General features: G+C 54.4%; 1 protein-coding gene across 1 annotated transcript; it reads right to left on the bottom strand.

Moving 5' to 3' along the window:
- Positions 1 to 19,276: 19,276 nt before the first annotated feature.
- Positions 19,277 to 48,962, bottom strand: TGM2 (transglutaminase 2). The gene is made up of 13 exons (XM_081292626.1): positions 48,807 to 48,962; positions 45,113 to 45,292; positions 40,577 to 40,819; positions 37,165 to 37,283; positions 35,048 to 35,176; positions 34,052 to 34,229; positions 30,986 to 31,121; positions 30,329 to 30,432; positions 28,821 to 29,063; positions 27,132 to 27,413; positions 22,717 to 22,877; positions 21,609 to 21,745; positions 19,277 to 21,018 (listed from the first exon to the last, which is right to left on the bottom strand). Exons 1-13 carry the CDS (start codon positions 48,814 to 48,816, stop codon positions 20,868 to 20,870), a joined length of 2,073 nt encoding a protein of 690 aa, XP_081148752.1. The 5' UTR covers positions 48,817 to 48,962; the 3' UTR covers positions 19,277 to 20,867.
- Positions 48,963 to 57,236: the final 8,274 nt, after the last annotated feature.

Raw genomic sequence — 57,236 nt, 5'->3', positions numbered from 1 at the left:
GGAAGTGGGTGCTGGAGAGCCACCCGCACCTTTGGGGGTCTCAGGTTTCTTTAGAAGGAAGCTGTAAATGACCATGTCAGAAGTACATGGGGCTGTCCAGGGAGCTGGAATCTCACCATCATGAGCACAGAGCAGGTCAGAGGGGTCTGGCTCCTCTCGGGATCTTTAGGTTGACATTATCTAGTTAACACACATGCACGGTACCCATACCCTGGGTCTCTAAAACAGTCTCTCTCCAGGCTTCTTTTAATCATGCCACAAACTAACAAAGTGTCCAGGTGCTAACTAGATTTACAGTTCTCTAGATTTATTGTAATCTTTAAGAACTTGGGCCTGGAGGAAAGCAGGACAGAGTGAGGGTGAGGGTGTGCAGGGAGCTTCTGCATTTAAAGCTGGTCCCTCTTCCTTCCTATGTACCCTTATTCTTTACCCCTGTCCCATGTAGATGCTCTTGACCATGCATCATGGTGCACATCTCCATGGCTCTCTCTCGGGTATGAGAGCAGGATCCCTGGGTCTTGCAGTATTTGTGACCTCAGTTTTAAGATAGTGTAAGATGGTTTTCCTAAATTGTGCCATTGTATGATCCCACCAACTCCCAAGAGGTCCTTATCTCCTTATCCTTAACAACCATGGGTAGGCCATCTTTTACATTTTAGCCAATTTTTGAGTCTGTGTTATTTTCCATTGACTGTTTGTTGTTATTGTTGGGTGCAGAACAGGCTGAACTATGTTATCTGCAGGGCAGGCTGAACAAATGTTAGCTGCAGGATGGCCCACGCACTCAAACCCCCCTCTGTCTGGTCCTTTATCACCTGTTTGCGTCAAAGCTGAACATTCAACCCCCACTCAAGGCTGAACACTCAACCCCCCCTTGTGCCAACAAGGCAGCTTGCAGAACCAGAGACCCCCTTTGATTTGGGCTATAAAAACTCCCTCCTGCTGGGCCCCTCTCTCTCTTGCTCTCTTGCTCTCTTGTTCTCTTGCTCTGTCTCTCTTGATCTCTGTCTCCCTTGTGCGCATGCTCTCTGCTCTCTTCTCTCTCTCTCTCTCTCTCTCTCTCTCTCTCTCTCTCTCTCTCTCTCTCCCTCTCTCTCCTCCTCTGTTGCACTGCTGCAAAAAGATCTCTTGGTCGCTCCGAGTGTTGTGGTCACTTTCCTTTCATTGGTGCCGAAAGCCGGGAGAGGGTTAAAACCCACTTTGGGGTCCCTCTTCCTTCAGAAGTGCCACTCACTGGACGACCTGAACCCATTTTCCCGACTGCCAGAACTACGTCTACCACCGATCTTCGATTGGTGAGTTTCCCCTTCCTGGAGTCCTAAACCCAATGGTGGTGTCAGGAGGATTTGACCGTTGATTGTCCGGCAAACCTCTTTGCCCACCTGCGGGGAGGAAAACACCCCACCACAGCCTTTAAGGCCACGGTGGCCCTCAGGGACTCCTTCCTTTGGCAGAATAGACTCCTGGGTTCAAAATTATTCCCTTCCCTTCCCAGCTGGTAGTTTACCAGCACAGGCTTTGTAGGTCTCCCTCGAAGGACTCTGTAACCTCCAGAGACACACAACAGAGAACTGAACATCACCCCACCCAGACCTTCATGGTTTCGGTGGCTCTCATAAAGTCCTAGTCCTCACACCTTCAAGACTCAGCCGCCAGAGAGACGCTTACCCTCCCCTTCCTCTCTCTTCCCCTGTCTCTCTCTTTCTCCTCTTTCTGGCCCTGGGAGCCTCCAGCCTCTCCAGGAGGGGTCCTGAAAAGCCTTGGCCAAGGTCTCCCACGGCTCCGGCTCTGGCCAGGATGAGAGCTTCGACTGTCAGGATTCGGTGACGACCAAACCCTGCAGCTCGAACCTGCTACTTGGGCACCCCTGATTTTTGGCTCTAGCGGGGACACCCCTTTTGCCAATAAATCAGTTTCCTCCTTCCCTCTCCCCTATACTACGTTTGCGTCTCCGTCCTTCTCCCCTATACTACATTTGTGTCCTCTTCCCTCCTCCTTATACTACATTTGTGACATGGGTAATGTGTCCTCTCTGCCAGTCGACTCTCCCCTATAATGCCTCTTGGATAACCTCAAAACCCTCTCCTTGACACCAGACATCGAACCCAAAAAATTGATCAAATATAGCACCCAGGCCTGGCCCACTTATCCCTTAAACAACCAAAGCAGATGGCCCCCTTTTGGGTCCCTGGACTCCTCCATTCTAAGGGATCTCTACTGTTACTGTGAGCACTCGAAAAAATGGGTAGAGATGGCTTATGTCCAGGCTTTCTTCTTGCTCCGATCCAATCCTGCTCTCTGCACCTCTTGCAAACCTCTGCAAATTCTTCTAGCCTACAAACCAACACCCACAACCACTGATCCCCAATCTTCTCCTCCTCTGGACTCATCCACTTCTTTTGACCTTGCTGAGGAACCTCCACTCTATCACCTGGCTCAAAAAGGTCCCCACCCTCAACCTTTTGCCCCAGCCCCTCTGCGGTCACCCCCGCCACCTCAGCAACCTGATTTCTCCCCTTCAATTACTAGATCAAAAACCCAAACCTCGGCTGGTTCTCAGACCATTGCCCCCTTACTGAGGTAGCAGGTACTGAAGGAATCCCTCCACCCACTCACTCCTCTCTTCTACTGTCAGCACCCACACCGGGTCCCACCAGGTTCTCTTACCAGCTAACCCAAAACTCAAACGAGCTGAGGAGAGCCCTCAGACCCCTATCCAAGATCTGGGATAAAATGGCCTTTAAAGTTGCTTTGTCATCACTGAAAACAGGTTACTAAGAATTTAAAGTCCCTTACAGGCTTTTTTTGATATTCACTCCCATCCTGTTCTACTGCTCAAGTTTTCCTTGCTAGGGACAATCCTATTCTTTTACATCTCTCCTTCCTCATTCTCAGATCCACCACAGAGCTGCTCTCAGCCCCGCCTTCCCGTCTTCCCCCTCCCTACCAGGCCCACAGAAAAGTCTTAACTGACCTTCTCCAGAAATCTTCACCATGGCTGATTTTAGGACTTTCAGCAAAAAAAATCTCTACAAAAGAGTTTAATGTAGATAAACTTCCTCTTTTCATATTGCCCTGTTTTACTTGGCCACTGGCTGGAAAAAATCAGCACTCCAGGCACTGGACACCCCCTTACTAGTTTTTCACAAAATAGGTGGACAAGGCCTCTGGCCTTGAGCTGGGCTTCACAGAGATGGCTACATTTCTAAGATAAGGAAGTTACCAACTGGGCTCCATGGTAACAGCTGGCAGGGGGAGGAAAGAAAGGGAAGAAAAAGTTCTCCCCCTCCCAGGTGTCCTTGAAAAGTTAACTTGCCCAGAACAAAAAAAAAAAAAAAAAAAAAAAAAACAACAACAACAACAAAAAAAAAAACTGCTTCTTGTGAACTTCTGCAGACTCTGAACTTCTGAGCCCCTCCGTTTACATGTTGGGTACAAAATTCTGCAACTACCTAAACTTGGGGTTCAGGGGATTAATTAATTACAACAGAAGCAGTGCACTCTGAATCTGGCTGCAACCAAATAAAACTGTTTCCCTATATTCGCTGCTATCTTAGGTGCCTCACCTTGTCCATCCCTACTACAGTATAATTCTATATACTTAAACATTGTTCATATTTTCATGAAATGGTCAACAGATGTGATTAATTGTGTGCTGCAAATAACAAAATATCTCTTATTAAAATGAAATAATTTGCCTAAGTTCAGAAATTTACAAGGATTGTTTCAAAATGTGAATAAAGAAGGAGTTAACAGATAGGAAAGAGAAATTAGAAGGTTCTAGGTATGGATTTAATAGAAGGAAAATGTGTTTCTGGATAAGAGAGTCTATTAAGTAAATAAGAGGGTTTAAGCAAGTGATAAAGAAGGTCTGTGTATGTTGGCTATATAGGTGTAAGTAAGTGCTAAGGAAAGTCTGTGTATACAACTATGGTTAAACAACAACTGTTATTTTGCAATATTGTAATATGTTAATTCTTTAAGAGCTAAACTGGATTAATATAAAACATCAATGTAATTGTGGTATTATTACTCTTCTCTGCATATTAAATGTGTTCATATTTTCCAGATATATAAGTCTTTAAGATAGAAGCTTTAAAAAAAACATTATATCAAGCTGATGTTCTTCAAAAGGTTGCATGGTAATTTTAGGCTTATAAAAATAACATATTGGAGATTTATTTATATCACTTAATGTTCTATAACTGGACCTGTTATCAATGAGATTAATATAAAGTTCTATAAACTGGGTACAATTTAAATGTAATATCATATTGTATTAGTTAGTATTCATGTGACATCAAGCAACAATATATGTAAACTTTATAAAATGATATTTAAAAACAAATATCAGTTCAATAATAGAACACTTTATCTAAGATTTAAAAATCTTAGCCTTACCTGAGATAAGGCTCTGCCTCCCATCTTACTACATGTCAGAATGACTCCAAAGTAGGCCAGACTTCAGCTAAAGCCCAGTACTCTTAATTTAAGGTGAAACTGACTTTGCTGGATGTTTATGATCAAAACTTAAAGTTAAATTAAAATGGCCAAGAAAACTAATATTTGGCTCTGGCCCTCTGAGTCAGTCTGAAATCCAGGGAACAGGGAGCTTCTCTAAAGAGCTTTGCAACTCTGGGCCACATAACCTCCTGATCAGGGAGATTATTGAGACCACTGGAAAATGGAAAACCAATGAGTGCATTTGCTGTGAATAGGAGGGTCATGGAGACAGGAGACATCCCTGATGCTTCCGAGGGAAGCCACATGGTCAAGCAAGACCTGGACCCATCCTAGCGCAAATGACACTAGTAGAACTGAGAAGCTGCTCTCAGGTTCCCCCACGAGCGACCCCTATGGGAACTCGGCTGACTCTTAACAATAGATAGAAACAAAGTCAATTTTGACCAGCTTAATCTTAAACACCTACCAAAAACAGTTAAGCCAAAAAGTCATTCCTAGTAGTGATAAAAGACAAGAACAGCTAGAAAAGAGGAGACAGCAACTAGGCCAACAGGCTCCATGGGGAATGTTCAGTCAAGTATGGTCTTGTCTTCTCCTAGTCGCAGGACCTCTATTAGTCCTCTTTATGTTTCTCCTAATAGGACCATGACTATTAAATTGCCTATAGAAGTTCATGCAAGATCAGATACACAAATTCACCAACTAGCTGGTCAATCAACTACTTCTTTAAGACTACCAGTCCTGATGCCCAAGACGGACACCTACGACTCATGACCAACTCCTCTGGCTCCAGAGACTCTGTGCCCATCTAAAACCCTCTCTAACCCCTTTTTCCAGTTTTCACAACCCCTCTTTCACTTCCTAGGAATGAGAACTACTCTCCAGCAATTCCACTCTGCTTATTCTGTCTGCTCTACAGTATCCCCCCAAGGAAATATCAAACCTAAACTCCCCACACCTCAGATGAGGAGCCACCAGCCAGGCGAGGACTGGTAGATCAACTTCACTCACATGCCTAGGCACAAAAAGCTTCGCTACCTACTTACTTTGGTTGATACTTTTCCACGTTGGATAGAAGCCTCCCCTACATCCAGGGAGATTGCTAACACTGTCACCTCCATCCTCATCCAGCAGATCATTCCCAGGTTCGAACTTCCTGCCTCCATCCAGTCAGACAACAGTCTGGCCTTCACTTCTCAGGTTGCTCAACTAGTCTCCAAAGGCCTCAACATCACTTGGAGGCTCCACATCCCCACCAACCCCCAATCCTTGGGTAAGGTTGAGAGGCCTAACGGCATTCTCAGGGATCATCTCACTAAACTTGCTATTGAACTTAGGCTCTTCTGGCCCAATCTCCTGCCTTTGGCCCTCACCTGAATCAGGCAGCCCCAAGGACCCCCTCAGGCCTTAGCCCCTTTGAGCAATTCTATGGGTGCCCTTTCTTAATGAACCAAAGCTTTCCAATCACTCCTCCTCCCCTTGTGTCCTACCTGCCCAATCTCATACTTCTACGCAAACTCCTAAGGGAACATGCATACTGGTGTCTTCCTGTTCCATTCATTGCCTCAGTCCCAGCACAACCACAAACTGAACTGGACCCTCTTCAACTGGGTGACTCAGTCTTACTTCAGGAACTGCATTCTCAGTCGTTGGAACCTTGCTGGATGGGACCCCATACAGTCATAGTTACTACCCCAATGGTGGCCAAGCAGACACTCTCCCTGGTACCATGTCTCCTGCCTTAAAAAAGGCACCTGTTCCAAATTTCCAGTCCTGGACTTCCATCACGACCACCAAACTCAAAATTTCTCACCAACCCTCTTCTTCTACTAATCATTATTCTCTCTCAAGTTTTTATCTCAAACCACAGATGCCGCTTCTACATCCAAGCAACATGGCACCAGGATGACACCACCCACTCTCAGTTTATGGGTCAAGACAATTGCCCTTCCACTGGCTGCAATCGGGCTGTCACCCTTAACATTACTGGATTCAACCAAGCCACCTCCGATACTTCCTAGAGTCCCTACAACAGGAACAATGGCTGATACCAAAGATCTTCTCTGCTCAGAAATGGTTTGATGCCATTGACAACCTATGGCTTCAAGGAACCTTTATGGACTTTGCCCCTTCCGAAATAACTGTCTATAGCCACTGGATGTTATATCTGGCTGCCCTGGTGTTCACAGACCTGTCCCCTGAACATTCCTCCACTTTCCCTTCTAGGTTCCACGCCGCCCACCATTAAGCAGGAAGTAGCTAGAGGACTTTACGACATCCCCTGCGTCACTTAGAAAAACAAAAAGGGAGGAATGTTGGGTGCAGAACAGGCTGAACTATGTTATCTGCAGGGCAGGCTGAACAAATGTTAGCTGCAGGATGGCCCACGCACTCAAACCCCCCTCTGTCTGGTCCTTTATCACCTGTTTGCGTCAAAGCTGAACATTCAACCCCCACTCAAGGCTGAACACTCAACCCCCCCTTGTGCCAACAAGGCAGCTTGCAGAACCAGAGACCCCCTTTGATTTGGGCTATAAAAACTCCCTCCTGCTGGGCCCCTCTCTCTCTTGCTCTCTTGCTCTGTCTCTCTTGATCTCTCTGTCTCCCTTGCGCGCATGCTCTCTGCTCTCTATCTTCTCTCTCTCTCTCTCTCTTCTCTTGGTCGCTCCAAGTGTTGTGGTCACTTTCCTTTCAGTTACACCTCATTGAAACTTCTTCAATTTAGTTTTTTCTGTTTATAAGATTGAATAGCATTTCATACATTATTGGGCATTTGGATTTCCCCTTTTGGGAAGTGCCTATGCCAGGACAGCCCTCCTCCCCTGCATTTTTTAATTAGTGTAAGGTGTTTTTTTTTAAATTTTAAGGGACTGTTCTTTATCAGTTATAACAATAACCTTCGATATTCTCTTCCACTTTATGGTTATTTTTACAGTGTTTATAAGATCTATTAATAAATAGAAGTTTTTAGTTTTAAAGAAATCAAGTATATAAATCTTTTTCTTTATAATAAATGCTCTCCATGTCTTGTTTTAAAAAAATCTTAGTTGTTGAGTGTGATGGGTGCATGCCTGCAATCCCAGCAGCTTGGGAGGCTGAGGCAGGAGGATTCAAATTTGAGAACAACCTCAGCAATTTAGCCAAACCCTGTCTTAAAAGAAAAAATAAAAAGGACTGGGGTGGGGGGCATTGTGGCTGTAACTCAGTGGCAGAGCACTTGCCTAGCACAGGTGAGGCACTGGGTTCAATCCTCAGCACTACATAAAAATAAATAAAATGAAATGAAGGATTTGTGACTATCTACAGCTAAAAAATGTTTTTTTTAAAAAAAGGACTGGGGACATGTGTGTTGTACACCTGTATCCCAGTGTCTCTGGAGGCTGAGGCAGGAGAATCACAAGTTCAAGGCTAGCTCCAGCAACTTAGTGAGGTCCTAAGCAACTTAGGGAGACTGTCTCAAACTAAAAAATAAAAAGGTTTGGGGGTGTGGCTCAGTGGTTATGCACCCCTGGGTTCACCTGGTACAAAACCAAACCGAAAGGACTGGGGTTGTAGCTTAGTGGTAGAACACCCTTGAGTTCAATCTCTGATGTTGAAGAAAAAAACAAATCTTTGTTTACCTAAGGTCATGAAGAACTTCTCCTACATCCTGCTCTAACCCTCCCACAGTCTGGCCAGGGTCCACCTGGATTGATTTCTAAAATCAGCATGAGATAGGGGTCCACGTTCCCATTCTTCCATGTGGGCACTAGCTTATTCCCCACCCGTTTGCAATGCCACCTTGGCCCTAAGTCACATGTCTCAAATGTGGGGTCTGTACTGACTGTGCCACCCAGTCTTGAGATGGAGTAGAGCAAGTCTTCCCATCTGGCTTTCCAAGAGGATCTTGCCTGTTCTTAACTCTTTACATTTCCATATGACTGGATGTCATCTTGTCAAGTTCAATGAAATCTCTTTCAGAATAGGGATTTAATGGCATCTATCATCAATTTGGGAAGAATGGATAGCTTTACAATATTAAACCCGATTATCCATTAACTTGACATATTCCCCCTTTAATTTAGGTTTTCTTTAATGTTGCTCAATAAAGTGCTATAATTTTCCCAGTAAGGGTCTTTTGGGCTTTTGTTATATTTATTAATGCAACTATAAATATATTTAATTTTTAGAATTTATTTAATTTTTAAAATGTCTTGTTATTGCTGTTACATAGAGATATGTTTTAATATATTTATTTTGTATTTAATAATAATGCTAAAATTTTCTTGTTAATTCTATTTTTCTATCTAGAAATTATTTGGGGTTTTCTCTATACATGACTGTATTGCCTTTGAAAGATGACTGTCTTGTTTCCCCCCAAATTGTACATCTTCCATTTCTTTTTCCTGCCTTACTACCTTGGGTAAGACCTTCAGTAAAATGTGAGATGGTGTTCCTATGGTGGGCATCCACTAAGATACTTGTGATACTTTTCAAAAGGAAAAGTTTTTAATATTTTACCCTCAATTTTTTGAGCTGTAGGTAAAACCTTTATATTAAGCTAATGAATTCCCTTCTATTTATAATTTCCTTAGATCACTGTCTGTTGACCTGCTCATGTAGTTTTTGCCCTTCGATCACTTCATGTGCTGAATGATGTTAATTGAAAACAAAAAAAAATTTTTTTATACTGGAAATGGAACCCTGGGGCACTCAACCACTGAGCCACATCCCCAGCCCTATTTTGTATTTTATTAGAGAACAGGGGCTTACTGAGTTGCTTAGTGCCTCGATTTTGCTGAAGCTGACTTTGAACTCACAATCCTCCTGCCCTCGGCCTCCCTAGCTGCTGGGATTACAGGCATGTGCCACAGCACACCTGGCCGAATCTATCCCTATCTATCTATCTATCTATCTATCTATCTATCTATCTATCTATCTACTTATTTATTTGCAATGCTGGGGATTGAACCCAGGGCCTCCTGCATACTAGGTGGAGTCATAGCCCAGCCCAAATCAACTCTGTGCTTCTGAGATAAGTCCATTTTGGTTGTCATATTTTTGTATATGTTGATAGATTTTTTTTTTTAGTTAACATTTTATTCAGGATTTTAAATGTATATTTAAGAGTAAGATTGGCCTTTCTTGCAATGTCCTTGTCCTGGTTTGGCATGAAGGTTATGTTAGCCTCATAAAATGAGTTGGGGATTATCCACTCTTTTTCTATTCTCTGGAAGAGATTATCAGAGACCAAAATTGTTTTGTTTGAAAATCAGCTAGAACTTACCGTGAACCCATCTGGGGTTCAAGTTCTTTTTGTGGGCCTGGCTTTGCCAACTGACACAATGCCTTTATTTGTTAGAGGATTATCTAGATTTTCTATTTTAAGTCAAAATTGATGTATACCTTTCTAGTACATTGTTCACTTCATTTAAATATTCAAATTTATTGAATCAGACTTGTTCAGAACATCTTCTCTTTTTAAAGTTGGCAATATTAAAATAAATAAAATAAAGTTGGCAACATCTGTAGTAATGTCCCATTTTTATTCCTAACTTTGGTTTTTTTTTTTTTTTTTTGTGTGTGTGTGTGTGTGTGTGTGTGTGTGTGCCATTTCTCTTTTCTCTAGACCAGTTTCTTTGAGCAGTTTGTCAGTTTTACTGGTCTTTTCAAAGAACCAATTTGGGGTTTTATGGATTAGCTGTTTTAATCTTTGTTTCCCTATTTTATTAACTTCTGTTCTTGTTTTTATTATTTTCTTCCTACCTTTATTGCATCTTTTCGGCATTATTTTTCCAAGTTCTTGAGGTGAATATTCATTTTATCAATTCTTTACCTTCTCTGATATGTGCATTTAACACTATAACTTTTCCTCTAGGTACTGATTTATCTGTATTTACAAATTTTGATCTGGGTTTTGTTATGAAAAACATTTTAACTTGCTTTTTCAGTTTTTCTTAAGCCATTTCTTATTTCTTAATTTTCTAGCATTTGGATAGTTGTACTTTCTCATGATTGATTTTTACCTTTTTACCTGGATTACTCGTCCTCACTCACCCCTACTTGGGGCTGAAAAGGCCCCGGGCATAGTGTTTATGGATCCCCAAGAGAGAACCAGAAGGACCCAGTGGAGGTTTTGGACATTGTATGACTTATTCGCTCTTGGGTGGTGGTGGGCCAGGGTACAGTGGGGGAATACACAGGCTAGTTTGCACACGCCCCGTGCAGTGGCTTTCTCGGATGTTTGACGTCCTTTTACTTTACAACCAAGGCCGCTCACACAGGGGAGTGGCCGGTTCCTCCTCCCCATTTCTCTCCTTCCACATTCTTTGAGAGACCTCCTCCTCTCTCGGCAAGGTTTCCTAGGCACTGATTAGTGTATAACCCAACACCTACCTGTCCTCCAAGCCTAGAGGGGAGCTCCGCCTCTGTTCAAAACTGGACAGTGTGTGTGCGGGTGTGAATATGTAACAACGATCCCGCTGTGTGTGCAACTATAATGCACCAATAAAAAAAAATACATGGAAGAAAATTGGACAGTCACGATGGAAACCAAAGTCGTCTTCATTTAGTCATTGTGTGTGTATGTGTGTGTGTGTGTGTGTGTGTGTGTGTGTAACTGCTAAGTGCTAGGCTATTTCTGTAGGGATGAAATGTGAGTCAGGTCTGGAACTTTCCATTAAGAACCTGTTTCTTGAGGGGAGGTTGATGGGATCCAAAGGACATTTAGAATGAATTCTGCACACCTCACTGGGAGGCCTACTGTGTGCCGGTCACATTGCTGGGCTCTGCACGCACAGAAGGTCAGCAGATGTGATCTTCTGTCTGCAGAAGCTCCTAGTATAGGGGCAGAGAGGAGGCGGGGACTGAGGTAGTCATGTGACTGCCATAACCGCCAAGGCGTAATGGTGCCTTCGTCCTCGCAGAGTGAATGATGTGAAGTATATTGAATTCAAAGGAAAGAAAATTACTTCTGGTTGGAATGTATCCAGGAATCTTTGTAACGGTGTTTGAGTTGGGCCTTAGACATCATTTATTTCTGATCATTCGGAGGAACAGGACAGGGGGCAACTCAAATAGGGAGCGGAATGAATGAAGGCACAGAGGATCTTTGTGGTTTAAAGTGCTTTGGTGAGTGGAGTCACAAAATCCACTCATTTGCTGTGTACAATCCAGTGGTTTCAAATATATTTAAGACTTGCACAATTGTTCCCAGGATCTAATTTTAGAACGTTCTGTCATCCTGAAGGGGAAGTACTCATGAGCAGACTCTCCCTGTCCTCCCAGGGCCCCCCGCCCCAGGCCACGGGCAACTACTTATTAATTGACTTTCTACCTATTTGTCTATTCTAGAAATTTCATCTAAATGGAATCATTTAATACGTGGTCTTTTGCAACAGGCTCCTTTCGTTGAGGATGACGTTTTCAGGTTTCACCAACATTGTACCATGTATAATTACTTGGCTTCTTTTTGGGGGTGTGGGGTTACCAAGGATTGAACTCAGGGGTACTTGATCTCTGAGCCACATCCCCAGCCCTATTTTGTATTTTATTTAGAGACAGGGTCTCACTGAGTTGCTTAGCGCCTCTGTTTCCCAGAGGTTGGCTTTGAACTCACAATGCTCCTGTCTCAGCCTCCCCAGCTGCTGGGATTACAGACGTGTGCCCCTGCGCCTGGCTTCCTTTTTATTGTGGAGTAATATTCCAGCATTTGGATCTGTCATGTTTTCATGTATCAGCTGATGGACATTTGGGTGGTTTCCACGTTGGGGTTGCTGTGACTAATGCTGCTACCATCATTCATGTTCAACTTTTGTGTGGACATGTCTTCATTTACTACGAGATGGGTCCAATCGTAGCTCTGTGTTTAACCTTTTTTAAAAACTGCCAAACTGTTTTCCAAAGCAACCACATCATTGACTGTTTCCAGCAGCAGTGTATGGAAGTTCCCAGTATTTCTGCACTCTCACCCACACTTGTTATTATCTATCTTGGGATCATAGCCATCATGTAGGCAGAAAGTGCTTTGTGGTTTTGATTTTGACCTCTCAATGGCTAATGATGTTGAACATCTTTTCATGTGCTTAATAACCATTTGTACATCTCTTTTTGAGAAACGTGTAGTCAAATCCCTTGTTTATTTACTTACCTTCTTATTGTTGAATTGTGGGAGTTCTTTATATATTCTGGATCTTAAATTCTTACCAGATATACAATATGCAGGTGTTTCCCATCCTGTGTGTTGTCTTTTCGATTTCTTTATGGCATCCTTTGGATGACAATAAATAAATAAATAAATTTTTATACAGTCCAGTGTTTGAGCCTTCTCTTTCAATACCTGCTCTTTGTTTTTTTATATGTTCTATTTCTTAATCTGAGTGATGGCCTGATGAGTGTGTTCAGTTTGTGGAAATTTATTAGCATAACTGTTAGGATTTGCTTTGTTTTGTTTTATGTGCTAGGGGTGGAACCCAGGAACTCGCGTGTTCTAAGCACATGCTCTACCACATGTTCTAAGCACGAGCTCCATCCCCAGTCCCCAAGCCGTTTCTGAGGGATGAAGATAACGCCAGCATCCTCTGCTAGGTGATGGTGAGGGCCAGTGGGCAGACGCAGGCGCAGTGCACGGCCTCAGGCTCACACCGCTCAGGGCCAACACACAGGACTGGTTATTAGTTCCTGGTTAAAGTCCAGCTCTGCCCCTTACTGGCCCCAAGCCACTTCACCTCTTTGGGCCTCACTTTCCCTGTCTGTAAAATGACCTGGCACCTCCACTTCACCAGGGCCTCCAGGGGCCTCCATGAAGCAAGATGCCTCCAGTCTGCCTCAGTGAGCCCTCAGAGGCAGGCTAAAGACACAGGAAGGAGGGAAAGAAGACGAGTCAGGACTGAAGAGACAAATTGTTGTGCTCTGGGGGTTTGGGCTGCTGCCAGGCCAGGCGTGGGGCGGCCTGTCAGAGCTGAGCGGAGCCAGCCCTGTCGGGGAGGAGTGAGGGGGAGTTGGTGGGGAGGGGCTTCCAGGGGACAGGGCCTAGTGGTACCAGGTGCTTGGCTTGAGCAGGGCTGGGGCTCAGGCTGGGCCTAGGCCTGGCTGGGCAGGGGCAACGCGGCTGGCTGTGGAAGGCCTCCCAGCCCTGGGTGCCCCTGTCGTCTCCATCTTCCTGTCTTTGCCCCCTGAAGCCTCCTCCTCACCCCACCTCCTGTCTGCCTCTCCCCCTGGTGAGGTCCCACCGAGGAAGACCTCTTGCCCTTCTCCCCTGCCGTGTTAAGCCCCCCGTTTTCTGTTTCCACCTTGGTCCCCACTCGGCCTCCCTGGGGCGGCTGGCGGACCACCTGGAGGGCCACGAGATGGTGGAACCCTGCTCCCACCCCTCAGCAGGAACCGCTGCAGGAAAGGGAATCCCTCCCTGCCCTGGTCCTCGGGAGCCAGGGTTTTGAGGGGCTGAGGCGTCTTCCATTCTGGTCGAGATGGATTCTCACTAAAGTCCAACACCTCTACAGGAAAGTCCACAGCTGGGTGACTTCTCAGCTGAACTCGTCCTGTTGACCGGCACCCAGCTCCAGACGCAGACATCACCAGCACCCAGATGCCCCCTGCATCCCCCTTAAAGGAAAGCATCCTGGCTTGGGACATCCAGACTGGTTCCGCCCGGCTTGGGACTTCCTGTGGATAGTGTCATTGGTGTGGACCCTGGAGTCTGGCACCCGTGGTTCAGCTGGGTCAGGGCCACCACAGGTTTTCTTTCTCACTCCTAGAGTGGCACTTTGGGTGACTGTGTCACAACCTGTGTCTATCCATGAGTGTTGGACTTGTCGGTTGTTTTCAGCTCAGGATGTTTGGGGGAAGCTGCCATTGACCATTCCCGCCTGTGTCTCTTGGGGGACACGCGCACTCGGGCACCATCAGGGAACCTGGCCTCGCCGGGGGCAGACAAGCATCCTGCCTCATAAGGTGCTGCAGACTGTTGTGCAAGGTGTTGTACCAAATGGCCGCGTCATCCCAGTGCGTATGAATGCTCCTGTGGTCCCACACCTCCCCCAGCTGGTGTGTGTGTGTGTGTGTGTGTGTGTGTGTGTGTGTGTACACATTATGACTCAATGGGGCCCGACTTTGATATTTTAGACTTTCCCATGCTGCAAAAGCAAGCCGTTCTGTTTTCACAGTATTCAACAAACCTTTGTTACCCAGGGGGCTTTGTGTTCCATCATTGGGCCCAGCTGTGGGCCAGGGCACATATTTAGTGTAGGCGGGGGCTAAGCTAGGGTGTTTGGAGATTAGGTGTAGTAAGTGCATTTCTGACTTGATTTTTTTTTTAATTTATTTTTAGTTGTAGATGGACACAATACCTTTATTTTGTTTTTATTTTATTTTTTAAAGTGGTGCTGAGGATCGAACCCAGTGCCTCACACATGCTAGGTGAGCACTCTACCACTGAGCCACCACCCCAGCCCACAGACTTGATTTTTTTTAACTTATGATGGGTTTTTATTGGGTGGAACCTGTCAAAAGTACTGTTTATATGTGTCTGTATAACGTAAGACATAATATACATATGTTCAAGTTTTCAATCTGTCATTCTGGTGAAGTTGCTGTGTTATCATACTTCTAATTTTCAGGGACCAGATCAAAGGAAAACAATGAATATGAAATTGTGCACAAAAGTAAATATTTACAAAGAATGTGAAAGAAGCCACGACATGCTGGAGTGTCTTAAGCTTCAGACTCCTTTCTCCTGAAGTTCTTGTTGTGGTTTGTGGTGATGGGTACTCGACCCGAGGGTACTTTACGCCTGAATCACATCCGCAGCCCTTTTTATTTATTAATTTATTTTCTTGAGACAGGGTCTTGCTAAGTTGCCCAAGCTGACCTGGAGTCTGCAATCCTCCTGTCTCAGCCTCCCACGTTACTGGGATTGCAGATATGGGCTTTTTTTTTTTTTTTTTTTGGTACCTGGGATTGAACCCAAGGGCACTTAACCACTGAGCCACATCCCCAGCTCTATTTTGTATTTTATTTAGAGACAGGGGAGCTCACTGAGTTGCTTAGTACCTCACTGAACTGTTGAGGCTGGCTTTGAACTCACAATCCTCCTGCCTCACCTCCCCAGCCTCTAGGATTTCAGGCCTGCGCCACTGGGCCCAGCGCGCTTTGGCCATTTTTGAAGCTCACCTGTGAAACATGACTTGCAGGTGGCTGTCCCAGAGGTAACTGCACAGATCTCTGTGAATGATTAGAGGTTTGCTCCGCTGCTAGAGGGTGGGCAGGGAGCAGACACGATCAGGAAGCACTGGCCTGAAAAAGTAGAGCCACGAGCCCGAGTCACTGTCACCACGAGCTCCTCTGCCCTGCTGTCTCCTCCTTCATTTGACAGCAGGGACAACTAAGGGCCAGAGAAGGAAAGCGATTCACCCAAGGCCACTCAGCACATCCAAGAGACAATCTAAGCCAGAGTCCAGTCTGCAATTTGTGGCTCAGGCTTTTCTAGGAGATGGCATGGGGCACGCAGAGAATCACTCCTTCCTGTCTCTGGGTCTGGGGAACAAGCCCTCCCCTACTTTTAAGGCCTTCTGCAGAGTCATCCAGCCCCCAGCTGCTGCTCAGCTCTCAGCTTGCTGGGGACTTGGAGGGGCTGCTTTACTGCTCCATGTCTTAGCTTCCCCAGGGCCAACACCATTCTGACTTCTTTTTTCTTTTTTGTACAGGAATTGAACCCGGGGCTCAACCACTAAGCCACATCCCAGGCCCTGTTCATTTTATATTTTGAGACAGGGTCTCACTAAGTTGCTGAAGGTCTTGCAAAGTTGCTGAGGCCGGCCTTGCACTTGCAATCCTCCTGCCTCAGCCTCCCGAGCTGCTGGGATCACAGGTGCCCGGCTCACCATCCTGACTTCTGACGCTGTGGGTTAGCGCCGACTGTCCATGAACTTGGAAGCTGCCTCTTTTGCTTAAGAAGCAAGATTCGTGGTGTCCTGTGTCATCGCAGCACCTGTTTTCAAGGTTGGGTGTGCTGCCGTTTTTTCATTTCTGCTTTGAGGGGATATTTCTTTTCCCTCTGGAAACAGAGCACAGGGCTCCGGGGCTCCGGGGCCTGCGTCTCTGCAGAAGGAAGCAGGGAGCCACAGCCACAGCCCCAAGGTGGACGTGCTGCTAGGAGCCCGCTTGGCCCTTTGTCCTCAGCTCCTCCCTCAGCCTTCTTTCTGTCTCTCTGGACTTGCCTTGAAGCTGAGGGGTGAGCTGGCGGGCGTCCCAGGTAAACAAGAGCATCTGGGGAGGAAAAGGCTCCAGAGGGTGGGAGGTTGGCTCCGCGATGGCTGCCAGGGCTGTGTGAGGCCTCTGCCCCGAGAACCCCGGTCCCTGCGAGGGGTGGAGGGGAGGGGAGGGGAGGGTGTTGGAGTGTTGGAGGAATGGGGGCCCCTCGGGGCCAGGCCCTGGGGTGGGAGGGCAGGCTGCCTGGGTCAAGTCCAGCTCTGCAGTCTACCCCAGTCTAGTGTGACTTGGGGTGAATCGCCCAACCCCTCTGAACCTCTGTTTTCTTATCTGTAGGATGAGGGGGCGGCTCTGAGTCTCTATGGTGTTAAAAAAATGGGGTGCATTTTTGAACCATTTCTATTTTGAAACGGGAGGAGTTTATTTTTCACATGCAAACAAGGTAGGCCTGGGGGCTGGGTCTGAAGAGACCCCTACATCCGCCCAGCTTGGGCAGACCTGGCTGGGGCGGCTCTGCCCCTCGTGTTAGTGGGGAGCAGCCAGGCCCGGAGCTGGAGTTGGCTCGGTGGCCCTTGCTGGGGTGTGCCCTGCCCCTGCCCTTGGACACTTGATAGCACAGAGACACTCAGACGACTGCTCCCAGCCCAGGGGGACAAGTGTTCAGTGGCAAGGGCTTTCTAAGGTGGGGGGGGGGTGGGATCCAGGGGCTGGAGCATTTCCTGCAATCCAGGAAGGCGCCACGGAGGAGGCCTCCTTCTTTGGAGGCTGAACAGGGCTTTGGAGGCTGAGCTTTTCCAAGCTCCTCGGTAGAGAAGATGGTGGGGGTGTCTTAGCAGAAGGAACCGGAGTGGGTCGTGCCGACTCCATCCCGCCCTTGCCTGGCCGGCTCTCGTGGAGAGTAACATTTTCCAGAGCCCTTGCCAGTGGGTTTCTGGGGAGGATCCACTAGTGGGGAGAAGGCAGGGGGAGGATGGGACCCACCCTGGTTCTGGGCACGGCTAGCTCGGGCATGCTGTGACGTGATTCCCAGCAGCTCTGCTGGGCCGGGGCCACCGTGGAGTGCCGCCCGCACTGAGGAGGTGAGTGCCCGTGCAGAGGCCTCACAGCTCTTCCTGTTTCTCTGGGTCGCAAGGTGTCACCTAGCAGCCCCTCCTCCCCTTGCATGCCTTCGGAATCCGCTTCCCGTGAACCCCTCCTCTGTCCAAATAGCCAAGTGGACTGTTTTCCAGCCGGGCACCGGTCTACTCGATGCTCCGTGTTCAGGGAGCAGGATTTGGCTCCCAGGAGAGTGAAGTTGGGTTTTTATTAAATTATGTTTTGACCGGGTGCCGTGGCGCATGCCTGGAATCCCAGCAGCTGAGGAGGCTGAGGCAGGAGGATCGTGAGTTCAAAGCCAGCCTCAGCATCAGCAAGGCACTAAGCAACTCAGTGAGGTGCTGTCCCCAAATAAAATACAAAATAGGGTTGGGGATGTGGCTCTGTGGTCGAGTGTCCTCAAGTTCAAACCCTGGTACAAAAAATAAAAAAATAAATTATGTTTGTGTGTGTTATGTCCCTCCACATGAGGCCCTGTGGGTGAGGACTAACCCCCACCCTCTATTCCTCCAGCAATGTTCATCTGCCTCATGGTGGCACTTAGGTGAATGACCAGGTCCCCACACTCAGGAATCACAGTGGAGACTTGCACCATCTCTATGGTGACCGCGGCCACCTGCAGCACAGGAGACGCAGCTAGTTCCAATGGAGACAGACAGGCTGGGCTGGAATTTCAAAGATGGTATTGTGCAGATCAGAAAGTAAAATATCTCACTGACAACTTTTGTATTGAGTTCAAGAAAACATTATTTAAGCTAATTTTACCCTTTCTTTTTCTACCCTTCTAATTTTCTATTAGAAAATGTTTGTTTTTGTGTTTAAGAGACAGGGTTTATGTTGTCCAACCTGGTCCCAAATTCTTGGGCTCAAGGGATCCTCTGGCCTCAGCCTCCCAAGTGGCTGAGGCTACAGACCTGCATCGCCACACCCAGCTTTGGAAAGTTTGAAGTTATGTGCATGGTTTACCTCTGGGGCTCATGTTGTTTCTATGGACAACACTGGTTTTGAAACACATCCATCTACCAGCTCACCACTTATGAGTGTCTATTTTGAAGGATCCTTGATCCCTGCTTCGAGGACTTCAGGTTGGATGGGGTAGGGGATGGACATGCCAACATGGAACTAAAATGCACAGTGATGGATATTTGAGTTGGTCCATGTTGTAGGACACTGGAGGCCTGAGAAGAAATCAAAGAAGGCTTCACGGAAGAGGTGATTTTGGTATTCAACATTGCAGGATGAGTAGGAGTTTGCCACAAGAACGGAAGAGGAAGGACTCTCCGGGCTCAGACAACTACAATCACAAAAGCCGAGAGGTGAACAAGAGCGCAGGGTGGTAGGTGGAAAAGGCCCAGTGGTGGCAGGGCCTGGAGCTGGAGCTGGAGCTGGATGTAGAGACACGGACGCTGGTGAAGTTTAGGCCTGGGGCAGGGCTTGGGAGAGTCCCCTCTGCAGGGGGCAGTTGGTACTGGTGGGGGGAGCTCGCCCAACATCATCCCCAAAAGTTCATGAAACATGAGACCAGACTCTGTTTGAATGTGAAAAATAAACTCTTTTATTTCGGTGCTGGTGCCTCGTGGTGGGAAAGCAGAGCCGCTGCCTGCTTAGGACCCAAAGCTCTTACAGAACCGTCCAGAAGTGGAGCTCTATTCATGCAGGACACACTCGTCGGCTCATTTGGTGATTCTTCCCTTTGCAAAGCAGAAAGTTCTAAGTACATCAGTGTGAGGTTCCCCAAGTCCTTCTCTGGGATTTTGGGAGCCCTAGAGGCTGTGACCTCATCCCCAGCAGAGACCCTTCCAGCCCGAAGGAGGCCTAGTCATGGAGAAGCAGCCGGGGTAAACCCCGAGGTGACAGACTCACGAGCTCCTCAGGCTTCCTTGGGGGCCAGGGCTGTGTCCAGGGGTGCTGGCCCTGCCAAGGGGGGCTAAGGCACTGACTCGGTTGGTTAGTGACCAGCATGGGCAGTGAAGGCTCCGGGAGTCTAGGCGGCCAAGTTCACGGGAAGGGCAGGGCAGCCAGGATTCTTCCCCTAGAACTGGGACCTGAAGGGAGGTACCCAGGCAGGGGAAGGGGCTCAGGGTAGGATGGTCACAGAGACGTCCTGGGCCTGGGGCCTAAGCTTTGTGGAGCAGGGGTGGCCATCTGCAAGGCGGGACCGTAAGAGGCACAGAAGCACAGGGCTAAGCGCCCTCGGAGATGAGCTGGTCAGCTCCTGGTAGTGAGGAAACTGAGGCCCAGAGAGGGGAAGGCGGAGTCTGGCCAGACCTGAGCTTGAGACAAGTTCTGATCCCGGCTCCCCAACCCCCCTGAGCCCTCCCCTGCTCCTCGCCCCAGCTGGGCCCCTGCCATCAGTTCCCACGTGGCCCCGCTGGCATTCTTGGGTCAGGGCTGGTGGCACCGCGGAGCCCTGGGCTCCGAGTCACAGGCCAGACTCTGGTCCAGGCCCCGCCTCTCCAGCCTCACACTTGACCGCCAGCGGCTGGGACTGAGGTCTCTCTTGGACCCTCAGTCTCCTCATCCAGAAGGCAGTTCCCGCTCTGCAGCTGCCCGTGGTGACTAAGTCGGTGGTGGCCTGGTGAGCATCAGGGAGCACAGGAGGCACCGCACACAGCATGTGCCTCCCAATGGGGATGTGGGCCCGGCCTGTCTGCACCCCACCTGGCTCCGCCTCTCCCAGGAGCCCCAGGTGCCTGGGAGCAGCTGGGGGATGGGTGCAGGACACATTCTAGGGGGCTGAGCTCCTGGGTCTAGCCAAACAGGCACAGCAACCCTTTATTGTCTGCTCTGAGAAACTTGGGAGTTGATCAAACAGTATGGGTGGTCAGTGACTTTCCCCAAGGCACCTGGGTAGGGAGGTGTGAGCCCCCCTCTCACTCCAGCTCCAGTCGGCCAAGGTCTGGATTCCCACTGTGTTGGCACAGAACATTCCTCACGGCTAAGGGGGAATGGGTGGGTGGGGAGCCAGTCTTAGAGGGACAAGGTGGCCAGAGGTACCCTCCGCTGCTGAGCCCCACAGGCAGCCCGCCCCTGCCCTAAGGGGCAAAGCTTGCTCATTAGCTTGGGATAGAGACTAGTCAGGTGAGGGCTCTCGGCAGGCTGAGGGGGCTGGGCAGGGCGCCCTAGGGGCCACCAATGATGACGTTCCGGTAGCCCTTCACGGCCTTCAGCCTGTCGCACTGGAAGTTCACCACCAGCTTGTGAAGGCCTATGTCGATGGGCAGCAGGTTCACCCTGGCCTTGGCGACCTCCCCAGGCTCCACGGGGTCTGGGCTGCAGAGAGAGAAGCGAGGGTGAGGAGAGGGTCTCTAGGGTCAGATCAGAGTGACATGTGACTACTGAGCATGTGCCAGGACTCGGCCCAGAGCCTCCACAAGTGTAGGGCTAAGGCCAGCAGTCCCGGAGGCCCCACTCCCACTCTCGGGGGGGGGGGCGGGGGGGGGCTGGGCCTCCTCTGTGTGGTGCATGTGCTCAGAAGCCCATGACACACTCTGGGGGTCACTGTAGGCAGACTCAGGTGGCCACCCGAGTGACAAAGCATTGAGCTGTACCTACATGATCTGGGGGTAAAAAAATAAAATAAAAACCCAGCAGCGCATGCTCATGTGACACACCCACACTTGCACGTGGGTCCACACACGCGCAGACACTCCAAGTGGGCCCCTGGGTCCCTGAAGGTGGGGGCTAAGTGGTTGTCACTGTCCAGGTGTGCACGCACTCTGCATGGGCTGCCCAGATGTGGAGATGACCGTGGGAAGCCCGGCTGCAGGGTGTGTGGTGGGGGGCGAGTGTGGCTCCAGGACAGCCACTGCCCTCTGCACTGCCCTCCTCCTGACCCTCAAGCTGCAGCGACTGGCACTTACACCTCCACAGACAGCTGCTCCTTCGTCAGGCCGGCCCCCTCCACGGTGAAGATGCAGTCCAGCAGGGGCACGGTGAGCGGGTTCCTCAGGGACACCTCGGCCACCAGCTTGCGGTTCTGCTTGGGCTCTCCCAGGATCTGGAAGGTGGATGGGCAGGAGTCATGGCAGGCGGGGTCCAGGCTGGGCTGCCCCTGTCTTTGCTATACTTTGGTCCACTGGTGGCTGAACGGAGCCACGCCCAGCTCCGCCTCTCACCCTGCACTTCTGTGCCTGTTTTCTCTGAAAAATACCACAGGGACACCTACCCGGGGCTCTTCCCTGGAGCTGCAGCGAGGGCCCACGTGACTCTAGGGACGCATGCACAGAGCCTCTCCCTTGTTCTAGGGTCTGGAGTGGACAGTTCACCGGCTTTGGAGCCAGGTGAATCTTTGCCCCTTCGTCACTGTGTGACCCTGGGGAAGTTTTAACCCTCTCTGAGCCTTGTTTCTTCATGGAAGAGAAATGCCTGCCTGAGGGCTCTCCTGAGCATTAATGAGCTAAGATGTGCAAGGTTTGGCACATGATGGTGCTGCCCGTCCCTCTGCTGTTTCTCAGCTTGTACATTTGGGGGCCCAGGGGTCCTGGCTCCTCCAAGTGAAATGCTACGATGATGGTGGGAGTGATCGACACAGCTTGTACGCGGAGCCCTTCCCACGCTGTGTGTGGTTCCGGGTCCTTCCTGTGGCTGTGCTTTGAACTCCGGCACCCTGCCTGCTGGCAGTGTTAACCTTGCAGATGAATGAACCGGCATAGAGGGCTGCGGAATCTCAGGGTCACCCAGGCACACACCCTCGTGTCAGACTCTGGGTCGGTGCCCTGCGACCTCCAAGGGCCTAGAGGCCCAGCCTTAGGAATTTTGCAATTTGAGGATTCCTGATCCTAAGATCCCTGAATCCCATGACCCTGCAACCCTGGGGTTCTGAGATTCATTCCTGGAGGCCACCAGCCTGAATCCTCTCATCGTTATGATGCTTTTCTTGGATGAGGCTGGGACTCCAGGACCCCTGAGGCTCCAAGGCCTTGAGGTTGCAGAGATGCAGGTGTGTGTGTGGGCGGGGGCTGCCCTCACCCGGATCTTGATTTCTGGGTTCTCCAGGTAGAGGTCCCTCTGGGTCAGCAGGTAGCTGTTGGCCGCCGGCTCGATGAGGAGGCCCTGCACCTTGATGAGGTTGGACTCGGTCAGGAAGTCCCGGTACTGCTCGTACAGGATGGGAAGGGGGATGCTCTTCTCTGCAGGAGGGGACAGGAGGGACACGTGAGGGCTGGCTCATCTCTCTGACCACAGAGAGGGGAAGGAATGTGCCTGAGGTCACACACACAGGGAGGCGGGCGCCTGGGCTCCCCGACCTGCGCTGGCTCCCAGGTTCCCGGGGAGGAGCAGGGGAGGGGGGTGCTCCGGCTCCACCTCTGACCCTTCAGCTGGTGACCTGGGAGAGTCTCCTCACTTCCCAGGACCTCAGTGTCAGCACCTGGCCCTCAGGGTGCTCGTGGGGGTGTGGAGCACAGGCACCCGGTGCTGCATGGGGGTGGGAGGCGGCCACTTTCACAACGTCCTCCCACTTCACCTTCCCTAGAAGACGAGGAGACAGGCTCGGGCAGGTGAACACCCGCCACAGGCCCCGCAGCTGGGAGGTGCCACAGGGGCATCCAAACCCACCATCCAGGTCGAGAGTCCCGAGCACAACCTGCACCCCGCAAGGTACCACCATGGACATGGTGCCATTCCCCAGAGGCCAGTGGGTCGGACCCATTTGACAGTTGAGGATTGCCTTTCCCAGGAAAGGCCTGGCCTGGGAGAGCCAGCTCCCAACCTCGTTCAGCTGTGTGAGCCCGGGAAGATGAACTCCCCTCTCTGTTCCCAGAAACATCCAGGACCTGCTACACAGAGCTCTGACCAACAGTCACCTCCAGCAAAACCATACAGTGACAAGGGGATGGGAAAGGAGCTGGCAGGGCCCACCAAAGTGTCACGAAGCCGGATCTAGGCCGTCTCGTCTGACAAGGACCCTGAGGCCTGGTGTGGGCCCTGCTTGCCCCTCACTCAGAGACCCTGGGCAAGTCCCTGGTGCTGCTGGGGCCTCTCCTGTTGACGGGGGGCACTGTGGAGCCCCCTGCCCAGCCAGCTGGGTCCCCTCCGTCCCCCGACCACACCCACACACACAAACTTGCTCTCAATTTTTTTTCTAACTTTTTTTTTTCCTTCAGGGAAATTTTTTATCATTACTTGCAGCAAACTATCTCATTTACCAGAAGCAGAAAGTCACTGGTAAAAATTAAAACAAGCAAACAAAAGTCAGCTGGGGTTAACCTGCCCGGGGCTGCTCGCCCTCTAAGGAGGGAGAAGAGCAAGGCTGAGGGAGGCCAAAGGCCAACCAGCACCTCGAAGCTTCTCCCAGAGCCCTGGGGGCTGATGGGGCTGGAGGTCCACACCCCGCCCCTGCAGCTGGGGGGCTGTGGGCCGGGCGCCTCTGGCAAGTGCCACCCGCCACCTGCCGCCCCTGCACATCCGTCCGGTGGACGTGCTCCAAGCTCTCATCAGATGATGCGACCGGGAGCCACCCAGACTTCTGTGCCAACCAGGACAAAAGGGGGTGGGATGGCTGTTCCCAGACCTGGTGGAGCAGCTCCTCAGGAAAGAAGAAAGCCCTGCCCTCCAGGAGCCTGGGGGGGGGGGGGTAGGGGCGGGGCCTGCTTCTCCAGGAGGCTGAGGGGGGCGGGGCCTGCTTCTCCAGGAGCCTGGGGGGGTAGGGGCGGGGCCTGCTTCTCCAGGAGGCTGAGGGGGGCGGGGCCTGCTTCTCCAGGAGGCTGAGGGGGGCGGGGCCTGCTTCTCCAGGAGGCTGAGGCCGGGACAGGGCTGGACCGCGGAGAGCTGCCGGTCACAGCCCTGGCCTCGGCCTTGGCCTTGGGCCACAGGCTGCCCAGGGGGAGGAAATGCTCATTCCTCGGATGACATGCCCTGTTCTGGACGGTGACCTGGGGATGGTCACCGAGGCCACACTGGCTACTTTCCGGGTGACCCACCTGGACGGGTGAGGGAGAAGGGTGGGGACAGGAAGGGGAGGGGAGGGGAGAGAAGCAACAGACTGAGGAGGCAGGGCTGGGGGCAGCTGGATTTGCCTCTGTATCCTGGGCCTGGCTTCCTGTCCATGAGCACATGGAAATCCCCAGATCTTATCCTCAAAGAGCAACAAACACCTCCCCAGAGTGGGGGGCTCAGATGACCTCGACATCAGAGGCCCCAGGAGGGCATCTTGGATGGGCCCCATCTTCCTGCCAGAGAAGAACACACAGGACCCCTTCCCTCCCAACAGGCAGGCTGTGTCCCTCCTGAGCCCCCAGCAGGAGCGCTGTCCGCCCCAGCACACTCCAGGATGATGAGAACCTTATAACAATACCGCGCTGCGCTCTGATGCTATCTGGGAGGCAAAGGGCACAGGGTGACCTGCCGGCCACTCCATGCCCCACATTCCAGGAGAGGCCCTTCCTCCCCTCAGAACTGCTCTGAGCATGATCTGGCCCTGAGGGTGTGCCCTGGCCCTGAGGGTGTGCCCCTAAAAAGAAGCGGCTGAGCCAGCCCTCGCACCCTGCAGCCCGGAGTGGAGGAGAGAAAGACCCAGGGCCGCGGCCAGCGCCAGATGGCAGGAACAGAACCCAGGGTCCCAAGCGCCCCTCGCACCTGTAGGAAAGGAGCCTGCCCCTGATTCCTGGTGGGTAGAGGCAGAGGTGACAGCGTCCCACACCACTGAGTGGCACAACGGCAAAGGTCCTGGGGCTTCTCAGGCTCCCTGGCTCCTTCCCACTTTTGCCCGGTGAGGAGTGAGGACCCACGTGTGCTGACACCAGGGCGAACTTTCCAGATGTTTCCCGAGCTCACCTCTTGTCCCCCAGCCTCGCGGCTGCCCGTCAGAGAAGCTGCCCGTCAGGGAGGCCTGCCCTTGCTTGCCCCATTTAGCAAGCGGGGATGATCTGGGGCTCCGAAAGCACCTGCCCTCACCTGCCCTCACGCCTTCCTACAGCCCAGGGAGGGGGCTCTGCCGCAGAGGTCTGGGTCCCTGCAGAGGGCCCTGACAGGGGTCTCGATGAGCCTGTGGGCCCAGGAGAGAAGACAAGACCTGGGCGCGACTCGCAGGCCTGCTCTCTTGGGCACTGGCAGGCTGAACCCCGCACCCAGCCCTGGGGGTCCAGGGTGGGCAAGGGGAGGGGGAGGCCGGCGTCGTAGACAAAGGGGGGTAGCAGATGGAAGCTGTAAAGGCAGAGGGCGTCCTGCCCGGGCTCTCACCCTCTGGTCATCCTGTTGAATGTCACGCAGGCTCCCAGGTAGAGTGCCTGCTGTGGACACTGCTGACAGTGTCCGGGTATGAGTCCCTCGGGCTGGATGGGGACCCTGGGTGGAGCGGAGGTCTTTGCCCAGCGATAGGGACAATGGTCCACATGGTCACGCTGCCCCTTAGGGCATGGCCAGAGCCTCACACCACAGCTCCCCGGGCTTTCCCAGCTCCAAGACCCCTCTGTCCCCTCCTGCCTGCTGGGCTGTCCCCAGGAGAAGATGGGACAGGCCGTGGGAGGAGGGTGGAAGACGGAACTCCAGCTGCCTCACACTGACCTCTGGGCCCAGGCACAGAGACACTGCAGGAGCCCCAGGGCCCGAGGGGACCACTGTGCAGAAGTCTGGCCCCATGCATGAGCCACCAACATGGGCTCTGCTGGGGGCCAACATGGGGCTGCCCAACACTGCCCTCTGGGCGGGGCTCTACCAGGCAGGCAGGGCTCTGGGGGCAGAGCCAGGAGACTCCACATAGGCTGTCCAGTGCCCTTGGGCTGCCTTGTCACACAGGGCAGCTTCTGGTCACAGGCTCTACCTAACTTCTAAGAATTAAAACCCTCAGCAGCTGCTGCATTTCCAGCGCCCAGTGGCCACATGGAGCTGGCGGCCACCTGTCCTGGGCAGTACAGATGTGGAATCTGCACCCTTGCCAAGAGTTCCATGGGCAGTGCCCACCCACGAGGGCCTCCAGTGCCCACCCACGAGGGCCTCCTTTCTCTGAGGCCAACAATACCGGGGGCAATGGAAACCTTCAGCCGGGCAGTGGGAGGCTCCTGCAGCTGGAGGCAGAGGCAAGGTAGTGGCCAGGAGAGGGGAGCAGAGGGTCTGAGAGCTGGCAGGGGTCACAGGGAAATGACAGGAAACAAACACAGAATAGCGCAGTTGCTGAGATGGGTTCAAACCTTCCTCACTGTGTGACCTTGGGAAAGTTACTTAACCTCCCTGTGCCTCCGTTTCCTCATCTGGAAAATGAGGGGGGCAGTGATCAAGTCCGCCTCAGCTCTGTTCTGAGAACCGGACGGGTGGCTGTCTAGGAAGTGCTCAGGACAGGGCCCCACCCAGGCAGGGGCTTTGTGTCTGCGAGGTCAGTTATGCAGGCTGAGCCACAGGGCCCTGCGGGGCACACTGGCAGCCGGTGGCCACTAGACACAGGTCCTCACCTGAGAAGGGCTCCAGGGTCAGATCGGGCAGGCTCTTGGAGCCACACTCGGGCCCCAGCACCCCGTTGTAGCTGACGGTGCGGGCACAGAGCAGGAGACGGCACTCGCGGTTCTCGGGGGTGTTGTTGGTGATGTAGGCAAAGACATCAAAGTCAGTGCCCATGTTCATGCTCTGGCTCACGCGGATCCGCATGGCCACCTCCGTCTCCTTAGCCGCCTCCTTCTCAGCTAGTTTGTTCAGGTGGTTGGCCTTCGTGAAGGCTTCCCTCTCCTCTGGGGACCCTGTAGGGATGGGAAGGGAGCCCCAATCACAGCTGGAGTCTCTTTGCAGGAGGAGAAAACAGTCCTATTTTCCATAAGTGAACTCCTGTACATCCCTTAAAACCCAGCCCCCATGCCCCCTCCTTCAGGAAGTTTCTCTGACCACTCACTCCCTCTTCAGGTTGTTTATGTGCTTATCCCCTTGAGATGACTGAGAGACAAACCTGTGTTTCATTTATCTTTATGTCACACCGAGGTCCTATAACGGGGCTTGGTGCATCCCCCACACAAACAGAATACCAATTTTCTCACCTCCGATTGTCTGCATAAGGACCACTTCCCCTGAAGTCCTTCCCTCCTCCTCTCTCCCTGTCCAGCTCTCCAGGGAATCAACTGCTCCTTTCGTAATACTCCACCCACCTCTCCTGGGTAGCCGTGGGCTGCGTTTCTCTCTCCATCAAGCCACGGGCTCTGGAGTTTTCGAAGGTGGAGGGAAACGTCCTCTTCTGCTCTTACCGTTTCCAGCTAAAGCGCGGCCACCTGATAGCCAACCTCAGGCAGCCCAGGAAAGTCGGCGGGGACTTTAATTTTTAAGTCACCTCCGTGAGCCCCACAGAGATGGCACACACACAATCAATACTGAGAAAGTCTCCATCGCGTTGAGGTGGAAAGTGGAGGCGCCCAGAGCCATTTTAACAAGTCCTCTGCTCCCTACGGACTTAACATGAGCAGCAGGAGGATCCCTCGTCCTGTGCTGGATCGGACCCATCTTACCTTTGGGCTCTTCTCGGCCCATCTCTCCTTAACCTCCCCACCCCCCTTCATGCTCACCTTCCCAGCTGTCCGTCAAACACTGAAAAAAAAAAAAAAAAAAAACAACTGCCAAGTGCCAGGATGTGCTCCTTTGTGGCTTCTCTGGACTTTCAAGCCCCTCTAATACAATGACACTAAAGCAAAAATGCATGGAATTGTCCCTCTACAGTTGTAGGTCCTTCCCCTGATGTGATGGTGTTGTTGCTAAGCAACATGGTAAACAACATCATCCATTTCCAGGTCTCTACAGCAGCCACCCCTTCAGGTCCATCAGAGGTCAAACCAGGGTCCGGGAGAGAAGCTTGAGGGTAAAGCACTCACCTGGCACATGCAAGGCCCCAAAATAAAAAAAATAAAAATGAGAGTTGAAACCATCAAAAAATAAGGCTTAAAAAACAGAGGAGATCCTTTTGTGGAATATAGAATCACTGAATTATTTTCCTAAATGAATAATCCTTCCTACCATCCTCGTTTCTAAGAGATGGAACGCAGCCTGCGGCTCGCTGACCTAGGTGCCCACTGAAGTGCACACACGTACACAAGGCAGCCGGGCTGGTAAACCAGGCGCTTAACTGCAAGGCTGTGATAGAGCCCCCCCCCCAGTGCTGCGCCTACCCTCGGGGTACTTGTAAGTGTGGGTGATGTCTTCCCGGTCGTCGCAGCCCACGCCCTTGGTGCTGATCTTCAGCCCCACCACCAAGGAATTGTTGACGGACTTGTGCAAGGAGCCATCCTCCTGCCGGATCCAGTCCACCACATCGGCATTGACCTCAGCGAAGACGAAAGGGGCGTCGTACTTGGTGTTCAGGTCACCCTCCTTGATGGCACGAACGGGGACCGGGCCACAGCAGTATGTCCCTGTTTGGGGGTAGGAGGGAGAGAGAGAGGAGGGTTCAGTAAAAGGACACTGGAGCCCAACATTCAGGGTCCCATTCTAGTTCAGCTCTTATTAGCTGCGTGGCTGGGCCACTTACCCTGTGAGTGACAGACGGAAGGCCCTGGGCACACACTAACTGCTGCGCAGATATTTGATAAATAAAATAGAAACAGATCCCAAGGCTACCCTGGAGCAGAGCCGTGGGAAGACATCAGAGGGAGGGCAGCTGTCCCATCTGCCTCTGAGGCTCAGAGCTGAGCTCAGTGTCCCCCAGCCTGCCCGGCAGCAGCTGCTACGTGGACAGTGCTCATATTTGTGTCAGAGTGGTTTATGACCCCTGCACCCTGGCCACAACTTAAATGTTGGGGACTAGGAGCTGGGCCGACATGTTTTGACACGTGATGAAACCGAGTAACGCTAAATGAAAATGCAGATCACAGGTGGAGAAATGCGGCTGGTACGCTGAGCAATGGATGTGGCTGGAGTCCCTAAGCTGGGTCCGTGAAGGTCCTGGCCACACAGTGCAGGGATCCGTGAACTTGGATATGGAGAAAAGGTCATCTTCAACCCAGGCACTTTGGTGCCACACCCTCCCACTGCAAGCAGGCAACACAACTCGGTAGCCTCTCCAGAGCACTTGTGACTTCGTCACCCCCAAGAACCGCAGGTGTTTCCAAATCACCTTGAGTTGTCCCAGGTCACAGGAGAGGGCATGCGTGCTCATCCTGACAGCTGTATTACAGGACAGGCTGCCCCCCACTGGTCTTGTTGTATAAGAAAAGCATCTGGCATCCAACGGCACTTTGTTTTCTTAGTCCTTGAAATAACTTAGGTTTTCTTTGTAACCAGACGCATTATACAATATCAAAGGGCCCACAATGCTTTGCCAAATCTTGCGTTGGTGCACTCTCCAAATCATGCACGTGCACATGCATGCATACACACACACACACACACACACACACAGACAAGGATCTGATTTGAAATTGCTGAAGCCACGTGGGAGGATGATGGTGCTTATTTGGGGGCAATGTGAAGGTGCCATTTGGCTTTTGTCCTTCCTTCTTGAGCTCTGCATTGCTTTTCAAATTATAAAAAAGCCTATCGTGAACAGGTAAGGAGGCCCGGCTGTGTGGCCCAGCCGGTGGTCTTTGGTGGTCTTTGGTGGTCTTCGGGTTGGAACCCCAGCTCCCCCGTCCCCCATCCGAGCCTGGCTTCCCACCAAGTGACGGCCACGCCCACCCACCTTCGCTCTTCTCCTGGGGCGTGGGGTCCAGGGCCTGCCACCCCTCGTAGCCCGCCTCCAGGTCTGGCCTGGTCATCCACGACTCCACCCAGCAGTGGAAGTTCCTGGGGGGAGGGACGCAGGGAACCAGCTCAGCATGGCCCCCCATGGATGGCCTCAGGCCTTGTCCCAAGCTGAACCCAGCAAGTCCCAGCAGCCCCTGGGCTCCTCCCGGGGGTCTCAGCTGGGGCCTTGCCCTGGGCCCCCAGCGCCCCTCCCTGTCCTTCCTGCCTCCTTCCCTGCTTTTCCTGCCCAGAGGCTCCACCCACCCGGGTTCAGGCCTCTTCACCACCCTCCTGGACACCCCCTGCCCCAGGCACCCCATCTCTCCCTTCCTGCCTCTGTCCCCTGGTCCCCAGTGGTCTCGGCAGCCACCTCACACCCTGAGGTGCAGGGACAACCCACTGCCCTTGGAGACAAGCCCAGGCCCTCCCCCGTCCTCCCCGACTCCCACATCCTCCTCCCGTCACCCCTCCCAGTGCCTTGGTCACCCCCACACAGGCCTCTGCACAGGCCCAGCCTCCCCTGCCCAGAACTGCTCCTCTCTCAGGCCCAATTCAGATGTCCCCAGGTGCCTGTCCACAGTGCCCCTCCCGGCCCGGCCTCCCGGGCCCTCACCAGATCATCTCGCTCCTGTCGCTCTCCAGCTCCCCAAGCTCGTTGCGGAAGTACTCGATGACCAGGTTGCTGTTCTGGTCGTGCGCCGAGTTGTAGTTGGTCACCACACGGGAGGGGATGCCAAGGCAGCGCAGCACTGGGGACACAGGGGCCACTCAGCAGGCCAGCCGGGGCCCGGGACACTGGCCCATCTCCACCCCGGTGCGCGGGCACCATGGTGCAGGTGGGGAGGGGACAGTCCAGCCCTCTGCCTGGATGATGATGCTCGGCTCACTGGCCGCCCACGTCCCCTGTGACCTCTCAGCACTCCAACTGCAAATAGGACATTGACCCTCCTCTGACAATGGCTCCCAGGGCCCTGGAGGTCAAGGCCAGACTTCTGCCTCTGACCCTTGGCTCTGCAAGACTGGCTCCCCCTGTTGCTTTGGTCCAGCCACCCTGACCTCCAGCCCTTCCTAATCCCGCTGCCTCAGGGCACTGGCACACGCTGTGCCCCCTGGGAGGCCACCCTGCCAAGCCTGGGTGCCCCATCCAGATCTGCACTCACAGCACGATGGGGTCCATCCTCATTTCCCCAGACCGTAACTGTAAGTGACCCTGTAAAACAGCGTCACGGTGCAGGCCAAGGTCCTCAGGCTCAGGGAGGCCCCGCGTCCAGGCCAGAGCCCTGCTTACTGGGGCGAGGGCAACGTGGCGATGGCAGGTGGAAAGGAGCAGGGCGGTGACTGGCACCCACAGGCCCAGCGCAGGGGAGGGAGGAAGGCCCCGGGCAGATCCTGCCCAAAGGGGGCGCTGGGCGCTCCGGGGGTGAAGGCTTGGGTGCCTTTGTGCACCCTGTTTCCCGAGCTACTTGAGTAAAAGTGACCCAGGGAAGGACAGAGAAAGTACTATCCTAAACCAGGAAGCGAAACAGAAACCCAGCAGGCCTCTCCTGGGGACCTGTGTGGGACTTTGAGTTTTGATTGAAGTTGAGCAGGGGGCGGGGGGGGGGAGGGGGATGTGACCTTTGTCCCTGTGCCCATCCGCCAGGCCGAGGGCTTCCCGGCTTCCCGGATGGCCCTGGATTCCGGCCCTGGGACCCGTGGGCGTGCCCAGAGGAAAGCGCAGCTGTGACGCTGGACACCTGGTTCCCGTGCCCCTGCGCTCTGGACAGGGGCCAGGCCTGCTGCTGCCCTCAGTCACGGCTGGTGTCCCAACCCTGAACCTTGCCCCACATGCAATGGATCTGAGTACAGAGGCTGGGAGGCCTGTCTCTGCTGCCAAGAGCTGGCACCACTCCTGACTCTGGGATCATGTCCCAAGAGGCCGCTGGGCCACATTGTAAGGCGCTGCCCCAGAACTAGGCACACCTGGCCAGAGCCTGACTATGCCAACATCAGCTGTGTGACCTTGGGAAAGTCACTTCCGCTCTCTGAGCCTCTGTTTCCTCCTGGGTAAGAAGAGCTAAGAATAGCAGCTTGTCTGGATGTCATGGTGATTCAGAGAAAGGCCGCAGTGTGGGCAGCCTGGTCTGCCCAGTGCCCGGGGCAGGACCGAGGAGGCACTTGGGAACAGCAACGCGTCACATGCCTCTCAAGGCAAATGCAGGTCTGGTCAGTGTCATCTGGCTCGTGGGCATGGAGAAGAGGCCCGGGAGCCACCTGAGGATGCAGGACCCCAGAGTCCCTGAAACCCAGGCCCAGGTCTCACCTGAACTGTGCTAAGTGACATCTGCCCAGGCCTTAGGACCCTCGCCCCGGCTCCCTTCTCCAGGGGAGAAACCGAGGCTCAGAGACACCCTTCTCTCGCCTGAGTCCACCCAGCACCGCAGGCCAGCTCCAAAGCCCGTGGGCTGGACCGAGCCTTCCTTGGCCTTGCAGAGAGGACAGTTGGGGGGGAGGTGGCCTGCCACCAGCAGTTTAGGTGACTATGGCATGTGCAGGAGAGCCTGGGGACACAGGCCACCGCTGCGGGGTTTCCTGGGAGAATCCACGGGCTGCTCTGCGAAGATGGGCTCTAGTCCCCCAGAAGGCAGGGTCTGGGCCAGGGAGTTTCCACAAGAAAAGGGAAGTCAGAGGTCATGAGGGAGGAGGCAGGGAGGTCGGGGGGAGGCTGGGAGGCAGGGAGGACAGGATTGATGGCCTGGGGAGAACCCGGGCCAGGCCACCCCACCCAGCCTGGGGTGTGGAGGACGTCCTGGTGACCCTCATCTGGCTGGAGCTCTGGTCTTGGAGACAGAACATCTGGGAGCTGCAGATCAGCCTGTTGGATTCTGTCGTTATGTGCCTGAAACCCTTCAAGTGCCTCGCACAGGCTGACTTTGCACAGGCTGACTCGTTTAACCTCCCAGGTATCCCGGGATGAAGGTACTAGTATTATGCCCATGTTATGTACCATGGAACTGAGGCTCAGAGGAGTTAGTGATTTCCCCAAGGGCACACAGCTCCTGTGAAGTAGGCTGTGGACACAGCCCTTGACCCCAGAGGCTGAGTTCTTAGCTGTATGTGATGCTATGGAGCCTCTTCTCTGAAGCACCGTTACCAACCTTGGGACACCATCAACATTTCCTGGGCCTAAATCTTCAAAATCTTTTAAAACCCATTTTACTTTTCTGGTTTCAAGTTGCTTGACCTTCCCCTCCAGATCTTAGAACCTCCTTTCTCTTTCTCAACCGACACCTTACTATTATCTTCGAGGTATTGATAGCTAATGTACGCTGACAGCTACCCTGGGCCCAGTTCTGTGCTGAGCAGCTGTACGTCACACCCACCCCAAGGCGGACGGCGTTGTCCCCATTCTACGTACGAGGAAACTGAGGTCAGCGAGAAGTCTTTGCCCCAGGCCTTGAGCTCAGGTGTGCCCGGCTCCAGAACTCAGGTTCTCAGCCCTGAGCCCACGCTGCTCCCCAATAACGTCCCTTGAGCCTAAAAACCACCTAGAGGTATTTTTGGGGAGAGGACCAGGGAAGAGTGGCCACAGGCCGCAGGTCACTCTGCCTCGCCGCAGGGCTGGACGGGTCTCCTGAGTGCCGCCCCGTGCTCCTTCCCGGGCTGGCGGAGGCTGAGGCAGGCCTCCGTGAGCGCTCACCTGTGCAGGCCACGGCGGCGAAGACCCAGCACTGGCCGTACTTGACGTTCTGACAGCCGTGGTCCTTCCAGCGCCGCAGGATGTCCACGCTGCCGATCCAGAACATGGGGCTGACGCCGTCCCCGTAGTTGTTGTCCCAGCGTCCCAGAAGCACGCCCTGGTCATCGTTGCAGTTCACCTGCAACCAGGGGGACATCGTGGGGGATAGAGCCTGTGGCCTGAGGGAGACGGCGGGGGCTGGAGCCCAAGTCGGGAGACAGGAGGCAGGAGGAGGAGGCCCGTGGGGGTCGGGCCCCGAGGGCGGCCTGGAGAATGGCTTCCTTCCAGGAGCCAGGTGTGCTCCAACATGCAGGTCATCTGAGCTTTACACAAGCTCCTCTGGACCCCACCAAGATCTTGTCATCCCCCCTCAAGTCTCATTCCCTGCAGAACAAAATCCAGCCTCCTGCCCACGGCCCAGCAGGCCACAGGGCCTGACCCCTGCCCACCTCGGCAGCACCCAGCTCCTGTTTGCTCACTGGGCTGCAGCCTCACTGGTCTCCTTTCTGTTCAGGTCCTTCTCTCCTCAGGGCCTTTGCATAGCCCCTCCTCCTCCTAGCTATGACAGCAGCTCAGGGGGAGCCACCTCCGAGGCTAGGTGCTGTGGTCAGACCACACCCCAGGCCCCTTCAAGGGGGCCATAGTCATGTATGCCTGTGCGCTCGGTCATGTGACATTTGGTAACCATCTGGCTCCTCTCACCTGGCCACCGGAACGTAAGCTCTCTGAAGCCGGGGACTGGACGTGTTTTATACCCAGCTGCTGTATCCCCAGAGCCCAGGACAGAGGTGGGCCTTCATAAATATCTGCTCAATGAATGAGTTGCTTTGGGGGAGCTGGTGGTATAGCCCTCATTTGTCTAAATCTTGTCTTTCTTGGGGAGATGTCCCATGTCCTGAGCCCCCCAGCACACAGCCTGTCCTGGGACATCACGGGGGTTAGGAACCTGCCACTCACCATGCGGCTCACCACTCGGCCCACATACACTGGGCTGCTGCGGCCTGTGCAGTCCTGGTTGGCGTCCTGCAGGAACTTGGGGTTGATATCCAAGAGCATCAGGCAGATGTCCAGGATCCCGTCTTCAAACTGTGTCAGGGGAAACGAGAGGAGAATGAGGAGCCCAGAAGCCGCCTCCTCCACACACTGCTGATTGGAACTGAAGTAGATTACGTTTCAGCTGCACCAAGAGTTCGGAGAGACTTCTTCCCGCAATCCGCAAGGCCTTTCATGATCTGCACTCTCCGGCTGTCTGACCTCATGTCTTGTCACTCCCACCCATGCTCACTCCACCCCACACTCACTGCCTCAGGGCCTTTGCACTTGCTTTTTCATTTGCCTGAAATGCCCTCCCTGCTACTCTTTGCATGGCTCACACTTTCTCCTCCTTGCAAGTCAACTGTTATATTGATCAGAAGCAGGACCCCCTCCTTGTCAGCTTTCATGGACCATCCGTCTGACACCTCAGGGTCTCTTCTGCCTGCCCCCAGCTCCTGTACTGTGTTCCTGTGCTGGATCAGGCTTTGTCACAGGTCGCCCTCCATGCTACAGAACAACTCTGTTGTGGTTTGGACAAGGTGTCCCCAGAAGCACCTGTGTTAATTCAGGAGTGTTCAGAGGTCAAGTGATTGGACTGTGGATGCTGGAACCTAATCAGCCCACCCCAGTTTGAATGATGGGGTGACCACTGTAGGCAGGTGGGGGTGGCTGGGGGAGGGTCACTGGGATCCCCCTCGCCCACTCTCCCTGACCCCACCAGGAGCTGAGTGCTTTCCTCCACTGGCCCTTCCCCATGATGAGTGGCCTCACCCCGGGCCCAGAGCCAGGATTCCGCCATCTACGGACTGAACCTCACAAACTGTGAGCCCCCATAAACCCCCTCTCTGAGCCTCCTTTGCCTCCACTTCTCACATGGCAAACTCCGGCTTGTTCTGGAGAACCCAGCTCAGGAGTCCCCTACTCAAGGAGACCCCCTGATCCCCACGGGCAGTTGCCCCCTCCCCCCGGGTCTTTTCGTCCTGGACCATGACCTTTTCCTGAAGCTCTGCAGAGACCGCTTCTCAGCCCAGCGCGGCTCGACACAGAGCAGGACATCAGGAAATTAAAAGGGAGGAACAGCTTTGTTCTGTCAGGAGAGAATTAAAAGCCCTGGGAAACGGGAGCCGACTCATTTCTGACATGGTTCACGACCGTGGAGACACCACTGCTCCCTCCACGCCCGCAGGCCGCGAGCTCGTGGGCAGACGTGTTGGCGGAGGTGAGTCCTAACATTCAGATGAGGAAATGGCAGTCGGACTGAGCCGGGGTCACGGAGGACTTCCCATGGCCCCAGGGCAGGACTGGACACTGGCCCTGACCCAGAGGCTGCTGGGAGCAGCATCAGGGTGACCCCCGCCCCGGGAGACCAACACCCCGCAGGCAGCAGGAGGTCGCGGGGTTGGGGGCGCCCTGCTCCTGGCTTCATGAGCTTCCCCTGCAGAGTCTCAGAGGTTTCATGGGCCGTTGGTGACACGGGAAATAAGAGCCAGCCCAGGCTGGGCACAGAGAAGAGCCACGTAGCTGAGCCCAGCCTGCCCTGCCGGACCTGCCCTGGCTGACCCACCTCTCTAGCTGGTTGATACAGTGGTCAGCCAGAGACCCCACTGTGGCCACTGGACAGCAGCATGGGCACCTGGATTGGCAGTCCCCACCCAGCCTGCTGAACCAGACAGAGGGATGGGCTCCCACTGTGTGCTTAACGCGTCCCCCCAGGTGCTCTAATGTCCACTCAAGTTGGAGACCCACTGACCCTGAGAACAGTTCAGAGGCTTGTTCCACACAGGCCCAGCCCACGGAGCGCACCTCCAAGGGCTGCCTCTCATCTCTCCTGGGCCCCTCTCTCTGGGAATTCCCCAGGGCTATTCCTTGGCTGTGTGACCTCAGGACAGCTCTGGCCCTCTCAGAGCCTCTAGCCAAGGACCCTTACATCCTTGACAGGCCTGGGTGGGCCTCTCTGCAACCCGCTCACACCTTTTCGTCCCTGGCTGCCTCAGAGGCAAGAGGTCTGAGTGGTCATGAGGGGCGGGATGAAGCCCTACCTGCCCAAAGTTCCAAGGCACGCTCTTGATGAACTTGGCCGAGCCCTGGTAGATGAGGCCCTGCTGGGTGAGCACATACTCCCGCCGCTCCTCCTCCGAGTCCAGGTAAACAGCGTCGGCTGTGGGCAGGAAGAGGGGGACCTCAGCCCTGGGTCTGGCGAGGTCCAGGGTCCCTGCAAGCCCGGCAGCCAGGCCAAGCCAGCATCTCAGAGGTCCTTCTAACTTTTAAATAGAAAACCAACCATCAATCAACAGCCCCTTGCCCATGAGATAAAGCAATATCAGTAAGTAACAATAAAGCCTGCCATTCACCCAAGGCCACACGCCAGGGCCCGCGATAAATCTACGACGTGGATTAATTCATTTACTCTCCTGAAGAGCCCTAGGAAGAAGGGACCCTCAGAAGTCCCTTTTCAAAGATGGCAAAACTGAGGCTCAAGGATGTTTCGTAGCTGGAAAGAGTGACGCTTAAAACCAGACACCAAGGAGCACTGACCAGGAGCCAGGAAGTCCTGATCCCGACCATCTCTTGCCACGTGGCCCAGGGCAGGTCACTTTGCCTTCTTTGCCCCCCTCTGTCAGCCTGAGAGGAAAGTGTGGCTGCAGGTCTGAAAGGTGCTGGAGCCCTGAGCCAGTGCGAGGAAGGAGCAAGTCCCAGGCACAGCGGGTGTGGTGCAGCGGGAGGCCAAGGAGGGTCATCACGCACGGCCCCGGGCAGTGGGACCCTGTCCAGCTGGGCGGGGAGGGCTCGCTGCAGGAGGGGGCATCTGAATTCCGCCTGGGGAAGTGACCACGGTTCAGTGCTTGGAGCCTGGGGAGCGGCAATCTAAGCAGAGGACCAGACAGAGCCAGGCTGTGGCCACGGGGAAATGCGGGCCCTGGGTCCCTGTGGCCAGTGAAGGGAGGAAGGGGGCCAGGAAGCTCAGGCCCATGGCAGGAGCCCAGGTCTGCCGGCTTGAGACGACCACGTCCCAGATGGAGAAGCTGGGGCTGGGAAGGGCACACCCAGAGCCACACAATGACTTCGGTGGGCCCTGGGCACTTGGTGGGCCCTGGGCTTCCATCCTGCACATATTAAAAAAATAATAATAATGTCAGGGCTGGGGCTGGGGCTCAGGGGCAGAGTGTGAGGCGCTGGGCCTGATCCTCAGCACCGCGTAAATAATAAATAAATAAAGGCCCAATGACAACTAAAGAGTTGTGATGACGGCACTGGCCTAAGGATGGACACCTTACTAGTACATACGAAAACCTACTGCTCCACTTAAATGCCCATTTTTTTCTTCTGGTTTCCAAGGCAACCACTAAAGTTACAGTGGGCCCAGGGATGGGGCCCTGTGCCTGTTGGGAGACCACCCTGGGTTCCCTGGCCAGCAGCCCCTCTCCTGTTGAGGCGGGGAGCGAGTGAAGGCGGCCGTCTCCCCCACGCTGCTCTGTGGCTCTGCACACTGCCAGGAAAGCGAGCCTTGGAGGAGCTGAGTCAGCGGCGCCAAGAATGAAAGAGAAAGCAAGACTCAGAGAGTGTCGGTGGGTTGAGTGGGAGCTGGAGGCGAGGTCCCCGCCCAGGTCTCCGGTCAAGGTGGAGACGCCTGGGACTGGCCTTGGATCCCGTTCACCCTGAGCCGGGGGCCCCATCTCATAGGCAGATCCAGCCCTTTCCCACCAGAGCAGTGTCCTCCCCAGCAGCCCAGCCCAGCCCAGCTTCCTGCTCCCCAAGACTCCTCCTGCCTGGACGTGGGTCACTTTAGTCACTGTGCTGCCTGGCAAGTGGCCACTCCAACCAGCAGGGCAGGCCCAGGCAGAGCTGGAGGAAGGGGACTTCCCCAGAGCCGTGCTCGCCCTTCCTTGAACCCGAAGGCCCTGCAGCGGGTGTGGGTAGGGACACAGGCCTGTCCCTGCTTCAGGAGCAGGGCCACCAACAGCTGTCACCCTCTGTGGACTGACTAAAATTTAAACCAAGCTGCAGTGGGTCCCAAGGAGGCCGCTTCTGACTCAATAAATGGTTCCATGTGCCCAAGGCAGGGGGCTCATGGTGACACCCCATGGGCCACGGGAGCTGACCTCACGGCCATCAGTGGAGTGCTAGACATGGGCAGGGTACAAGGCTTTTAGAAGAAATGAAGAGATTGGGTACCGACCAGTGCGGACGGATCTCAGATGACACGGGGGAGGAAACCAAGCTGCAGTGGACACTGTGGGGCCCCTTTTATGTTTGAGGGACACAGATCCACAAAACAGCCCTGCCCATGGGTGAGCCAGGAGACGGGCCCCTGGACAGAGGACAGTGGTGTCCTCTAGGAACCAGGGAGGCATCTCCCGGTTGTGCCTGAAGCTTGTGTTTTTATGTTCTGTGTCTTACTGTCACCTATAGAAATCAGAGCCGGAATACTCGAAGGAGAAAATGGAAAGGACCTGATCACGAATGTCACAAAATGCCCCAAAATAGAGAAGAAAAAACATAGAGCAGTGATCCAGGGAGAAGGCTGTGCCAGGCTGGGCGGGGACCGTGGCTCCTGGTGTCCCCCCAGCCTCCTCCCTGGCTCACTAGGTCAGAGCGGAAAGGAAGCAGGTGGGATCCCTGGCTCGCCAGGCGGGGAAAGCACCACCCGGGAGGGCAGGCAGGCTCTGCTCCGGGACCTGGACCCCCGACCCTCCCGCACAGCCCTTAACTTTCTCTCTGCCCATCATTGTCCACTCACTTCCTGAAGGAGCTTCTAGAAACCACTTGACCTCTCTGAGCCTCAGCTTCCTGTCTGAGAAAGGGAGGAAGCTGGCGCGTCCCCTGGGGACCCTCAAGGGGAGTAGTTGAAAAGGAGAAAGAGGCAGCGAAGAGGGGAGGCTGCCTCAGTCACCTCCCTGGCCTCTCGCCCTCCACCGAGCCTCCCCGGACCAGCCTCGGGGAGTCTACAGCAGGTCCTGGTGGGACAGAACAAGGACATGGCAGTGCCCCGGCACTGGGCGCCAGGCAGGCACCCCATTCCTGACATGGGGCTTCTACAACCTGAGACACCGCCGTGCTCCGCCATGTAGCGAGGAAGCTCTCACCAGATGCGGCCCCTCCTTCCTGGACTCCCCAGTCTCCAGAACCACCAGCCAAATTAACTGCTGAGGTTAAAAATCATCCTGTCCGGGGTGTTCTGTGATAGCCGCAGAAAACACCGAGACGCCTGAGTCACAGTGTGCTGGGACACTCGGGTCTCAGACATGGGAAGAAATCCTTGGGTAGCTGGGTGGCCTCAGGCCAGTCATTTTGCCTCCAAGGGCCTGTCCCCTGATTGTACAGAAATCATGTCCTGAGGCTGCAGCTCTGAGTGGGCACAGCCAACCCACCTGATGCTCCTCCTGCCCTGCTCCTGCTGTCCCCAGTGGCCTCCCTGGGTGGCCCACCACCTGTGGATGGAGCATGGCTCACCTGGGCACCAGGCATTGAAGAGCAGGGTGAAGTGGCCCAGCACGAAGCTGGATCCCTGGTAGCCACTGGAGACCTCCAGGCTGAGGCGGTACAGGCCGATGGGCGCGTTGGCCGGGGTGCTGACCTGCAGGGAGAGGGTGGTGTCCTGCTGGTCCGCCACAAAGGCCGTCCAGGTCCCCTGCTCCAGGGTGTCAGCCAGCTGGAAGCGGGCCTTGGTTCCCGCCTCCTCGCTGGGGTTGGGGCCTATGGAGAGAGAGGACAGCAATGGTGAAGAGGGGTGGCCCGGGCTGGCAGGGGCTGGACACACATCTGGCGGGCACACAGCTGGGATCGCAGGCCAGGTTCAAGGCTTAGTCGAGAGGACTTTGGCAAGAGGCTCATCCTCCTGAGACTTGGCGGGAATCAAAATCAGAACTCCCACCTTGCGGGTGGCTTCGTGGGGACACATGAAAAGTCACAGGCAGAGAGTTGGTCCATGACCAGAGAGAGTCCTCCCGGGGGAAAGGACAGCACAGCCTGGAGCAGAGTCTCAGGGTGACTTGGGACAGACTCATCCCCTGCCCAGGCCCTGTGTGCCCATCCGTAGCAGGATGCTCCCCACAGTCCTCCATTCTTGCCCAACCCTTTATCTGCGACCTCCCGCCTTCCCTTTCAGAGACAGGAGCATGTGCTCGGGGCAGGATGGCACCTGCTCCTCTGAGATCTGTTTGCTGCAGGCTACTGAGGGCCTCTGTCTCCCAGGGCTGCTCCCCAGTGCCCCCCATCTCCCTACCGCCCTTTATGCTGATGCTGACATTTCCTGCTTCCTCTGGGACCCCTGGTGCAGGTGAGGAAACTGAGGCCCAGAGAGGATGAGGGCAAGTTAGCATCGGAACCCAGGTCCCTGACCCTCAGGTGTCCCCTCTCACTGCTTCTCCTTCCGGAAGGGGAGGCTCCCTAATGGGGTCTCAAAGGCCCAGCGATGCTGGGAGTCGGTCACAAAAGTGGCAGCTTCTGGGTGCAGTGGCACCTGCAATCCCAGTGGCTCGGGAGGCTGAGGCAGGAGGATCGTGAGTTCAAAGCCAGCCTCAGCAAAAGTGAGGAGCTAAGTGAGACCCTGTCTCTAAATAAAATACAGAATAGGGCTGGGGATGGGGCTCAGTGGTTGGTGGAGTGACCCTGAGTTCCATCTCCTGTACCCAGCTCCCAAAATGTGGCTGCTTGCTTAGGTGAGGGGACAGCCCAGTCCATGCAGACAGGTCTGAGTCACGGGGCGGGCGGGAAGGGGCTGGTCACTTTCTGTCCAGGGGCGGCAGAGAGGAGAAACAGAGAATGTTCTCTGCCTGGCTGGGCGGCTGCCCAGGAGGGTTTATTTTTATGTCTCACCTCCCTGCCTGCAGCGCTGACAGCATTGGGTCCGCTCACCAAGGGGCTCCTTCCAGCGCTGGCCCCCTCCTCCCTGCTTGCCCACCCCACCCACACCCAGGCCCAAATATAACTATGAAGTAACCGGCGACACAGCCTCGGGGCCCTGTCGGGTGCCAGGAGATGATTGGAAGCCTCTAAGTGCTTCCCGACTTCCAGAGCTACTGGGGGGAACCAGGCGGCCTTGGGTCTAGTCACCTGCCTGGCCCACCTAGGGGCCAGGCCCCAGGCACCGTATCAGACTAACACCACAGGCCTGGCAAGGTCCGGTTTCAGCCCTGAATCCTGTTTGTAACCTGGGACGGGTGATTTAGCTTCTCTGGGCTACATTTTCTCTCATCTCAATGGAGCTAATCGAGGACCTCCTCGTAAGGTTGCTGGGAGACTTCCAGATGAGGTTGTAAAGTCTGGCACACAGTAAGTGCTCAATAAACACTGGTTCTGTTGTACATCATCATCACCAGAGCTCCCTGAGCCGTTCAGAGAGCTCAGTGAGAGTTCATAGAAAGCCCTGACCAGGAGCCAGCTCAGAGTGACCACGGAGAAAGCAGGAGCCTCCTCAGTCTTGTCAAAAGGCATCGGATGACTTCCCCGGACGAGGAAGCCGAGGCTGAGAGGGTTGAGCTGGGAAGAGGGTCTGTCCTGATCTCCTCAGGACAGCCCGGGTGGACGCCTGGGCCCCAGCACAGAGCGAATAGTGTCCCTTTCATTCTCAGTAAAGTCCCTGCTTACATGATCAATTATCTGGTCACTGTGGAAACAGGCCACAGCCGCTGTCTCTGTTGACATACCACCCTCGGGGGTGGGTCAGAAACACACATCTCTCTATCTTGGGGCAGCCTGTGCGTGCACACACACACACACACTCACATACACACGCTCACACCCTTTGCTTCCCAGAGGCCCTGAAGCAGGGCATGGAGAGAGCCTGGCCCTGGCCTTGCTGCTGCTCTCTTCTTCTCCAAGATACTCTTAGTGGGGCCAGGGCCCCCGCGGTGACTGCCCCAGGCCTGAATGACCCTCAGGACCCCAGGGCTCCTGGCCCCCTTCCCAGGCCAAGGTGGCAGGCGGGGACAATGGTGAGCTTGCAGGGCAGAGGCTCCTGCTCCTCAGAGAGCTCCCCCCCACACCGCCCGCCCTTCCAGGGAGCAGGACTTCGCACCCCTCCCCCGCGGCAGGGGGCTGTTTGTCCAGGGTGGCCTGTGCCCTGGGATGGGGCCGGTCACGTCTCCCACAGTCTGGGGAAAATTCACAGCCACTGCTAAGGGCGACGGCCTTCGCCCAGTGTCCTTGGCCAGTCTTTCCCCTCCCTGGGTCTCAGTTTTCCTGAAGGGGTGGGACAGGCGGAGCACAAACTAAAATGTTCCAACAGAGGAGCGGTGTCCCCAGCCAGGTCCCAGGCTGGGCGCTGACCCAAGCCAGGCCTGGGGGTGGGGGCCCAGCTTCCTGGTATTGTTCCTCAGGCTTCCCCAGCCCCTGGGAGGGTCTTGGTCACTTGGACCCTGGACAGGGAAGCCATGGCTGCCCACCAGGGGCCGTGGAGGTGACCAGGATGTGCTGGCGAGGGCTGGAGATAAGTCAACTGGAAAGCAGAGATCAGCGGCAGGGTGGGAAGGTCGCGCCCTCCCAGCACGGAGCGTGGGGCCCCAAAGACCTATCGAGAAGCTGCCGGAGACAGAAGGCGAAAGAAGAAGGTGGCCGATCCCAGGCCACCCAGCTGGTGACCACCCACCCACCCGTTTCACAGGGGAACATGCTGAGGCCCAGCAGGCGCCTGTGTGGGCAGGTGACGGACGTGCCGCTATGGGTCAATGACAAAGAGCCTCCACTCCCCGCAGGTGAGGGTTGGAAGCCTGCTGTGTCCCCGACTCTCTGAGTGGCCTACCTGGGTGAGGGACTCTGTCTTTCAGGTCCCAGATTCCTCCTCAGCACAATGGGAACCCTTTCTGATTGAGATGCTGCTGGGGCTTCCCAGATAAAAATGGGGTTTTGCACCAACCTGAGCAGAACCTCTCAGGGGACACACCAGGGCTTCACCGGTCATGGACCCCAACTTTGCACTTTACAGAAGGGGAAACTGAGGCTAGAAGATCAAAGACCTGCCGCGCCCCTCACTCTGTTAGAAGGGCCCTGAGGATGCTGGTGTGTGGGGTGCCAAGAGGGGAGGGGCAGAGGAGAGGGACAGGGATATCCTGGCCAGCCTGCAGTCTCCCTGATAAGCCTTATCAAACGCCTCCAGGTGAATGGGGCCCCAGCCAGGGGCCAGCTCCTGCCTGCCGCTCTCTGCCCTCAAAGACCTCAGAAAGAGCGGCCTCTCACGCCTGAGGACCAGAGTCCCAACAAGTGGCCCTTTGCTAACCCCAAGGGTGTGGTTCCCCCTCAGAAGCCAGACCAACTGATTTGGCTCTCAAGACCACTTTCCTAGGAACAGTTAACAAAAGCAGATCGGGTAGAGGCATCTGGGGATAGGCTGGCTGGGGCTCAATGTCCCTTCATCCACCCCTGGAGACTGTGGAGTGAGACAAGCAACAGCCACCAAGATCTACAGGACATCCCCGCCATGCCAGGCTCTCCCCACTCAACAACCTTCCAGTGTGAGTGCCATTCAGATGATGAAACTGGGGCTCAGAGAGGCTAAGTGACTTGCCCAATGTTACACAGCAGGTAGGCAACGAGTCCACTTAGCGGGTTTGAGCCAGCTGGACTCTCTCCGCCACTCAGACCTGATTTGGGCCTGATCTCAGAGGCCTGGGGGTGGGAGTCGGCAGGGTTGTGGCGGGATTGTACGGACTCCAGGAAGCAAGTGTTGATAAGAGTTTGGAAAGTTGTTTTGGTGTGGGAAAGACAGGCAGGATCTAGACAGACCTTCATGACCCTAGCACTGGGATGACAGGTCTTTAGCACCCAGGGATCCAGGGATTCATAAACAGACTGGTTTGTGAGGCCGGATGGCCTGAAGTGACATCTCCCTCTCCACTTTCTGGGCCTCGGTTTCCTCATCTGTAAGATGGGGCTAGTGACAGGTGGGTATCTCCAATGGGGCAAAGAGGTAGGAAGTCGTCTGTCAGAGGAGAGGTGACCACAGGTGGGTTGGAAAGAGGAGGGCGAGGTCGAGGGGCTGCAGGAACTCACCTGTCACGGCGCTGAAGGTAAGGGTGTCCACGCTGGCCTCATAGCCACGGCCCTCGAAGTGCAGCGTCAGCCAGAAGCCCTGGCCCCGCCGCAGCACCAGCCTATCCTGGCACAGGTCAGCAGTGTGGTGGTCGCGGCCGTTGGCCTCCAGCTCCAAGTCACACCTCTCCAAAACCAAATCTACGGAAACGGAGATAACAGGAGAGGCAGGGACCATGATGTGTGACGCAGGACACCTCTGTGCTCAGAACCCCAGCCCAGCCCTCCTGCAGCCCCACAGGGGCCCACCCCTCTACTTCTGCTCAGGACGAGGCCGCCCACTGTGGCCGGTCAGGAAAAGGCTCTGCCACCCTCCCGCGGGGTGACCCTCACCAGCTCAGCTTTTCTGGGGCCTCAGTTTCCCCATGTCCCAAGTGGGGCACAGCAGATCTGCCTCCAGGGGCTGTTGTGAGCAGGGGCAGGAACAGTGTGTGGGAGGCACACTCCCCGGGGCCCAAGTACTCTGGAGGGTCCTTCAGGGGGACAGGATTAGTGCACAGGTGACTTGCACAGGATTGGCTGCTGGTCCAACTTTGGATTTACAGGAAATACCCAGGCCTGAGGATCAGGCTAAACATAGAACCGGGACCCAGCCAGCAGAATCCATTCTCTGGGAGACTGTAAGCAAGGGATCTGGTTTCTTTAACAAACAAATTACAAAGAAAAAAAAAAAAAAACAAAAAGGAAAGCTGAACGGAGATCCTTTAGAGAGAAACTGGAGAGAACTTTCAACCCATTGTGATGTGTGGCTCTTATTCAGATCTTGATTTTAAAAACTATTTTAAAAATTTAGATTATGGCATTTGCTGGTAAATGGTTGGAACTGGAGATTGTCAAGCTAAGTGAACTAAGTCAATCCCCAAACCCAAAGGCCTGGATTCTCTGCAAAACCGTCACCAATTTATGGTGGATTCTGGTTAATTATTAGCAGGGGGATTGGGTATGGAATTATATTCTGTTGGGTCTTTTTTAGGTTTAATAATATTTTTAGCTTATTTGGAGGGAATAGTAGTATTTGGATACACAACTGTATAGCAGCAGAAGAACACCCTGAGACGTGGGGTTCTAACGTTGTCATTTGAGGTGCTCTACTGTTCTCTGGGATGGGCGGATGCTAACACAATAGGGAGGGAAGGATAGAAGTTCACTGGAATAGACAGAGGAATGAAGGGGAGGGAGGCGACGGGAACAGGAAAGACAGAAGGAATTGGACAAGATGTCCCATGCTTAGATCTGAAAACGTGAACACATCGTGCACAAACACAAAAATGGGAAGTTATACTCCATGGATGTACAAAATACATTCTGTTTTTTTTTTTTTTAACTGAAAAGAACAAATACACAGTTTTTTAAAAGTTTAGTACCCATATGAGACAATTTAAACACTGATGGAAAAATGGTGGGCGGTGCCAAGGAATTTTGTAATTGGTACCTACAAAGGAGAATCCTTATCCTTTAAAGATACACAGTGGAATATTTACAGATATCACATGATGTGATGCCTGGCATTTGCTTCCAAATTACAGGGGAGGTGTCAGAGGCAGGAAGAGGGGATGGCCAGGCTGCATGAGAACATGGGGACTGAGTGTGTTATTTTCTCCATGTACGTTCCGTATTCTCTATAGTAAAAAGTTAAAAAAAAAGATAACAGAAGTCTTGGAGTCCTCCGGACCTGGGTTTTGTTCTGAGCTGCGCTGTGACCCTGGACAAGAGATGGTCCCTCTGGTGCCTTCTCCCAAGCCTTGAAGGGTCACCATGAGGTCTAGGAGAGGATGCTTGGAGCACCCTTCCCCAAGGTCCAGCCCAGGCAGGACAGCGATAAGTGAAAGTTCTATTGATAATTTCAGAGGAACTGAAGGCCAGGTCAGGCACAAGGTAACAGGCAGGTGGGGGTCTGCAGGAAGCACACCCCTCATCAACACTGGCAAGTTCAAGGTGGAGATGGGGAAGCCCTAGGGTGGGGGAATGTGGGGCCAGTGGGAGGAATGTGGTCTAAATGAGGCAGGGATTTGTCCAAAATCACCCAGAAAGCGGGTCCTCCCAGTGGAACGCTGGTGTCAGGACACCTGCCTCCTACCCTGGAAATATCCCAAAATGAGGGCCAACAAGTTCCGATGACAGCCAGAGGGTCCGTGTGGACAACCTGCGCTTGAACCTCACAAAGATCCTTGGTCCACCTCCACAGGTGCAAGCTCTGTGGCCCCGGTGGCTCAGCAGGTGACTGCTTTGGGGTCTGAGTCAGGGCTATAGGATCCTGGAGCCCCACCCGGGGAGCCACCTAGCTACAGCTCAGAGCTGCTGCTCCACCCCCTCTTCCATTTCTGGGCCTTTCTCTCCTGGGAAAAAGAGTCCTCACACCCCTCCCAGCAGGACCCCATTATCATCACACCAGGGGAGGCCAGCAGCCTCTGCCAGGAGAAGCTTCCTGCCACCAGGAAATACTTTGAAAACTTCGGCCCCAGGGAGTTTCAGCAGGAAAGAGGTCATTGTTTCCCCCTTGAGGGTAGCCAGTCCCCGGTCCAAGGTGATGGAGCACTTTCTCAGCCTCTTGCCTGAAGCAAAGTTTCAAGAAGCCGGGATTGATGGAAAGAAGTTCCGGGCAGTGGGAGCCCTGTGGGAAGGAGCCCTGTGGCAATGGGGCTAGGGGCTCATCATAACCGGCTTTTACAGGTCCCCTAGCCCCACTGGGCCCCGTTTTCGGGGACAGGGTTGAGAAGCTTCACTGCGGACAAATGTCCATCTAGGTGGCAGATCACAGCATGCTGGGGAAGCTGAGTCTCCAAGAAGCGGGGGTCAAGATCACACAGCAGCTCAGGTAGTTCCATAGTTCCACCGGCCCCTCCCTGCCCCATCTGCCCCATGTCCCTCTCCTAGTTCCCTCTTCCCATGCCCCCAGCTGGGATTCTGGGTTCAGCAGTGTTACTCCAGGGACATCTTCCATAGTAGAATCCCTGCCCCCAGGACCTAAGACTGTGGCCCTGTGTGTGTGTGTAGGGGTCAGGTAGGAACTGTCCCTAGATCTCACCTCTCAGCCCTCACAGGTGCACCAAGGACTGGCACTATTTTCTATCTTTTACCGGAGGGGAAACTGAGACTCAGCAGGTGGCCTAGAGTTAGAGCTTGAGGGCGGGAAGGGAACCGAGGGGACAGGCCTGGTCTCTGCCCCCTCCCCACAGCATGCCAACTGTCTCCTAGAATCGGCCAGGCCTGGCCGCCACCAGGGACAACCAGGGACGCAGGCACCCCCGGTCCTGGCTGGCAGAGACCAAGTGAAGCTCGGTGTTCTGGGGCCAGGCCAGCACCCCTGGACAGCTTCCCACCTCGGACCGCAGGCACCCGCTCCAATTCACTGGCCCAGGGAAAGTGACAGCCGCGCGCCAGGAGAGCGTCTTCAGGTCGACAGCAGCCTTAGCATTGAATGGTCTCGGCGACCCAGGGGGACAGAGCCGGGGTCGTGCCCGGGATGGGGAACCGAGGGCCCGCCCCTCCAGACCCGGGAGCCCGGCGCCCGGCCCAGCTCTGCCCACCTGTTGCGCTCCGCGTCGGGGACTTGGCGGCCGAGCCGCGGCGGGTGCGGACCCCCGACCCCGCGGGACCCCGGAGACCCGAGAGGCAAGCCCGGTCCCTGAGCGGCGGCGCGGACTGGGACACTCACCCTCGGCCATGGTCAAGGGGGGACTGCGGCTCCTCCAAGGTCACTGCGGCGGGACCCTGCCGGTGCGGACCACTGGCCGGTGACGCGGGCGGCCTTAATTTATAGCCCGCGGCGGGGCGGGGCGGGGCGGGAGCGAGGCGGGCGCGGCCACCCAGCCCCGAGCGGGCGCCCCGGGACCCGAGCCCCGGAGGGACCGCGGCAAGTGCGCCCCCTGGCGGACGTCCGCCGCGCAGCTCGGGGACCGGGAGACAGCGCGGGAGCGGGACACGCCCACCTGGACCACAGCGGGACCCTGGGTGACAGAGACACTCAGATCCGACAGGTCACAGCTCGGGCTCTCTCTCTGTCACACACATAGCAGATACGACAGGGACACCCAGAGGCACACGTGGCCACAGACACACTCCAACAGACCAACTTGGAATCAGACGCCGCCAGATACAGGGACAGGCACACTGCAGGAGCCACAGGTGGCCTCAGACACGCCAATGAGGGGTGCCCAGGGGCAGCGGCTCACAGACAGACAGAGCTCCAGGCTGGCAGACAGCCCTCCTTGAGCAAAGCCCCATGAATCCTCCTGTGCTGTCGCCCTGCATCCTGTCCTCCCCGCACCCAGCCGTGGCCCACCCACTCATTCCTCCCCACTTCCCTCTCTCTCCTCATTCTTCTATCCATTGGCCTTCCTCAAGGGCCCACTGTGTGCTGGGAGGGAATAAGGCCAACTTCCAGGGACCCAGTCTCAGACCCCACGAATCCAGCGACTTGACTGGGGGCCCATCTTCCATCCTGTACCTCGGGCCCCAGCCTCCTGTGCTTCCTTACCCACTATGAGGGTCCTAGAGAGTCAGAGGCCTTCCCCAGCCCTTTTTCTGGAGCAAGTTTAGGTGATTGATGTGCTGGGGCTGTCGAGTTGGCCCCATTTCCTGTTCTCCTGTGGCAGGTAGCATAGGCAACCCTCCTGTGCTGCTGTAGTGTTTACTTGTCTCTAGGTCAAATGGACCCTGCCTGCAGCCTTACTGAGCAACTCCAAGACAGTGCTGAGCCCTGCTTACCTGCAGAACAGCCCTGGGGGTGGGCCCTGTAATTGCCCCATAATATAGAGGTGGCAGAAACCGTTCCCCGCAGCTGGTGAAAGCTCAGCAGAGGGAGCAGGCTAAGCATGTGTTAGTCACGAGGCCAGGGTGGCTGGGTGTGGTGGCGCACACCTGTGATCCCAGCTGCTTGGGAGGCTGAGGCAGGAGGATTGCCAGTTCAAGGCCAGCCTCAGCAACTCAGCCCGAAATTCAAAAACAATAAAAAGGACTGGGGATGTAGCTCAGTGGCAGAGCACCCCTGGGTTTAATTCCAAGAAACACACACACACACACACACACACACACACACACACACTTGCACACACACACACATGCACACACACATGCACACACATGCACAGAGACCAGCGTTCACGTCCCCGCTGCTCTGACAGTGCGTGGCCATGGAGGTATTTCAAGTGTCAGGTTCCTCATGGGCCTGAAGGGGACTCAGTGGAAATGGTGGGAACCGGGGACCCCTCACAAGGGGTGAGTGAGTGAGAACTGGGGTCTCTGAGCCTTGGCACAGAAACCAAGCGGGCACCTCACTTCACCTCCGTGCTCGGTTTCCTCGTCTGTGGAATGGGGATGGCCGCAGTGCCCACTCTGCAGGGGTGGTGAGGATGGAGTGAGGTAAGCCTGGAGAGAACTTAGAGCAGCAGCCAGCAAACAGTTGGTGCTCAATGGATGCTGGCTGTGAGACAGCCATCGGTTGTTCCTGGTTCCCAGAGTGGGGCGTGAAGCTGTGGGACCCTGCTGGCTGCCCGCTTCCTCCCTCTCCCACTGCACAGAACCAGAGCCGCGGTGACTCAGGCCCTTGAGCAACCCAGGACAGGGCCAGCCGGGATCAGGGCTGGCCTCCAGGAAGGTGGCAGGCCGAGGTCAGGGCCTTGCTGAGCCCAGAGACCTGGATTCCAGCTCCGGTGACCTGGTGCCGCTGGCGGGCTGTTTCCCCAGGTCTTCAGAAGGGCTGAAGGAGCCTGCCTTGCCTCCCCTGGCTGGAGAATAAGGAGCCAAACTCCATCTTGGTGAGGCCCAGAGAGGGTGCTCACGGGCTCAAGAGCCAGGGCAGCAGAGCGAGGAACCCTCAGCCTTGCTGGGGTTGTGCTGTGCGAGAACAGGAGGCCTTGTTACGCTTCGCTGTGTGACCCCAGGTATGTTATCAGACCTCTCTGAGCTCCAGTTTCTGCTCTATAGAGTGTGCAGTGAGTCCTCCTGCTGAGGTGAGGGAAAACGTTTGCACAGAGCTGGCCTCACCGAAAATACCCAGGAGACTACTTTACGAGGCTACTATCAAGAGTCAGGGCTCCCTCCCCTGGGGAAGGTGAAGCAGGGGGCAGATTACATAGAGTATTTGGTGGGGGGCTCAGAAGGGCTCCTGCTTCCTCAGGTCTCCTGTGCACCCAGGGCCACTGAGCCTGAAGCCCGCCATTAGGGAGATCCCGTCTCTTACTTCCATAAGGGTTTTCAGGTCTCAAGATGGGGACAAGGTGACTCTTGATCAACCTGAACAACCCATCACCAGCCAGGTATCCTGTTTAAATCTTACCGAAGTCCCATCCCTGAAAAAAATAATCTCATATATGATTTTTATCATTTGTTAAGTGAGAAACCTGGGGCTCAGAGAGGTGAAGTAATTTACCCAAGGTCACACAGTCCGGAGGTGGGTTACAGAGCCTGGGCTTGCTCTTCCATGACTCAAAGGTCAGTCTTTCTTCTTCCTGCCCCTATAGGGAAGCCCTCAGCAACCTGGATCATGTTCATGTTCTCAGCAAGTGAGGCTGAGTATGTGGGGCCTGAGAACCGGAGAGTAAGTCAGCAAGAGTTGAAGGAAAAATAGAAGGATGGAAAGAAAGGAAGAAGATTAAGGCTCAGAGAGGTTGGGCAAATCCTTTGAGGTCACACAGCATGACGGGGCTTCCAGGCTCAGGATCAACGCAGACATTCCCAAAGGAATGGGCATTTCCCCAGGACAGAGACCACCCTGGACGGGTGAAGTGGGAGGGTGGGGTAGCACTGGGTGGGACCATGATGGGGCATCAGGCCTCAGCTTTTCTGACAACGGGTGACTAAGGGGATGAGCAGCGTCTGCAGTGAGGGAGCCCCGGGTGGGCGGGACAGACAGAGGTGGACGGGCCAGGGAGGACAGGGGACTCCAGCAACACGCCCACGGTGCCTCGCCTGCCTCGCCTGCCACCCCTGCCCCTGTGCAGTGTCCTGGCCCCTCCTCTGCACAGTGGACACTCTGAGCTTCCATTCCTGGGGACATGGGGCCACTCTACAGACCCCACAGGACACTCCACCTGTGCCCAGATCCACCCTGGGGACATTGTCCTCCAGTGAGGCTTTCCAGTTGGGATGGCCTCCTCCTTAACCACCCAGCCTCCACCAGGCTGGAGGCTGCATTCAGAGGCCCTTCCCGGTCCCCCAGAGACTCCCCTCTTGCTGCCTCAGACCCATCACCCACAGCAGCTGGTCACAGCCTTGGTCATGTGAGGACTCGTGTTTGTTCCTGTCCTCCTCCAGCCACGGGCTCAACATGTTTGTTGAATGAATAAGAGACCCATAGCAAAGAGCAAGAAAACGAGAGAGAGAGAGAGAGAGAGAGAGAGAGAGAGAGAGAGAGCGCGCGCGCACGTCTGAGCCAGGCCAGGTGGTGTCTAGGGATTTATCCATCCCTCTTGACAGGATTTGAGGTCCCAGCTGCGCCTGGCAGGACCTGGAGGCAGGGCAGGGTGCTGGGCCTCCCTCGATTCCTGTTGGGAATCTGGGCCCAGCGAACCCTCCATCTTATCACCAACCATTGCAGGAGATCACCGGGAGATGGAGCAGGAGCAGGAAGAAGACCCTGCAAAGCCTCAGAGAGGACAAGCAACTTTTCCCAGGTCACACAGCAAGACAGAGAAGAGTCAGGGTGGGGCCTCCAAACACACAGAAAACTGAGTCCTGGCTCTGTGCCTTGAGCTCTGAGTGTGAAGTCTGAGAAACTGCCTCGTTCCGTTTGCAACTGGGTCCCGCATTATAGCGGGGTGGGGAACCGAGACGGTGAGCATGGGGCCTGCCTGGGCTCTGCTGCTGTGGGCCCCAGCCCTGGCCTGTCACGCTGGCTGAGTGGCCCCTAGCCTCAGCTTCCTCTTCCACCTTCAGGAACTCAATACCGACCCCCAGCAGGGCAGCTCCCAGGAGCTCAGAGAGGAAGGGAGAGCCTCCCGGGGAAGCGGGTCCTTTACTGTTGTCATTACTAAGTGGCACATCATCCCTTTGAACTGATGCATAACCACGGTACGTATTTGCCGGTGCTGCGTAATATTTCAGCACACGTCCTCACTGGGTGAGATGAATCAGGGTGACTGGCGCGTCCACCAGCTCAAACATTCATCCTTTCTTTGTATCGGGAACATTCAAAATCCTCTCCACCAGCTATTTTGAAATATGCAATCAGTTGTTAACCAGAGTCCCCTGGAGAGCGGCGGGACACCAGGAGTGACTCCCTACCCCTGTACCCACTCACCATCGGCCACCCTGGGAACGGGGGTTTCGGGATGCGGGGAGCAGGTCCTGCCCACCCCAGGCAGCGGGCCTGGACTTACTAAAGGACAGTTACTCACAAGGAGCCATCGTTGACTTGGCATGTAACCCTAGCAAGACAGTCACCCTCTAGAACAACTCCAAAGGCAGGAGACATTCGGAGCCGGCAGAAGGAACAGCAGAGGCGAGCGGAACCGAGGGCCGGGGTGGGAGCGGCAGGGAACCGCAGGGAACCGCAGGACGAGCAACGTCTGGGGCCATTGCCCAGCCTCACAGTGCAGTTGTCAGCAATCATGACAGTGACCCAGAGGCTCCCTGGGAAGAGGGACTTTGTGACCTGTGCTTGGGCCCTCGAGCTACTTCTTCCTCCACCTTCCCTAGAGCATCAAAGCGCAGGATCCAGGACACTGGCTTGGCAGCTGGATGGACCTGGGTTCAAATCCAGCCCTTTCGTCGGTCGCGCTCCTCTGTGACCTCCTTCCCAGCCTTCTTGGAGGGGACCGCCACACTTAGTGGGATCAGGACTCAGAAAAGGCAGCTGATTGTTTGTTCCAAAAAGGAGTGACGTGTGGGAACAGCTTCTAGAAAAAACTTCAGAACTCTTGAGTTCAGTGGAAGAAGCCAGCCACCAAGGACCACATGTTCTGTGACTCCCTGTACCCAAAGCCCAGAAGGGGCAGGTCCTTAGAGACGGGAGAAGCCCTACGGTTGCCAGGAACAGGCAGTAACTGATGACGGGTATGAGGTTTCCTTTGTGGTGAAGAGAATGTTCCAAAATCAGATTGTGGAGTTGGTTGTGCCAGTCTGTGTGAACAACCCTCCCCACGGATGACTTTTATGGGGTATGAATTATCGTTCAATAAATGTAGTGCTAAAAAAATGGTGGTTGATAAAAAAAAATTCAGGAACACAGCTGTGAGGGGCATCGTGAATCTTGTCCTGTTCTCACAGCCAAAAGCCACAGGGAACCACTGTCCCGTGGCCAAGGGGATGCAAGCCGCAGGGGCCTTTACAGCATTGCTTGTTATGGCAAAACCCAGCCACAACCTAAGTACCCAGCAGAGGGGGATGGATAAATAAACTTTGCCTGGGAAATTACTAAGTGATTGAAAAGGAAGAGGTGCGCCTCTGTGCGGGCCCATAAAGAATTCCAAGTCACAGCTCTGAGGGAAGAAAGTAAATGGCAGGATGTCATGTGGGGAATGAGACCACAGACCAGACCCGTCAACATCTGTGGGAACAAACAAGTAAACAAACACAATATGTAAATATCAGCACAGAGATGGCGGAGAAGGCAGCTTGGAAAAACCCACTCTCAGTTGCTGAGGGTGTGGGGGACAGAGTAGAAGGGGACTGGGGACCAGGACTGGGGGATGGGTAGTGATTCCCTGGTGGTCAGAACATTTGAAAGTAGAGAAACGATTTTAGGTGTCACTTAGGTAATTAGAGATTTTTTTTTTTAAAGGTTAATGTGTTCTACATTGAGAATAGAGCTTTCATAAAAATGGAAATACTCCAAAATAAAGAAATTCTGGCAAAGTAGGTAAAGAAAATATAGTCAGAGATAAAACAGAAACTAAATGTGCCAAAATTAAAAAAAATAAAATAAAATAAAACGCTGCAATCAACCCAGAAAATACTTTGTCAATATTAGCACAGTTTTACAAAACCCAGCCCACAAGCAGAGCTCGAAAATAAAGAAGAGATTCAGGAACGCGCCTACGGCCAAGACTTGGAATTTCGAGAAGTGTGCACTGAGTTTCTGTTTCCCTCACAACCCTCCGTGTGTCTTAAAGTGCTTCTGATCCACCCCACCGCCCCAGGCCAAAGTCCAAGGAATTGCATCAAAACTCCTGCCGTGAAGGAAGTTTAGAGAGATGAACCCACTCGGCCAAGGTCAAGGTCACACAGCCCGGGAGAGATGAAACGGAGGTGCTCACGTCCACTCTTGTAACCAGGGCTGCGGGAGGATCTGCAAGGGCAGGTCAGCCTGGGCGTGTGTGCCTGGCCCAGTGCCCAGGGGTGAGGGGGAGGCACCACCCACCTTCTGCAGCACTTCCTTGCACCCCTGTCCCTAGGTTGAGTCACCGGCTCTGTCTGCCTGACACACCCAGCCCGGTCAACAAGAGTGAAACACACTTTCTTTCATGGAAATAAATGGCTCTCTAGGGCCGTGCTGAGCTTGTTGATCCAAACTGACTGCTCACTCCTCCGGCCTCTTTGATGAGCCTCTTGAGTGACATCTGCCTGAACCGAATGCCTGGAGGCCTGGGACCCTCCTCTGCTTGACCTAGTTAGTCTGCACCCTGACCTTCGCACCTGGAGGGGCTGCAGTTCCAATGTGCTGTCACGGGAGATGGGGGGTGGCCTCTTTGCTGGAAGGGCAGGGCTTGGTCTCCAGGACAATAACTTCCAACACCTACAGGCCTTGGCGGTTGAGGCCGCCATCTTGGTAGAAGCAGCTGAGCCACTGTTTTGCCCTGGGGTCACTTGGCCCTTCTCCGGAGGCTGGATGGCACTGTCAATCAGGTGGCCTTCCCTGTTCTAGTTAAGGGTGGGTCTGGGGCCCCACTCAGCCAGCCAGACTGTCCCCTGGGACTCTGAATCTTCCAACTCCAGCTCCAGTTCTAAGGAGGGAACGTGCTGGTCCATTCCTAGGACTACTTCAGGTCTGGTCTTTCGTGAAGCCGGGCTCTTTATGATTTGGTTGAACCTTTTTTCTTAAAGTCAGACTGATTGGGTTATAATTTACTACGATTCACCCAGATCTCATTACGTATGGTCCGATTCACCCCAATGATGACAAACGTGTTCAGTCATGTTTTTTACACCACAGTGGTGACATCTGCCGAATCCCTTCCCTCCCGGATGGCCCTCCCGCCCTTCTGCAGGCCCCTCTCTCCCTCTCCTGTCGGACTCTGGCCACCACTGATCTGGCTGTTGCTCCTGGGCTCTGCCTTTCCTAGAACATCACAGAAATGACTCCTGTGGTGGACAGCTGTCTGCTTCCGGTTCCCTTCCTTTGCCCTGATGGACTCCGTGCTTGTGTGACGCCCAGACACCGACAGCTCCTTCCCTCTGTTACTGAGTAGCCATTTCATTTAGTGAACATGCCACAATTTATTTGTACACTAACCAGTTGACGGACTTTGGGGTTGATCTAGGTAATTATGAATGGAGACTCTGTAGATGTCCAGGTGTGGCTCTTTGTGGGGACAGACATGTGTCTTCTCTGAGTAAACACCTATGCACTGTCCCCACATCCTTCCAACTGATCTTTTGGACGTCATTAAGCTGCCCTGAGTCTGTGCCCATTCACACACCAGGGAGCAGGTTGGACCCGCCCCTCCCCACCCCTCCTCTGATTCTTCCAGAGATCCTGGGAGTGTAGGATGCTTGGCCTCATTTTACCCAGGAAACCAAGGCTCAGGAGCCTAAATAACCTGCCCTGGGCCACACATTTGATTTGGGGACTTGAATGTAGATCAAAGTCACCAAGGGAGCCACAGAATGCTTTCTAAATTCCCAGTGGCCCCGAGGGCGGGGAGCGGCCCCCAGTAAAGGTGCTGAGAAACCTTCAGGGATCATGGTTTTCAGTCGATGAAATGGAAATTTCCTCCCTGTCTCCAGGCCCCAGTTTTCCATTTGTAAAAAGATGGGGCCAAATATACTTTTTTTTTTTGGTACCGGGGATTGAACCCAGGGGCCCTCTACTACTGAGCCACATCTCTGGCTCTTTGCATTTCTTATTTTGAGACAAGAGTCTTGCTAAGCTGCCTAGGCTGGCTTTGAACTTGAGACCTTCCCTGCTCAGCTAAGATCTCCAGCA

Source organism: Spermophilus citellus, assembly GCF_964194105.1.
Source record: "Spermophilus citellus genome assembly, chromosome: 4".
Lineage (NCBI taxonomy): Eukaryota > Metazoa > Chordata > Mammalia > Rodentia > Sciuridae > Spermophilus > Spermophilus citellus.
The sequence above is the reverse complement of the archived record's forward strand: the minus strand, read 5'-3'. Positions and strand labels throughout refer to the sequence as shown.

What these genes read in the sequence shown, in the direction of transcription:
- TGM2 (XM_081292626.1), bottom strand. An exon ending in CTTCAATGCCTGGTGCCCAG is followed by an intron (nt 37,284 to 40,576) that starts GTGAGCCATGCT and finishes TCCTGCCCACAG; the next exon opens with CCGACGCTGTTTACCTGGAC. An exon ending in GCCGAGTGGTGAGCCGCATG is followed by an intron (nt 34,230 to 35,047) that starts GTGAGTGGCAGG and finishes CCCTGGTTGCAG; the next exon opens with GTGAACTGCAACGATGACCA.